The sequence below is a fragment of the Dysidea avara genome, chromosome 2, assembly GCF_963678975.1.
Source record: "Dysidea avara chromosome 2, odDysAvar1.4, whole genome shotgun sequence".
In the NCBI taxonomy this organism is placed as follows: domain Eukaryota; kingdom Metazoa; phylum Porifera; class Demospongiae; order Dictyoceratida; family Dysideidae; genus Dysidea; species Dysidea avara.
In genome coordinates, this window is record NC_089273.1 from 54389726 (window position 1) to 54461814 (window position 72089).

Sequence of the window (72089 nt, forward strand, 5' to 3'; positions counted from 1 at the left end):
GAAGAGGCAGGCAAACGCCTCCTTTATGCTCTCTTGGAGCTTAAGACTCCAATTATTAATCCCAGGTTTGAGGCCACCACCCCCTCAAAAAACAATTATTGTGAGCAGAATGGGAACAACGAAGAACATAGTACGTGAAATAACTGAAATTTTAGAGAAATTCCTGAAGGTCTTATGGTGTGAATATTTTACTCAGGCCTGGAAGGGAGTTAAAGTGATTGTGGCTGAAACAAATATTTTACAATGTTGGAAAATTAATTCCAATTGAGTTTAGGCCATTTGGAAATTACTGATTCTATACCACATGAAAAATAATTGTAGTCACTTCATGATGTATGGTAGTGTCATGTGATACTAGCTACTATAAAGTGGCTATCATACGAAGGGTACAGGCAACAGTATTGTAGTCATTTCATGTTGTATGGTAGTATCATGTGATACTAGCTACTATAAAGTGGCTATCATACGAAGGGTACAGGCAACAGTATTGTAGTCATTTCATGTTGTATGGTAGTATCATGTGATACTAGCTACTATAAAGTGGCTATCATACGAAGGGTACAGGCAACAGTATTGTAGTCATTTCATGTTGTATGGTAGTATCATGTGATACTAGCTACTATAAAGTGACTATCATATGAAGGGTACAGGTAACAGTATTGTAGTCACTTCATGATGTATGGTAGTGTCATGTGATACTAGCTACTATAAAGTGACTATCATATGAAGGGTACAGGTAACAGTATTGTAGTCATTTCATGATGTATGGTAGTGTCATGTGATACTAGCTACTATAAAGTGACTATCATATGAAGGGTACAGGTAACAGTATTGTAGTCACTTCATGATGTATGGTAGTGTCATGTGATACTAGCTACTATAAAGTGACTATCATATGAAGGGTACAGGTAACAGTATTGTAGTCACTTCATGATGTATGGTAGTGTCATGTGATACTAGCTACTATAAGTGACTATCATATGAAGGGTACAGGTAACAGTATTGTAGTCACTTCATGATGTATGGTAGTGTCATGTGATACTAGCTACTATAAAGTGACTATCATATGAAGGGTACAGGTAACAGTATTGTAGTCACTTCATGATGTATGGTAGTGTCATGTGATACTAGCTACTATAAGTGACTATCATATGAAGGGTACAGGTAACAGTATTGTAGTCACTTCATGATGTATGGTAGTATCATGTGATACTAGCTACTATAAAGTGACTATCATATGAAGGGTACAGGTAACAGTATTGTAGTCACTTCATGATGTATGGTAGTGTCATGTGATACTAGCTACTATAAGTGACTATCATATGAAGGGTACAGGTAACAGTATTGTAGTCACTTCATGATGTATGGTAGTGTCATGTGATACTAGCTACTATAAAGTGACTATCATATGAAGGGTACAGGTAACAGTATTGTAGTCACTTCATGATGTATGGTAGTGTCATGTGATACTAGCTACTATAAGTGACTATCATATGAAGGGTACAGGTAACAGTATTGTAGTCACTTCATGATGTATGGTAGTATCATGTGATACTAGCTACTATAAAGTGACTATCATATGAAGGGTACAGGTAACAGTATTGTAGTCACTTCATGATGTATGGTAGTGTCATGTGATACTAGCTACTATAAAGTGACTATCATATGAAGGGTACAGGTAACAGTATTGTAGTCACTTCATGATGTATGGTAGTGTCATGTGATACTAGCTACTATAAAGTGACTATCATATGAAGGGTACAGGTAACAGTATTGTAGTCACTTCATGATGTATGGTAGTATCATGTGATACTAGCTACTATAAAGTGGCTATCATACGAAGGGTACAGGCAACAGTATTGTAGTCATTTCATGTTGTATGGTAGTATCATGTGATACTAGCTACTATAAAGTGACTATCATATGAAGGGTACAGGTAACAGTATTGTAGTCACTTCATGATGTATGGTAGTGTCATGTGATACTAGCTACTATAAAGTGACTATCATATGAAGGGTACAGGTAACAGTATTGTAGTCACTTCATGATGTATGGTAGTATCATGTGATACTAGCTACTATAAAGTGACTATCATATGAAGGGTACAGGTAACAGTATTGTAGTCACTTCATGATGTATGGTAGTGTCATGTGATACTAGCTACTATAAAGTGACTATCATATGAAGGGTACAGGTAACAGTATTGTAGTCACTTCATGATGTATGGTAGTGTCATGTGATACTAGCTACTATAAAGTGACTATCATATGAAGGGTACAGGTAACAGTATTGTAGTCACTTCATGATGTATGGTAGTGTCATGTGATACTAGCTACTATAAAGTGACTATCATATGAAGGGTACAGGTAACAGTATTTTAGTCACTTCATGATGTATGGTAGTGTCATGTGATACTAGCTACTATAAGTGACTATCATATGAAGGGTACAGGTAACAGTATTGTAGTCACTTCATGATGTATGGTAGTGTCATGTGATACTAGCTACTATAAAGTGACTATCATATGAAGGGTACAGGTAACAGTATTGTAGTCACTTCATGATGTATGGTAGTGTCATGTGATACTAGCTACTATAAAGTGACTATCATATGAAGGGTACAGGTAACAGTATTGTAGTCATTTCATGATGTATGGTAGTGTTATGTGATACTAGCTACTATAAAGTGACTATCATATGAAGGGTACAGGTAACAGTATTGTAGTCACTTCATGATGTATGGTAGTGTCATGTGATACTAGCTACTATAAAGTGACTATCATATGAAGGGTACAGGTAACAGTATTGTAGTCACTTCATGATGTATGGTAGTGTCATGTGATACTAGCTACTATAAGTGACTATCATATGAAGGGTACAGGTAACAGTATTGTAGTCACTTCATGATGTATGGTAGTGTCATGTGATACTAGCTACTATAAAGTGACTATCATATGAAGGGTACAGGTAACAGTATTGTAGTCACTTCATGATGTATGGTAGTGTCATGTGATACTAGCTACTATAAAGTGACTATCATATGAAGGGTACAGGTAACAGTATTGTAGTCACTTCATGATGTATGGTAGTGTCATGTGATACTAGCTACTATAAGTGACTATCATATGAAGGGTACAGGTAACAGTATTGTAGTCACTTCATGATGTATGGTAGTATCATGTGATACTAGCTACTATAAAGTGACTATCATATGAAGGGTACAGGTAACAGTATTGTAGTCACTTCATGATGTATGGTAGTGTCATGTGATACTAGCTACTATAAAGTGACTATCATATGAAGGGTACAGGTAACAGTATTGTAGTCACTTCATGATGTATGGTAGTGTCATGTGATACTAGCTACTATAAGTGACTATCATATGAAGGGTACAGGTAACAGTATTGTAGTCACTTCATGATGTATGGTAGTATCATGTGATACTAGCTACTATAAAGTGACTATCATATGAAGGGTACAGGTAACAGTATTGTAGTCACTTCATGATGTATTGTAGTGTCATGTGATACTAGCTACTATAAAGTGACTATCATATGAAGGGTACAGGTAACAGTATTGTAGTCATTTCATGATGTATGGTAGTGTTATGTGATACTAGCTACTATAAAGTGACTATCATATGAAGGGTACAGGTAACAGTATTGTAGTCACTTCATGATGTATGGTAGTGTCATGTGATACTAGCTACTATAAGTGACTATCATATGAAGGGTACAGGTAACAGTATTGTAGTCACTTCATGATGTATGGTAGTGTCATGTGATACTAGCTACTATAAAGTGACTATCATATGAAGGGTACAGGTAACAGTATTGTAGTCACTTCATGATGTATGGTAGTGTCATGTGATACTAGCTACTATAAGTGACTATCATATGAAGGGTACAGGTAACAGTATTGTAGTCACTTCATGATGTATGGTAGTATCATGTGATACTAGCTACTATAAAGTGACTATCATATGAAGGGTACAGGTAACAGTATTGTAGTCACTTCATGATGTATGGTAGTGTCATGTGATACTAGCTACTATAAAGTGACTATCATATGAAGGGTACAGGTAACAGTATTGTAGTCACTTCATGATGTATGGTAGTGTCATGTGATACTAGCTACTATAAAGTGACTATCATATGAAGGGTACAGGTAACAGTATTGTAGTCACTTCATGATGTATGGTAGTATCATGTGATACTAGCTACTATAAAGTGGCTATCATACGAAGGGTACAGGCAACAGTATTGTAGTCATTTCATGTTGTATGGTAGTATCATGTGATACTAGCTACTATAAAGTGACTATCATATGAAGGGTACAGGTAACAGTATTGTAGTCACTTCATGATGTATGGTAGTGTCATGTGATACTAGCTACTATAAAGTGACTATCATATGAAGGGTACAGGTAACAGTATTGTAGTCACTTCATGATGTATGGTAGTGTCATGTGATACTAGCTACTATAAAGTGACTATCATATGAAGGGTACAGGTAACAGTATTGTAGTCACTTCATGATGTATGGTAGTGTCATGTGATACTAGCTACTATAAGTGACTATCATATGAAGGGTACAGGTAACAGTATTGTAGTCACTTCATGATGTATGGTAGTATCATGTGATACTAGCTACTATAAAGTGACTATCATATGAAGGGTACAGGTAACAGTATTGTAGTCACTTCATGATGTATGGTAGTGTCATGTGATACTAGCTACTATAAAGTGACTATCATATGAAGGGTACAGGTAACAGTATTGTAGTCACTTCATGATGTATGGTAGTGTCATGTGATACTAGCTACTATAAAGTGACTATCATATGAAGGGTACAGGTAACAGTATTGTAGTCACTTCATGATGTATGGTAGTGTCATGTGATACTAGCTACTATAAAGTGACTATCATATGAAGGGTACAGGTAACAGTATTGTAGTCACTTCATGATGTATGGTAGTGTCATGTGATACTAGCTACTATAAGTGACTATCATATGAAGGGTACAGGTAACAGTATTGTAGTCACTTCATGATGTATGGTAGTGTCATGTGATACTAGCTACTATAAAGTGACTATCATATGAAGGGTACAGGTAACAGTATTGTAGTCACTTCATGATGTATGGTAGTGTCATGTGATACTAGCTACTATAAAGTGACTATCATATGAAGGGTACAGGTAACAGTATTGTAGTCATTTCATGATGTATGGTAGTGTTATGTGATACTAGCTACTATAAAGTGACTATCATATGAAGGGTACAGGTAACAGTATTGTAGTCACTTCATGATGTATGGTAGTGTCATGTGATACTAGCTACTATAAGTGACTATCATATGAAGGGTACAGGTAACAGTATTGTAGTCACTTCATGATGTATGGTAGTGTCATGTGATACTAGCTACTATAAAGTGACTATCATATGAAGGGTACAGGTAACAGTATTGTAGTCACTTCATGATGTATGGTAGTGTCATGTGATACTAGCTACTATAAGTGACTATCATATGAAGGGTACAGGTAACAGTATTGTAGTCACTTCATGATGTATGGTAGTGTCATGTGATACTAGCTACTATAAAGTGACTATCATATGAAGGGTACAGGTAACAGTATTGTAGTCACTTCATGATGTATGGTAGTATCATGTGATACTAGCTACTATAAAGTGACTATCATATGAAGGGTACAGGTAACAGTATTGTAGTCACTTCATGATGTATGGTAGTGTCATGTGATACTAGCTACTATAAAGTGACTATCATATGAAGGGTACAGGTAACAGTATTGTAGTCATTTCATGATGTATGGTAGTGTTATGTGATACTAGCTACTATAAAGTGACTATCATATGAAGGGTACAGGTAACAGTATTGTAGTCACTTCATGATGTATGGTAGTGTCATGTGATACTAGCTACTATAAAGTGACTATCATATGAAGGGTACAGGTAACAGTATTGTAGTCACTTCATGATGTATGGTAGTGTCATGTGATACTAGCCACTTTGCTGTGGCTATATGAAGGGTATAGGTAACAGTATTATAGTCACTTCATGATGCATGATAGTGTCATGTGATACTAGCTACTATAAAGTGACTATCATATGAAGGGTACAGGTAACAGTATTGTAGTCACTTCATGATGTATGGTAGTGTCATGTGATACTATAGTTACTATAAAGTGACTATCATATGAAGGGTACAGGTAACAGTATTGTAGTCACTTCATGATGTATGGTAGTGTCATGTGATACTAGCTACTATAAAGTGACTATCATATGAAGGGTACAGGTAACAGTATTGTAGTCACTTCATGATGTATGGTAGTGTCATGTGATACTAGTTACTATAAAGTGGCTATCATATGAAGGGTACAGGTAACAGTATTGTAGTCACTTCATGATGTATGGTAGTGTCATGTGATACTAGCTACTATAAAGTGACTATCATATGAAGGGTACAGGTAACAGTATTGTAGTCACTTCATGATGTATGGTAGTGTCATGTGATACTAGTTACTATAAAGTGACTATCATATGAAGGGTACAGGTAACAGTATTGTAGTCACTTCATGATGTATGGTAGTGTCATGTGATGCTAGCTACTATAAAGTGACTATATCATATGAAGGGTACAGGTAACAGTATTGTAGTCACTTCATGATGTATGGTAGTGTCATGTGATACTATAGCTACTATAAAGTGGCTATCATGAGAAGGGTACAGGTAACAGTATTGTTAAGATTAAAGTTGAGGTCTCAACTCACAGATTCTGTAAAATGTTTGTATAAAATTTGAATTGATGATAAAAAAGATAAATGTAGTCACAGCCAGCAGAGTGACAACTGCATGAATGAAAGATTATCAATTTTCCCCAGTAGACATGTGACAAACTATACAATCACTTGAATGTTGTAGGGAAATGATCTGGCCTAACTTATTCACACTGTGGTTATTACTGAGTATCCTCTTTGAATTGTGCAGTTCAAAAGATATTGTAGTTTAGTTGCTCATGTTGGTGAAGAGCTCTATATATAATGTGAATATACATCCCTTCAAATGTGATAACACTAGTAGAAGGATAACTTATAATTGATCAGGTATAGAATATCTGATAGCAGGAGTCTAGGGGTGTTGCCGCCCCACACGGTGTAGCTTGTTAACATTAATTTCACAATATATTGTTACAAAACATGTCTAAACATTTAGCCTATACATGTATAGCTAAAATTGAAAGTATCCACAAATTATATTATATAGAAGCTTTTGTCAAATGTGACTGGGCCTGCGAAAACAGGGCATGTGGGCACAAACTACACCCCATCACTCTACAGGTGATATCTTAGTACTGGAAAAGTATATTTCCATTCTGTAACTTGCATCATGATGCCAATTAAATGCTTACTACGAGCTGAAAATTGCAATGCCATAGCATAATGGTACAAAACGTTATGAGTGATGAAAGTGTGAAAAAGTAGGCAAAAATCATGTACCCACATGCCCTATTATCGCAGGCCCGGTCACAAATGGTCTTGCAAAGCACAAATAAATGATTACTTGTTTATACATATACCGCGAGTTTACTTTTGGTACTGAAAAGATAAAATTTTAATGTAGCACAAAATTTACACTGTGAATGGATTATACTAAAGTATAAGATGAGTATAATACAGGATTTATATTAAGGCTTATTTGTATTCAATAAGCCACTGGAAATATCATATTATATCCCACCTTTTTCACAGTGTTAGAGTGAGGGGGCTAAATAATGGAAACTTGTTGATGCAATTTACATATAGTAGAGCAGCATAGTGCGATAGTTGTACAATTTTGATACAGTTATGAAACTTTCCATATAAGTTGTACTCCTTGTGACATATTTTTTTGTATATAGAGCCATCGCATATTTGACCTTTGGTGACCTTTACAGCCATTTTTGTCTTGAAAATTCATTGTTTTTGTCTTTATCTCCCTGAGGCATCATTTTGCACAGTTTCAAATTAAAGGTATTGCTAAAACGAACTACTCGGCTTTTATTTGAAGTAACTATGTGATTGCATTCCAAAGTTATGATCATTTATATTAGCCATGACATTCTATGAATTACTTGTCCATTAGTAATTTATACCCCGAGGGCAAAGAATTTCATGACTTACAAAAATGATCATAACTTTGTAGTGGAATGAGATACAAACTTCAAACAAAAATCAATATAGTTCTTAGATCAACATCTTTAATTTATTACCATATTTTAACAGTGTAAAATAATGCCTCAAGGAGATAAAGACAAAAATGATTAATTTTCAGTTAAAACATGGCTCTAAAGGTCACCAAAGGTCAAATCTGTGATGGCTCTATATAAAAAAACATGTCGCAAGGAGCATAATTTGTGTGGAAAGTTTCATAATTGTATCACAAAGTGGACAAAATGCTCATTTTTTGGTGCTATGCCGCTCTACTAATAGCTTGTATACACACTCAACATGTGAAACATGATATGTTTCTAGGGGGTCTGGGAGCAAGCCCTCCACAGGAGACCTTTGAAAATCAGTTTAGCCTTCTAAGATTGAATTTGGTAACAATTTGGCTAAATTGGAAGTACAACTGAATGTTATATTTGATTATTTGACTGCTCTATTAGAGTATCTCAATCTTAGTATATTAGCTAGGGGTCTAGCACCATATTTCCACACTTATAGGATTTCAAATGGAAGTAAGGCCTTGACAAAAATATTTAGCTATGTTTTTCCAAAACTAGTAGAAAATATGAATCACATGATCTCTTTGAAAGAGTACCAAGATGAGTGTATATAGCTACTTATGAATTATAGTACCAGCAGTCATTTAGTAGCTATAGCAACAAAGTAAAGGGAATATTATATTGTTTCCCACTCCATTTCAGATTTTTCAACCTGCCAGGTCTAGAGTAAATGTTATAATTTGACATGGTATGAAAGGATGTTTGGCACAATAGTGAGATATCAGAGAAGAGGAACCTGCTTATATAGATTAATCATATAGTAGTTGACTGTTCTATTAGAGTATATTTCGATTTTAGTTGCTTCAACTTTATGCATTGGTAAACCACTGCAGTTAAGTTGTATTAGCAGCCCAACAAGAATTATATTACTTACAAACATGACATATTCTATGACTGGACTATATATAGTTACAATTTCTTTAGTTTATATAGTGTGAATTCTTGTGTGATAGTTTGACCATTTCTCATTGACACTTAGAAGAGATCATCCCTTCCCCTTACTGTCCTTCCCTTTACTGTTTATATCTTCTGATGGTCTATATGATGTAGTTACACCTGTACAGCTTCTACTACCTTTATACTGTCAGTTAGCACATAATTTATAGCAATACCAGAAATTTAGTACATTTTTTGGTCGTGTGCATTAGTGTAGACAACCTGTGTAAAATATTCATATAATACAATCACTTTTGAATGCGATGTTTTTAAAGCTATGCATATGTTGGAATAAATGTCTAATGATTGAAACCAACACATTCCAAAGGGTTTGAAGCCATTTAGTCCCTAACCACAATATTATCTTGCACTAACCTCAAAATTTGCTTCCACTTAGTACACTTTCAAAGCCATACTGTGTATGTAGTGTGTGTCTGTGTCTGTGTGTGCATGGTTTAATCATGGCACATTTATACCTCATAAATTAGAGTGTTAACCACATCAAAGGGATACTCGAAATAACTGTTTGTTTGCTTAAACTTTCTCAGCTAAGGAACATGGTGTGAGATATAAACTGTTGTTTCTTTTTTTTTTCAATTTCTGTTGTAATTTACAAGTACATGTTCCTTTATAGCCTGCAGCTCGTCTATACAAAACCATTCATCCGGAAGCCACAAGTCACTGACTAAACTGATGATTGTTTATAATGTGCATGCATGTGTGCGTGTTATTGCATTTTTTGAATTAATTGAGTTGATTGACTATAATGTAGTCTGTATCACAACGCGTATGCCATAAGTGTCTTGTCCTGTAGGAAGCTGGTCTATCACATCATATTTCAGTCGTTGTGCTTTGTTATTATCGCTAGCATAACTAGTCGAGCAATTTTTGGTCCAAATTTACACCAGATTTAACCTTAGATGGGTAAATTCTCAAAAAATCTTGTGGGGGCATGCCCCAGACCCCCCTAGACGAGAGCATGCTAAAGCATGCTCTAGGTTTTGCACTGTGTACGTGCATATATGCTCAAAACTCCTTAGTTTAAAAAAGAACACCCATCATAAGGCCACTCCAATTGGTAATTATGTTTCTAGTCCACCGCCCGCGTCCTTTTTGGAGAATGTGAAATTTCAGAAATACATGAGTAAAATGCCCGCATCAGCTTTTTGAAAAACTTGAATTTCAGAAATAAATATTGGGCTGCAACAAGTATGCTAATTCTAACTATCCGAGTGTCTTTTATCAGTGAAAACCTGCAAGAAATGGGCAGAGTGTATAGTACGGATCGATATACTCTAATAGAACAGTCAGTAAATCACAAAAAACCCCTCTAATTGAGCAGTCACTTCATTGTTGCTTTGTTGCTGAATTCCGCCCGCCCGCACCTAAAATTGATTTTCAATGGACCAGAAACATAATTACCAATTGGAGTGGCCTAATCTGCTGATTTTATTACAAGCATTTTCTAGTTCGATGTACGTGATTTTAATATACCCTGAAAAGTAGACTATCTCATTTGGCGCCGGTTTCACTGAGCTAGCTTCTACTTTCGTAGTTTACGTGCTGGAGAAAACAGAACACCTATAATTAGTTGGATTGAGCTTCATTCTAAGTAAGGTCAGTGCTGGATTTGCCTATTAATGACGAATGACGTAGGCAATACGTCAAACACTGAAGTAGTTTCTAATTTGTTGTAGCATCGCTGGACATTTATGGACGGCCTGGAACCACAAGTAGATGGCTGTATTTAGCGAAGGTTTTAGCCTACGCATTAATAATAAGGTGAAAATGATTGGTTACATACAGATTCAACCTACTTCGTAGGGTGAGTGAGTTTATTGTATGTTAAACCCATACATTTGGGCCTACTGAACCATACACTGTTAAAACAGTTGGTTGCATATCACACCAAACTGCAGATGATATGCTTCCTCACACCGAGCATTCCATTTGTTGTGTGCATTACTGACCATTCTACCCATAGTGCGTAATGCACACTGTATTCCCGGTATGATCTACATCCATAATGCATTATTATAACCATTCTAGCCATTGTATGTAATGCAGACTGTTTTTTTGGTATGATTAACATCCATTTACAATTACAAATACATATTTCAAAATATTGCTAAATATATTTATTGTTCTAGGTTTCGACACTGCATATCTGAACATCTAAGATGAATGACATCCATGGGAACTGCATACGGCTATCACTATCTTCTATTTCTGCAGTTGTTTCTATGGCATTATGGTATGCATTGTGAACAGATGAAGCCAAGAAACAATGTACTTACCATGCATGGTTGAAATCTCTTTCAGAAGCAATGTATAGCTAATTCTGTCAATTATTATAGATTATGAATTTTAATGTAAGAATTATACGGTATAATACCTGTTGTTATTGAATCAGTTGTGTCTTAATAGCATAAGACTGGTCTTATACATTTACAAATCGGTGTTCTGGGAAGAAAAAATGATTGATAAATCATAGCGTTCCATAATCTTACCATGTTTGGTGGTCTGGCCATCCTGACTATATAGCAGTATTTCAATCCATGTCACTAGAACTAATTGCTGTTTGCTAGAAAGGATATGATATGTGACATGATAACACCTTTGTATTGTCCGTACCTGGTGTCACTTCATCCTGACCTGTCACTTCATCCTGACCTGTCACTTCATCCTGACCTGTCACTTCATCCTGACCTGTCACTTCTGTCAACACTTTTCTGTCAGCATACCTATATAAAAACTAAAAGCCACTGCAAGTAACATAGTTACCAACCTGTTATCAGTGCTAGTATGTAAACCCCGGCCGACGGAACTGAGAGAATGGCAGGTAATTGAACCGGCCCCCTGAGCCGCCGGCACAGGAGCCTGCGGAGCGCCTTCGTACAGTTCATGGTCGACTGCAGTATGTAGCCGCCTGCTAAAAAGTTTAGTCAAGCAAGAAATTATTATCAGTATATTAAATGAAACAAACCGAATAGTCTGGTATGGTTCAACCCAGTTGCAGCAGCTCAGTCCAACACCGGCCTACACCATGCACCACCAGCTCCGACAACTTTAAGTACAGCCCTACTCAACAACCTCCGTTTGTGAATATTCGACTCAACGTCGTATGTCCAAACGGTTGCTAACAAATTGCAGCTGTCGATAGCATCCTCACGTGAGTGTTATAGGGATGGTGACAATTAAATGGAACACGGGATGGAACATCGAATCATGTGAGTACAGCAAGGTTAGTTGTGATTCCAAGTATGTGAAATCTTATCTACTGTACGATTCCTTGTCAATGTAGAGTCACTTCACCATCACTTGAGGCGCCTACGCAACAATAAACTGAGTCGGCTAGCTACCTGAGCACTCGACCTGAGCTACCAGACAATCACTCGCTGCCAAGTTTGTGGCGGACTACCGCTACTATGCTGCTTTTATTCCAGGTAGATATACAGTACTCATGTTGAAAGTTTGCATCATCAGATTGAGGTCACTCTGCAATTGGTAGTCACTTTCACACTGCCAGTTGATGATGGGTGATGCACTTTTAACTGGAGTAATGAACTGTGATCATCAATATTTTTCCTTCTTGATCACCATTTTATATAGAGGTTTCAGAAGAATCTGGAAACACATATTTACAGAAAGCCATTACATTTAAACTCACGTTCGTCAATAGCCATGATGTTTTACAGAACTTAGGTCACTATGAATGTATAAAACATGGGGTGCTCTATTAGCATCTCGAAAACCACCACTGCAAATTGGCCACTGAACAAGTATGTCTTTAAACACTATGACATACCCATAATATTATTGTCTGAGGAGTATTGTAGCTTAATTCGGGCTGGTGGGACGAAATTCACATTTGACCGAAACCTTTTTGGCGACTAAAGCATACTTAGTCACTGACTTTTCTCAAAATATAGTGCTGGATAATCTTTGTTTATATGTTTATAATACTGACAAGCATCTATCAAGAGTTCATAATATTATGAACTCTTGCTTCCATCCTTCACTGTTTCTTTACACAGTCTCCGAAGTCAAGTTACAAAAATTCATACGTCCGGAAGTCTGAATCACATCTATTATTTTCACATGACTTCCAATGTTTCTTATAGATTGTCAGGGCTATTACATATGACATAAGGTTAGACATAATGGTGTCCTGTGATAATACATGTTTACGGATTATTCTGAAACCTTTATGGATTAAAGTGAAAAACTAGTGAATTATCCTAATTGTAAGGTCCAAGGTTGTGTGTTTCTGCAACACCAAGCCAGCAACAAAACAGTTTCATATACAGCCAAGCCAACCCACGTTTTGTAGTGACAATACAGGGTCAGGGCCTGGAGATTTTGAGTGGTCAGGGGGTCATGAACACTTTTATTGATCTGATGTGATATTTCATGTGTGAAGCATGTATATGTGTGATTGAATTCATCGCTTTTACATTACATTTTGTCACTTTTGCACAAGAATTCATCATAATTGCATCGTCTGCAGTAAACTAGCCGCTTATCACAAGGTGGATCATTTTACCATAGAGAGTACCACTTGAGACACTAGATACCAAAGGCCTTCAAGTTAATTAGTTTGTTGGCGAGTGACCACACCCATCACCAATGGTTAAGCAAAAATTGCAAAGCTGTTAAAGAAGCTGTAAGAAGAATAAGAGTTGTTTACAACAGTTGTGCTTTAACAAGATTGTCAAGCACTTGCTATAATCTTGTTTTCGTGTTTACTGCAGCTGCCAATCTTGTTAAGGATGATAAAATCAATAGCAAAAGAGAATTCTGCAAAAGTGACAAACTCTATTGCAAATGGGACAAAATCAATTGTAAAAACCTGTAAATTCAATGTCACGTCCTCCAGTAGATTGTATTATTCATGATACAATAAATTGTGAAAGTTTAGTTATTTGAGATTTGGAAGAAATTTGCTTTACTGACCAAACTAAGATAAGGCCACTTCAACTAAATCTTTTGTTTCTCGGGCCCGACTGACCCTATATTTTTCAGCATAAAATAATTATGTTAATCATGTGATCACTTTGCAAAGAGTGATAACGCCACGAAAGAGTTGCAAATTTATCTTTAAGCTCTTAAAAAGTAAGTAACACTAAGTTTCTCAACATATAGCTGCCTACTCACAAGTAATACAGCAACCGTAATGTAGCTTAGCCACCGCTTGACTCGCAATATCACTCTTCAGCTAGCAAAATAGCCTATTTTTATTTTACCGACCTTTATTTGGCTGAATTTCGCCCGAGAAACAAAGATTTAGTTGAAGTGGCCTAATGGTACTACTTATAGCTGGATCCCAACCTGGCTTACTCGCTACCACGTGATTCCAAACCCACTCTCTCCATTTTGAGATACCTTTTACTAGAACAAATCACTAATAAATTCAGCTACTACCCCAGATCTACCTGTGATCGGAATAACCTACTCATTGACACTATAGAATCTCAATCTCTGGAAACATTTTTAGGTAACTATAATATAATTCTTATTTTGTGATTTGTAACCTCCCCGAATGTATCAGTTATAACTGTACTCTTCAGTATTCATAATCATAAGTGGCTACAGCTATGGCCCTGCTTTTCTCACAGAAACACTTTTAATTCAATTAAGAAGAAACCTTTTGCATATTAATAACCATATAATATGTGCGCTGTTCTATTACTTTTATACTAAGTGGCTTTTACTTTTATACTACATACCATAATATTCCTTTGCCAGCACTTTTGAGAGCTCTATGTGGGGAAATCAAGTATTCCCATGGCATTTTCAAACTTTGTACAAACAGACTGTTAACTATATAGTTTGTTGCATTTAGAATGTGAAGAATATTTGTCATCATATAGTGCACAGTGGGTCTGCCAACATTTGCATGGGCAGTGGTCACAGAATGTACAACAATGATCAGATGGTTTATTACCACACAAACTGTATGGGATGCAAGACTACATTTGGCTATAGGCCAACATTACCTTTTATCTGTCACTGTGCAATGAAACCATTGGACAGTATACATCAAAAATTGTTCTCAACATGTTTTAGTCAACTAACGTAATCCCATGTTACATACAAATATCCTGTAGTGATTCACATAGAATGAAATGACCAACATTAATTATTCTTGGTCCAGGAATATAGCTATAGTACACTAACACAACAGAATTACTCTCCTTGCACTTGCTTGTGCATATCCAGCAAATTCGCAGCAATGAATATATACTACTCTGGTGAACGATCAACTTATTACCAAACATGGGAGGAATTATGTATAGTGCAGATTTTATTTGTGTTTCGTCTTTCAGTTGTATTGGTAGGAAATAACATGCACGTTAGAGGTTTTGCAGGGAATGTTCACATAATATGTGCGCAGACATTGTGGGTGAATGTACATACCAAAACCCACAATACATTACAAAATTCATAGCTACATGTCAACCCTCAATATTATACATATTTGCTAGAGATAGCCACTTGTTACAATGGCTTTTTAGCATATCCCAGTAAAACTTCTCGCTTTGTGCTTTTAAAAATCAATGTAGAATCCTCAATCCACTAGTCAGTGCATACATGGCTAAGGAATGTGTACTGCAAAACCTCTATGTATATACACTGCAATACATTTATTTCATTTTCACAATTTTAACATATATAGTTAACTTTCGTGGACAATGTATTTGTATTTGTGTGGTTATCTGCACAGTATGTGTACACAACCAAAAAGTTCATGAGTACTACACACAACACAGCACATTGATAAATGACTGAACACCTTGAGAAAACAGTTTTTAGTTTTGTATGGTTGATGAAAGGGATTCAGAGAATATCCCTCACTTAGACCTGTGTACAGAGTTGCTGTATGTTGAGTACACATTAGTTGGGCCAGTTGCCAGCATCATACATAAAGCCCGTATGGTCCAAGTACATCCATAAAAACACTGACCACAGGTCGGGGAAACTTTGCCTCAACAAGATACCAAAACTGAAAGCTACGTATTCTATTGTTATCTCCATACTGAAATAATATTGCAAACAGTACAGTTCATACAAAGTTATACAAGAACAAGATACATCTTTTGTATCACTGTTTCAACTGGTTGACGATGATCCAGTGTCAGCTCCTATCAAATGAGATAGCTTTCACTCTGCATGCACAACACCACATAATACACACAAAAAATGTTTAATGAGTGTTTCCACAGTTTCTAAAAATAATTTTACCATCAAAATATCCAAATAGCTACTCTAATAGAGCAGTCATACTTTTCAACAAAACATTTGTCATGCTATGTAAGTGCTAGTATGGGTGTTCACACACAACACACACACACAACACACACACACAACACACACATAACACACACACACAACACACACACACAGACACAACACACACAGACACAACACACACAACACACAACACACTACACACACACCTGCATGTGTGGTGCGTGCATGCGTGCGTGCATGACACACTGCCACAAAAACAAACAGACATTAAAAAAGTCCAGGTAAACTGGTCTAGCCAGACTAAATTAACTGGTTGAGCTCAAAATAACAGCCTGTCATGTCATTTTTCCAACCCAAAAGTTGCAATGACTGACCAAATTAAAAATGGTCTGACATTATCACCTATCAAAATAGGCATTTAAAAATACACTATATATGTAAACTGTTACTACGTATCATGTACCAGTGGCCAACCATGTTGCATGTTGGTCTGTCATTTTGACAGATCAAGTCATTGTCAGACTGATTACATTCAACAAAATTTATTCTGGCTGAACCATTATTATTTATTAGCATTCTAAACTGATGGTCTAAGCATATGCAAATTTTATAATTGGTCAACAACTAGCTCTTGCATATGTAATGCAGCATTGCTTCAGTCCATGGTTGAGCAAATAGTCAATGCACAGTGCTACAAGCACGCATACAGTCATTGTATGCAAGGAAATTCTGATCTAAGAAAAATTTGACAAATTGGTTTAATTCGTCAAAATTAAATGTCAAATATCCATAAGTGTTTCAAAAAGTACATGCTTTTATCTACAATTTCTTGATTTTTGTAATTCAAATCTAACGAAGTATGAATTTGTCAAACAACATTTCCTTGCATACGGTACCCCATAGCTACAGTTATTGTAACTAGATATCAACTGGCCATGGTATATCATTAACATTCATGGTCACTGCTTGAAGAAGGCTGTTTTACCATGTTTTACTGTTAGTAAATCACCCTTCTGTTGATTTACTAGTTGGTTTACTGCAAGTAAATCATCAGTAACCAAAACGTTCCTATCTGTTAGTTTACTGCTTGATTTTTATGGTGATATACTAACAATAAAACATGGGTATTTTAGTAGTTACCAACAGGTTAATAACTAGTTGATTTAAGCAAGGATGGCAAGACCTAAGGGAGTCAAAATGAGGGAACTCATACAATAAATGAAAGTGAGGGGTCACTGACCAAGTATGCATACACAATTTCTAAGCTGCTTCACCTGTCCAAAATTAGCCAACACAAAATTGGTTGACTAAGATAGGTCCACAGTTTTGGTCAGTGATCAATAATATTTTGAATGCCAGAGTTCTGACCAAATTTGGTTTGACTGAAAATGACCCAGCTGGAACAATTTTTGTCCCAGATCTAAATTTTTATTGCAGCAATCAATTCAAATTCAAACAACTTACCAGTCTCTTCCTTCTAACTGTCTCTACTGTTTCCATGTATATTTGCAGACTTCGCCCTCTAGGAACCAATGTTAGCAAACACCTATTTAAAAAAAATCTTTATAACCACTCTAAACAGTTTAACACACAACATATAAACCAGGACTTCATTGCCGCCATCCCTTGACAAACTCTCACCCCATTAAATTTTTAACAATGCATCAGAAGCAATCCGAGAGTCTAAAATACAAAAATTTCATGGCGGACATGTGGTACCTGAGAATGCACAAGAAGCCACCTATGAGAGTTTAAAATGCAAAAATGTCCTGGAGTGGCCTTGCATTCTCATGTACCTGAGAATGAACCACAAGTAATTTGAGTCTAAAAATGGCATGTTATTCTCAGGTAATTGAGAATGCACCATAAGCAATTTGAAACAAAAACACAAAATTTTCTTCACTCTGAGATACTGTACGCAAGGAAATTTTGACGTCAAAAAAATTTGACGAATCGGTTTAATTCGTCAAATTTAAATTCGTCAAATGTTTATAAGCGCCCTTAAAAGTACAGGTTTTGCCTACAATTTCTTCATTTTCGTCAACATTTTATTCGTCAAATCTGCTGAAGTCTAAATTCGTCAAATTTTTTGACGTCAAAATTTCCTTGCGTACGGTACTCAAGAATGCACCAGAGGCAATTTAAGAAAGCCTAAAATTTCTGGAGTGGCATGGTCATCTTCAGGCACACGACAATGCACCTGAGAGTGTAAGATACATCCTAGGTGGAGTGTGCATAGGGATGAACACGTGGATCTTTAATTATTGCCCACTCATGGTTATCCCCCCCACCTTGAGTCATTTCCTAGATGAAGGCCTGTATTAAAGACAAGGCTTAGAATCTTTGTTTATGTATAGGTTATTAATCCCACTTGTGACCCTCGGTTTTACCATAGACTTTCTCTACGCGGATATCGAATACTAAAAACTCACCCTGTTACTATACCAGTTCGCGCACAATTTAGTCAACTCGTTTCTTCATGATCCTTCAGTCTCTAAGCCTTACTCCTTCGAGTATTTCTCCCCCAGACCCTGACGCTCTTGCAAGTGCCTATTCCGGCATAAATGTTCCAGATAAAAGGCGCTTATTCCTGTGGGTATGACGTCAGCACAGCAGTTATATTACTATAGGAAAAGTATAACATGTCATGAGGTAAGAAATAACTTTATTTGTACCCACTCCAACATTTGCATACAGCTCCATGCAATCTGTTCTTATTTTCCACCCTAAGAACATTGTCACCTGATGAAGCAATAGAAGCAGAAATGCATTGTGACTGCTATAAAGTTCTTAGTTACCTGACTATTGACAATAAATACCATTGTCAGTGTCTACAGGCATTCTAACTGTCTTTACAGATCTAGAGTTCCTCTTTTGTCTTCAATTTACTCTCTGTACCAATATAATATAATATAAACAAATTTATTTGCATATAAACTAACTTTTGATAGTTTATTTCCATAAGTAGAAACTACGAGGACTTGTAAGCCTCCAGTCTCCTGGATGAGTTCACCGATGTGATCACAGAGACACCATCTAAACTGAAATCTCGACAGTCATTCTCCAAGGATACTGAATATACCTTGGGTCTGTAACCATTTAATCAGGTAGAGTTGATGCCACTGAACCATATTATTCAGATAAAATCAACATATGCATAGCTACTCTAAAATAACAATCATACATTTCAACAGAGCAGTCGTCATGCATACGTGTATCAAACAGTAGCTAACCATACATGAAAATATACACCTAAATAAGCAAAGCAACTACTCCCTGTATTTCAGAACTTGAAACCAGGTGAGCAACATTTCTAGAACTAACCCTGGACACACACAAAAGCAAACAAAAAGCAAAGCCTTCAGATGTCATGCTAGTATGGTCATGCCTACCCAGTGAACAAGCACAGGAGTCAGTGCAGGCAAATCCTAGGACTAGTAACCCCGCAGGAGGCTGTACCATATCCCACAAGTGAAGGTGTAGGCACCCGAAGTCTCACCTACACACACACACACACACACACACTGTACAATATTATCTAGCATATTCCGATTTAATATCATTTAAAATGGTTACCCATATCACTGTGTGAACAGTCTCCTCCACCTGATACTACCGTGCACACATACCCTAGTCACAGCTATCATTGAAATCTATATTAATGTAGTAAAGGTAGGCCATTGACAAAGTTTATCAGTGAGTTATATCATTAGGTGACAGTACAACCATGCACTTGCTTAGTTGTGAGAACATTAATTGAGCATGTACAGTGTATCTTAGGATTAATCTAAAATTTCAATACCACTATATATGAACCCATAAACAATAACTATATCTGTATACATCTGCTGACTTGCTTTTGAGGTTACTGGTCCATAGTTCTATTACATGAAAAACAATCTGGTTAATCAAGTGTTTTGAATGTAGGTAATTAGCTGGACCAAATTTGGATATCAAACTGGTCTAGCCGGACTGATTTTGTTTGACTAAATGGCTGGACCATTATTAGCATCTAAATGGGTCTACCTATAGGCATATGTAAATAATTATTATAGCCAACTCCAGCTAGCTCCTGTTTGTATAATGAAAGCCGTAGAGCAGAATAGCAAGTTATATTAATGTAGCAAATAGCCAACATGCAGTTTTAAAAGATTGCATACAGTTACCCTCTACTGTAACTAGACAGAAACCGGTATATCATTAACACTCACCTGCAGTACTTCAGTGGCTACCAAGGGCTGAATGGCTAGTTACACCATTGCTAAGATGAACTTATATTACAAAAGTGCATGACTGCTCCAAACACAAGGCCACTCTAAATAAAGACTCTGTTTCCCGTCCTCCACTGGGCATACATTTATGCAAGCGAGCAGTCCATTTCCATTATATAAAATTGGTAGCTTTTCCTGAACATAGCCAGCATAAAATTAAGTTGCAGGTAGAACAAAATGTTAATTTGTAGAGACTCAATGCACACGACACATAAAATTGAAACTGTTCAGTATGCAAGAAAAAACGGAAGAATTATAATATTATTAGTGACACGGATGCAGGCAGTGGACTGGAACAGAGAATTTATTTGGAGCGACCAAAGCAATGCAGTTTCATTGTAGAGGCATGCATGAAGTTAGTCAACACGGATCAAATTTAAATTCGATTGACTAAGATTCAGCCAAACTTTCATTGGATGCACAGGCGATTCTCAGGGGGGGCCATGGCCCCCCCTGTTAAAAAATCTTGGGGAAAAGTTGCTGTATAGATTGGCATTGTTATTTTTAGCATTTTTCATGTTTTTAGAACAAATTTTAGGCTGTTTTCAAGCCTTTAAATTGCAAAATCCTGCAGCTTCTGGGGGTTGCACCCCCAGACCCCCCTGAAAATTCTACTTTGTACTATAGCCAAACAACAATAGTTATGTTGTTCCCTACTTGGCCCCCCCCTGTAGGTCAGGTCTAGAATCGCCACTGATTGGATGCCAAAGCTGGTTGACTGAAAATGGCCCAGCTGGGTCTGGGTATGAGACAGATGGTATTCATTATCAACTCTAACAGTTACACAACATATAAAGGAGCTTGGAACAAGGCTTAGAACCGAACCAGAGTTTATTTAACCCACACTTGTCACGGGAGTTATAATTGTAATCTATGGTTTCCTGAAACCGTTGCTTATCAAATACTAAGAACTCACTCTGTGCTTCAGTTTACTCGACTCGTCATGATCCTTCAACCTCTTTCCCTCGAGAATTTCTAACAAGCTCCCAAACCCATCTCGCATCCAATGCTTTTGTATGCGCCTATTCATAAACGCTCCATATAAGAGGCGCTTATCTTCCCATATAAGAGGCGCATATCTCTGAGCTATGGCGTCATGGTATGCTCACAGGGTATGATATTTCATACCAATAGGTTAGTGTGAAATGCTAACATTTTTAGTATGCAATGCATGCAGATCTGTTTCATACCTTCTAGTGTAGCAACTCAGTATGCAATGCATACAATTTTGGTATGAAATGCACTCAGGCTTTTTAACAGTGTAGTCTGTATTGCCACATGTAGACGGACTTCAATCCTACCAAATAGGTCATTTAGCCTCTATTTATACATATTTCATTACCTTCACTACAGAGCGGACATTGTACACCGCTATTTGAGATGTATTGCCAATACAACACTGTATGTCAATTTAATTTTTAATCAGTAGGCCCATGACCTCCAATTTCTGGTATTGGCTGCTATAGTTAAAAGTACATTTGAAGGGGTTACTCTTGATTTCCATTTCGCCACATATTGCAGTTTATACGTCTATAACACGTCTGTATAGACCATAGCTCAATGTGTTTTTCGCTGATGAACACATACTACCTGCATGGCTTCTCTTTCGAGACCATGAAGACAATCTTTCTTACAGTATCACGTGATCTCTTAGCAGGCCTAGGTCTAGAGTTACCAAGCAATCTTCCGTTCCCCTCCAATTGCATGCTAACGTTAGACTAATAATTATACCAACAGATTGGTGAACGTTCTATTAGATTGTTTTAAAAATGTGTGACTAAATACTTCATTATTGGACGAGCGCACGTGTGTGCACATAGCCATATATGTTCGTGACGTAATTTACTTAAACTAGTCTAACCGGTCATACTAGTTTTATTTGAGCGGGCTTAGCAACACAAACCAGCTGGATTTCATTTTCGTTACTACGTTGGTAAAAGTTGAGTGTTTAGTTTAGTCTAGTGACATAGCAAGTGTTTAAGAGGATAAAAAGTTGAAAATTTGTTCTAGAAACTTTCTAAAGCGTATAGTTAGGTAGTATTGTACAAGTTAGTGGAGTTTTACTACATAATACTTGTTGGAGTTATTGTTCATTATTACTATTAGGTCTATTAGTTAGACTAGTGTTAGTAGTGATAGTATAATTGTTGTTTGTTTGAATACATTAAGGTGAGTAGCTAATTGTTTAGTATTACACTTTGGGGGTGGTTAGTTGGTAATGAAACAATTACTTGTTTAAGTTTGGAATTGGTAACACAGTTAACAATATCTTATTGTAGTGTCACAAGAGGGCGAAGAAACTGAAAGTTGTAGCTAGCTTAAATTTTTAAAAATTAATTCTTAATGTGTTTAAGAGTTTTTCAGTTTTTAAAAGAAGGTGTTTGATAGTTGCCATAGGACAATAGAACTAATACTCGTATAATGAACAATGATTTAGGATGAGTAGTGCAATGATTCAATTTTAGTCCAAATTTTTGCGAATTCTCAAAAATATTGTCACTGACTAAAATTCCTAGTTTTGGCTAAACATTCTGCGTTTTAAACTTTGGTAACATTACTGTAGTATCCAAAGAAATACGGAGAAATCATTTGTGTATCATATTTCAGACACATAATTATGATGGAGGCTATTTTAGCTGTTTTGCAAAAACTTACAACTCCACAATAACCAGCTGAGCGGTATTTGGTAGTGTTGTCTTCAGAGGATTACACCTGTTGAGTGTTACCATGACAACTACTTAGTTTAAATAATACTCAACTAGTTAGTAGTACTTTAGACTAATCAAACCAGCTATTGACTCGTATTATATTAGTCATCTTGATCTCATTGATCATCGTATTGATCTTGTTGATTATCAACTTGCAATTGATCACAGTTCATCATCTTGATCACTAAAATACAACTAGCCCAGCACAAAGTTAATAGTTTCATTACCAACCAGCTAATTATTAATAATGATGGAAGTACCCTGAGGGTGTAGTGAACATGTCTCGTTAACCACAAAACATCTAATCAACTAATTTAATCAAATAATAACAATAATGGTGGGTAAATACAATTTAGTAATAACACAAGAAATGTTCTACAATCACTAAAACCCAATTTCCAGCTTTACGTCACATCCTCGTCTTCTTCTCTTCTCATTAACAACTTGTTGTAGTGATGTAATCTCCTTCTTGATGTCCTTAGGGTAGCGGGAGGGTAGGTATAGCAGTTCTAATGTGTTATTGTTCTTGAGGGCATCCAGGATCAGTTGTGAGGCTTGTCCAGTAATTTGGTTATCACTCATCCACAGCTTCCTCAGGGTATGGTTCACACGCAGCACATCACAGATCACACCACACACATCATCAGAAATGTTGTTACCCATAATCCCCAGCACCTTCACTGTCTTGTTCTCCCTCAGTGAAGAGAACAACTTCATGGCCCATCTTGTGGTGGAGTAGTTGTTATCCCACATGTCCAGTCTCTCTATCACACATGAAGGATGTGTTAGTATTGTGGTGAAGAAGTGTGGTGTTTCCCCAACAGCTTTGTTATTGCTAATACTCAACACTTTCACCTTACAGGTGATGATGATATCACTGAGGGAGCTGTCTGAGGATGAAGAAAGGTCATTGTCGTTCAACCAGAGGTGATCTATTGTGATGTTGGAATGGTGTAGACTACGGTGTAGTAATTGGAGTCCGTAATCTTGAATATGGCAGTAGTCCAAATTAAGCTCCTTCCAGTTTCTACAGGACGAGCAGGTTAGTAATGTTGTTAGATCTTCTAAGTTATTAGGTGATAGAATAGTCCTCCATAAGCTGATTATTTTGTCAGTAAATTTTCCCTCGATAGTTTTACAAGTTGAAATATCGCCAGCCTCGTAGAAGATTCTGTAGAAGCGAAGACGCTGTAGCTTATCTTTGAGAAATTTGTCGTTGATGGTGATCGCCTTGTTTCCACTACGAAGAAACAGCTTGAATGATGGATGTTGTCCTTTTGTAAGTGTAACGTAGTGGTTGAACATGTTGTAATGGATATCGCTCCAGAAATACTCTTCGAGGATGGACCGCTCTTCGTCGAGTGGGAGGTTGGCGACATAGTGAGCCGCGAGGTATTCTTGTACTGAAAAATGGATAAAATTGAACGTTTTTGTTGCATTGAAGATGTCTATGTGTTCTACGACTTGTAAGAGACCGAAGCCATTGATGGCTCCTGGTATGGCCTCCAGCTGTGGACAGACAGACTTGATTTGCTCCAAGGTGATTATTAGTTGATTGTTATTTAATGCTTGTAGAGAAAGCTTTGATAATTGTTGTATTATCTTGCCACAGGGATCTGGAAGATTGTTGAGATCTGTGATAGGCTGCGTGACAGTGTTACCATATTTGGCAAGGTGTCGGCAGATGGTAAGGCTAATGAATAGCTTGTACAGTTCAGTAGAATTGTTTGGTAGGGGATATCCCTTCTTAAAGAGGAACAGTAGAACAATAAGATGGAAAGGCGTGAAGCAAAGGCTATTGATGGTGGTGTGTTGATAGAGATAGTCAGTGAGTTGTGGTATTTTGTGAGGTTGTGTCTTCAGTGATTGTTCAATGAAGTGTTGTCGTTCTGTTTCAGTAAAACCCAGAATGTCAACTCTGAGAGTGGCCTTGTTATGGAGGTGTTGTGAAGCATGAGGACGAGATGATACTATCAACCCACACTCAGGTAATACTTTACGATTTATGATGTCAGCTATTAAACTGTTCTCTCTTAGACCTTCAGGGAATTCATCATAGCCATCAAGAAGGACTGCAGTAGATCTCCCTTTGTCTTGGAAAACAACTTTGGCGCAAACAGTAGATAAGTAACTGGCATCAACATGATGTTCACAGAAAGACTGAAGGAGATCTTGGAGTGAAGACATCTTCTGAACACCGGGATCCCTGAGACAGATCAACAACACCAGTTGAATCTTCTTCATTACTTCTCCCTCAGCCCAACAGTAAGAAATGTGTTTCATCAGTATTGATTTCCCAATACCTGGAGCACCTTCTATTAGGATTGTTTGTGGATCATCACACTGATCAAAAGGCTTCAGTATGTCAGCAACATTTCTTGTCACCTTGCTAGTTTGAAGAGCCTCTCTCAATGGTTGATGACTGTCTAGTTGATGATATTTGGTTACTGGTTGACTACTAGCAGCAGAGATGACATCACTGATGTGACCAGTGTGAACTGCTTTAGTGATGATGTTGACATCTTTCATGGTACGTTGTTCTTCATAATGTACTAATACTACTGGAGTGAAATCTTTAGGTTGTTCAGGAGGCCAAGTGTCCTTCCCAACATCAAACCTTGTCTGCTTGTAGACTCCCTTCACATGATGAGACAACTGGGAGAGCACTGTACCTATACAATACACACTACAATTGTGTTAACTCTAGTACAGTCTACCTTTGACATGAGTATCAGACACTGCACCAGTTAGTGATGGTCTAAGGAGGTTGATGGCATCATCCAGTTTACCCCAAGTTGGTTGGTCAACACTCTGGAGCCACTTCATCAACATTGCTGTACAACCTTCAACTGATCGGTTAGTGTTGTCTTTTGAAATAACAGCAATTTCATAATCTTTTAACCCAAGAATTGCTCCAAGACCTTCCCAACGAGTTGCATATTGTGGGATGACATTGATGAAGAGATCACCCAGCTCTGGTCTATCATCCCCTGGGGGAACAAGTGACAAGAAAGACACTGATACATTTACCAGATGAATTAAAATGTTTGTAATAAAAATACATTTGATTTAGTTATATTGTACTTCTCTGGCTCGCACACTTACTGGATTTCCCATCTGGGACAACACTAAAACTGATTGCCATTACTGATTCAACTATCCGGTGTACTTAACGATCAATACGCTATTGTGAAGAGATCGCGTAACACTGCCACACCCTTCTCTGTGATGCCACACCCTATACCACAAACACGGGCATACGTAGGCTAGTCGTTAATTAGAATTAAATTTTAAATGTCACCACTCTCTTGTAGATATTTAGATGAGTGATTAGGCTGTGCAGTCACCCTTAAGGTGAGTTAGGACTGTGAACTGTTTGTATCACTAGTAGTTCTTATTGTGGCTAAAACTTCGGGAAACACCCTTCACAGGCTTATCCCTTTTGATGCCACCCATCATATCTTTGTCAAATCAGATAAATACTACAATCGGCCGGGTATAATCTATGGAGAGGCGCGAGAGTATTGTCTCTGCTAAAACGTGTCCAAGTGCTGTTAACATGTAATACTGTTAATACGGTTCAATATAGCTAAATGTAAGCTTATGCGGATTGGTAACTCTGCTCCGTTCACCTACTCTATGCTGGACAGTTCCACCAACTTACCCTTTGAAATCACAGAAGTGCAAGAAGAAAAAGATCTTGGTATTTGGTGCACTAAAGACTTGAAACCATCTCTACAGTGTCGTAAGGCTGCAGCAAAAGCTATGTAAGTTCTTGGTTTGCTAAGAAGGTCCTTCAAACTTTTTCTGTTGACTTGTTGACTTTTTTGTACAAAATGTATGTCAGACCTTACTTGGAGTATTGCATCCAGGTCTGGAGCCCTTACTTGGCGAAAGATATTGATCTCCTAGAGAAAGTACAGAGACGTGCCACCAAGTTATTACCTAGTTTATTTGATTTACCATACGAAACTCGTTTATAGAGACTTGGTTTATATTCACTGTATTGTAGACGTCAAAGGGGAGATCTAATTGAGACCTACAAGATATTGAATGGTTACTATGACATCAACCCTACCTCATTTTTCACTTTGAGTAATACAGATACCACCAGAGGTCACCACCGTAAACTCTTTAAATTTCGATCTCGGCTGCTAGTGAGGCATAATTTTTTCACCAACAGAGTAGTTAATTTGTGGAATTCTCTTCCAGCAGATGTTATTTCTGCACCAACCGTGGCATTGTTTAAGAAGAATCTTGATGATTTATGGAGAACAACAAGATATGGGCACTCTCAAAGGCCTGCGGCCTAGCTTGACAGTCTTGTACTGCCAAGCAATTTTTGTCCATTAATAATAATAATGATAATAATTAATTTTCTGTCCATTTGAACATTGCGTAATGGTCCAAACTATCACTTGAATACCGTAGTAACCTAAACTGACTTGAACAGTCTACCCGCCATCAGTACTTACCTCTGTTCAGGTAAGTAAGGGTGTTTTAGGCTCGCTACTGATGGAAACCAACCAGGCCATGGTTTGGGTACCCAAGTACCTTACTTGGCAGAGATGCCAAGCTCTCAACAATCTTGGCAGTGAGACCTCAAACACAACCAGCAATATGGACTGGACTCAAGTGCAACTCCAGGAGTTTTGGTAGTAAAGACCAAAAAAAGGTCGCTGCATGCTCAAAGTACATAAATAAGCACACGGCTGTCCAATTTTAAGCACGGGGATAATTATGAAGCAGATCAGACATGAGAAATGCGTGAGAACTAAACTGAAAGAGTGAGAAACAGAGGGTTAGGTGTGAGAGCGTGAGATTACTAGCCAAAGAGTGAGACTCGCACCAAATGTGTGAGAGTTGGCATGTCTGACTTGTGTGCAATAAGATACTAAAGTTTTGTCTCAATACCTTTAAGGATTGCTGAGATCTATCACGATTTGCTTGCACGTGTAGAATATTTTTGTGTGAAAAACTTTCTATAGAGGTTTTCAATACAATCTGAAAGCACGGAGAGCCATTGTGTTTGAACTTATGTCGTGTAATAGCTGGTATATTGTATCAGCATCTCACTAGTATCTAAGTAACAACCAGTGTGTACACAATTACATGATGTAGATATGTATGACAATACTCCACTCAGGAGGTATTTACATCAATATATTATTATCTCAAAACCACCAGTGCAAATCGGCTACTGAACGAATATGTTATTAATCACTTTATACCCATATTGTTTGTGGAGTATTGTGGCTATAACTGCTTAACTGTCAATAGTGGGGTGAATTTTGCATTAGGCCAAAATTTCTTGGCCTAGACTAAAGCATACTTAGTCACTGACTTGAATTCAAAATATATCACTGGATAATCTTTGTGTACCATACTGACAAACATCCATCCTTCACTGTTCCTTTAAATGTCTCTAACAACCATTGTTGAAGTCAAGTTACAAAAATTCATAAGTCCAGAAGTCTGAAGTGCATCTAATATTTTCACACAATTTCTTGTAGATTGTCACGGCTATTACATGACTAAAGGTTGGCGTAATGGCGTCCTGTAATATATGTGTTTTTGGATTCTTCTCTATACACATGTTAACAGGAGGTTGAAGGCATTGTTTGTAATTCTAAGAGAACATATAGACAGCAAGAATCATCAATCACACTACACGTTGAACGGATATATGATTCAGAGGTAGTACAACTGACATCCAAGCTCATTACCTGTGTCATGTTAACTTTCATGTGTGATCAACACAACAAGCAGCTCAGAGAAGTCTTCAGCAAGAATCTGCTGGGCCACATTGCTTAATTATGTTGTTTGTGTATTTAGGTAAGAGATGATACCAAACAATACATCAAATGTCACATTATTGAAAGTGTTACAAGATCTGAACAAAGCTTGGAGCAATTCTACTGTTAAACAAACTTTCTGTCATTAGCCAAAATAACCTGTTAAACAGTGTCATCAGTCTCTGCTGGGCTACAACACTCAACAATGTCAGGTACACCTTCCTTTACAAGTGTCTGGAAATCCCAGCCACCATAGGCAGAGGGGGGGGGGGGTTGGTCCCCCTTGGAATGGCAGCCGAAAACCATGGAAAGATTGATATACTCTAATAGAACACTTTAATGCCCTAATAAAGCAGTCAAAGTGCTTCATAAAAATGTGTTTTTCTAAAAATAGTCTAAAATCTAGAGAAAGCTTGTCAACAATGGGAATTGAACCACAGACCTCAAACTATAGAGCTGGTCTATCTTACCACTGTATTAGGTGTCTAAAGGCTGTTTTGTATTGTTTATAAATGCTGTATGTATATTAGTCCTGTAGCCAACAGCTGAAAGCTTTGCCAAGAGACGTTTTAGTGACTGCAAATAGTCTGTTTTAAATACTTTTGATCAACGAATTTAGTATTGTAGTTTAAATACTTCAAATTATACCTGTAAATTAATTTTGGTGAACTTTGAGACATCATGAAAGCTAAAATGGCTACAGCTGCTATGTACCCAGACCCTCTGCCGTCAGAAATTCTATACTCTGGTCAGCCCCTCCCCCCTCACATCAACTACTTCCTCCACCACTGCCTGCCACATAAATTTTGGCATGGTACAATATATTAGATGTTTAGACTCTATTTAGGCTGTTTTGGGTGTGTGATAAATCTAATGTACTCCACCTTGTTGTCTATTGTACTCCACGCCTTCAGGCACAATATAACTTATACTCAAAATCCAATCAGTATGAATATTTCACATGCAGTGATGTAACAAGGGTACTTATTTTGTCAAGTGAATATGCATAGATGTCATGGCGTTAGTATTATCACAAGAAAACCAGCAGCTTTTGCCCAGCTTACAGCAGAAACAGCTGTGGATGAGATAAGTAATCTGAGTGTAATGTAAAATAGAGTCTAAAGCAGTTATACAGGCACAATGTGAATTTATAAACCCGAAGGCCTGAACCTGTAGTGTACGAGTGAAGTGAAAGCACTACAGTTTGGGCCTTCGGCTTTATAAATTTCATATACTCCACATTGTGCCAGTATAACTATATTGTGTCTTCTTTCACTGTTTAATGAAACACTTAAAACATGAGTAAAATTATTTTTGTAGCACATTCCTTTATCAATGACATTTACTGTATCTCAAAAACAGAATTATACCAACAAGTTGCTCAGCAGGTTACATGTAACAAGTACACTGAAAAATTTGGAATTTTCAACTAGAGTAGGGACCATAGCACATTGATAAAAAGTACTGAAACAAGTTGGAGTAGTGGACGATATCAAATCACAGTAAAACAATAAGAAGTGTTATATCCCTACTGTGCATTTCCATTATGGTATCTTGAGCACAGTAGGGATATAACACTTCTTATTGTTTTACTGTGATTTAATATCGTGCACTACTCCAGCTTGTTTTAGTACTTTTTATCGATGTGCTATGGTCCCTACTCTAGTTGAAAATTCCAAATTTTTCTCTGTGTGTGTTTGTTAACTTTTTTTGTAAATATTGTTATGACTGGTGAATGTGCATCTGAAATGGTGCCACGCGCCCCAGCTATCATCTGAAAAGTGAAGTATCTCTTACATTTCGTTGTCAGCTATTCTCATCTCGTTACACAGCATTTAGAATCTAGAACTGTTCAAAAAGCACCCCTGCAATTCATGCATACCAAAAGAAATGGCACCGCAAGCCCCAGTTATATCAATTATTGTCTGAAAAGTGATGTATCCATTATGCTTTGTTGTCAGCTGTGTTCAACCCATTACACAGAAGTATCATGAACCACGATAGTGGGTTCATAATATGGATAGACCATGTTTTTTGCAAAAATCCTAATAGAACGCACACCTAAAAACCACCTTGGAAAGCATCCTCCAACTCAAAACAACCCTCTGGTGGTGATTTGCAATGAGTATTGGTCCACTAGTAAGTATCAAGTGAAAAGGAAACAGTATGTGTATTTGGGACAAAACTGAAATAAGCCCATTTGTTCATATTATTATTATTATTCATATTATTCTTATTATTCTTTCACAGGCATAGCGAAGTTTACAAGGAGAATCCTGGGATAAAAAGTAGCAAGGCTTGCTGAATGGATCATTGTGCGTATCCATGACCTATTTTTGATTTCGTTTTCGGATGGAAACAGCCCAAACCGGGCCGTTTCTTCTTGCCAAAATGCCATTACGCCCGAGAAGCCATACAAAATCGCGCTCAGAGTTAAGTTTTTTGGTGTGCGCTACTTGTGGCTAATAGAATCTGTCTTTATTAAACTCAGTATAGGCCAGGAAGCTTAATCTGGGCTGATGACTTTGTTGCAAGGTGGTTTTTTCGCTCCGTGATTATTGTACGTGGGCGGATTATCCAGATTAAATACTCTAATAGAGCAGTCATGTAAATACTCTAATAATGCATTCAATTGTATAACAACAATACTTGTACTGAATTTGACAGCTATTAAAGGCACCAGTAATGTAAATTGTAGCTCATATTGGGATACACTCAGTCTGTATGCACATTGCAATTTGATCAGTTTCATGTGTGTACTGAAACGTTGACAGCATTACTATGCAGAATGCAAAATTACACAATTCACAACAGTCTTCTTCATAATCCATTACTGGATTAATAAAAAGTACACAAACTAGATGAATAAAAAATTGGAAATTTTAAAATAGGAATAGGGATCGCTGAAAAAAGCCACAAAACAAGAAGGGATCGCTGGGGTGGTAATGTAAACCACAAATCCCTATTTTGACTCATTTCAAAATGACAGAGCATGTAAGTAAAGATTTATGACAGAGAGTCAAAATAGGGATTTGTAGTTTACATTACCATCCCAGCGATCCCTTCTTGTTTTGGTGGCTTTTTTCAGCGATCCCTATTCCTATTTTAAAATTTCCAATTTTTTATTCATCAAGTGAATCAAGAACTGTTCAAAAAGCACCTCTGTAATCAAAACAGCCACTATGAAAAATAAGGATGATTTCCGTTATGAAGGGAAGCCATCACGTGCTATCGTCAAATCTACACTTCACTGTCAGCAAAGATGAATGGGACACTGGTAAGTCCATGAAGAGTGCATTGTACGTACTGCAGTATGCCAAAAGGCACCTCTCATGCCGAAGCGACGTTGAACAGTGGAAAAATCAAGCCCGTAGCCTTAGCCATTATCAAGATACGCTTGTCTGAAGGCATCAGTCAGTCAGGCAGTCAGTCAGTAGAAAATTCCGTTAAGTAAATTATTTTTAAAATTCCGTAGCAGCTTGTTGAAAGTGTTTGGGGTCATTCTGAAAGCTTGTTTGGGCTTAGTTTTACCTAACCACATATAACTACACTATGTCTTCTTTACTGGTTACTGAAGAGATTAAAACACGCATAAAATTATTTTTGTAACACATTCCTTTTTCAATGACATTTACTGTATCTCAAAAACAGAATTATGCAAACAAGTTGCTCAGTAGGTTACATGTAATGATTGTATGTTATAGTGAAATTGTTGTTTAGATGTGTTAGTCCATAGTACTGGTATCATGTGACTCAACCTGTTAAAACCAGTAATAATATAATTTATCACTCATAACTCCCTAATAAAGTTCTTCATATATTTTAGTACCTTATTACATAATTGATGTTTTAGTACAACTTTGCTGAATAAGCTGAACCCATATATGGTATTATAGGTCAACCATATCTAGACCAGTTACTATCTGTTGAGTTGCTATTGGTGATATTCTCATTTCTACGAGAGAGGGATCTGTGTCATGTGATGCTTGAGTGTCAGCAATTTAACAATGTAGCCAATGACAGTTATGACACAACCCTATGGTCAGTTTAGCCAATCAGATCACTGCTGGATGTTATTTCAACTTATAGGAGGGATTTGTTCTGACGAGTATTTGAAATGTCTACATCATACTCATACAGTTACTATGACAACATGTACAAGATGGTATGTCCTCAGGATGGGTTGTCATGGAAACAGCATTTTGAAGTGATGGTAGGTACACTGATGACATCACCACAATGATCACATGATCCCCACAGCATGGGTCACTACATGTTCATCCTAAAATGGCTACGTTGTCAAAGACAAATCCCCGAGGCTAGAAGCCACACAAGTCCAGCGTATTGTGAACAAGTTATGATTTATAAGAATGTCATTTTGGTTGGGTCTGATATGGATGGTACGTATGTGTTTGTTTGTGTGTGTGTATGTAGCGTATAGTGTGTGTGTGTGTGTGTATGTGTTGTGTTTGTAGTGTGTGTGTAGTGTGCGTGTTACCACTAACTCCAGCTAGCTCCTAATTGTGTGTTACCATTAATGTGTAGTTACCACCTCCACCATTAATCCTATGCTAGTTGCCATTAGTTACTGGGACCACAATGTGTTGGAGTTCACCAAGGAGGTGTGTCATGCTGTTGTTGTCAACATTAACATCAAGGTGAGCTCTGATTGGTTCAATGTGTGATCATATCAACTAATCCATCCAATGGTTTGATAGTTTACCAGAATCACCGCTGCATAAGACTAACACCAGCGAAATGTTGTCCCACAATTGAATGATGTTGTATTAGTAACAGTTCTGATTGTAAGTCTGTGTGTACGTATCTGTCTGTATGTGTGTGTGTCTGTTTGTATGTATGTGTGTATTTTTGTTGTGTGCACGTATAAGTTTGTATGTGTGTATGTCTGTGTGTGACCGTATTTATGTGTGTATGTCTTGTCTGCAGTTTGTGTTGTATGCATCTGGCAATACATACTTGTATGTGTGTGTGTACTCCATCTCTGGTTTGTATGTGTGTGTGTGTGTGTGTGTGTGTAGTGTGTAGTGTGTAGTGTGTAGTGTGTAGTGTGTAGTGTGTGTAGTGTGTGTGCGTGTGTGTGTAAAGTCCAAACTGCTGATCTATTTCATCGCCATCCGTCTCATCTAGAACAGAGCTAAGGAAAATAGGGTGGGTGAGTGGGAGCCAACCTGTACTAAACACGTGGCATAGAATGAATCAAAGCACCCTTATATACCCCCTGCGTCACATGAGGCGTGACGCCATACATTATGTATTCTTGTGGGAGCTTATTTTCTGTCTAATTCACTACATTCAACCACCAGAAAATACATCTCCCACATCATACCCTGACTACACCATACACCCCACCACACATGCATATACTCTCTCACCCAATGGGGTTGTGCCACCACAGTGGTTGGCTATTGATACACTAGGGCCACAAAGAATGTGTTACGCATTGATTGAAGATACAATCCAATTTTTCTTGAAACCTCCAATCAGTTCTCCAGACTATCCTTCACATATCCATCTTTAGCATTCTCACTTTTCCACCTCCTGTGCCTCTTGAAAATACGGTCTGGCACATTGGCATTAGCTGCAGCAGTGACACCCCCTGACCTCATACTGTGAAGGCCGAACTCTTGGGCTGGGTAACCTAGACTTTCCAACTTCTTTAAGATATAGATGGCATAGGCAGGTGTAACTTATCTTTCCAGATTCTCGCAGACTCTCTCCATTCTTCGTTTTTTGGATTGCTCAGAATAGAAATCTGCTGTGACTTGTTGTCATTCCCACTCTCCGTAAGTAACACTCAAACATAGCAACAGGGCAGGTCCGGGACCAAGTTCTGGCGATAACTACCTCATCACCCTGCCTCAACTGGTTGTTCTTGCTGCGCTTGATTCGAATTGACATCATCTCCCCGTTCACAATAAAATCAGTTGGTGCGAGATCTACTAGCTCACTAAACCTTAGAAATGCAGTATACCCTAGAACACATGCTGTTGCAAGCTTCAAATCAGACAAAGAACCTGATAGCTCAGCATCTCTAACAACTGCCTCGATCATTCCAATGGTCATAGGCTATTTTTTCACCACTGGCTTAGCTAAGGAACGCTGTAGGCCTGCCAACGTATTTTTCACCAGGGGGTGAATTGCTGGTGAGGCTAATCCTGATATAGAGTGGACCCAGGTCAATGCATTGCAAGCTTCTTCTGCTGCTGACTTTGACCCTGATTGCTCACCAATGAACTGAAGATACAAGGCAAATTCATGTGGCCTGGCTGGAATGGGTGGTAGCTTGTGTACCACTGCCCAGGTTTTCCACCTCCTGAAAGCACCACAGTACTTTTTAACAGTGCTGTCTGCACGGCTGTGCATTATTGTGTGTGGCAGCCTGCTGGCGAGATCCTTTAGCTCTGGGTCCTCTAGGTATTTCATGAGTAGCCAGCTCCCATGTGCTAGCATACCTACAGAACAAAGCATGCTTATGTAGTGAAGTTACTCAGCTCAAGCAGTTACTGGCTGCAGGCTGAATTCTTGTGGGGCCATGACACCATGTGACCAGTACAACCCTGGGACTAAAACTGACACAGCATGCTTTACCAAGATGAGACTGACCAACCTTACATTTCTAAGCTGTGACCGACACAACATAACCTCTGAGCTGTGACCAACACAGTAATTTACCTCTAAACTGTGACTGACACAGCATAAGCCTGTAAGCTGTGATCAACACAGTATATACCTCCAAACTGTGACCAATGAATCAGCCTCTGAGCTGTATATATACTTCTGAGTTGTGACCAACACATCAAAAGCCTTTGAGCTGTGACCAACACAGCGTAAGCCTCTAAGCTGTAACCAACACAGCATAAGCCTCTAAGCTGTGACCAGCATATAAGCCTCTGAGCTTTGACCAACATAGTATAAGCCTCTAAGCTATGACCAACATAGCATATAAGTCTCTGAACTGTGACCAACACAGCATAATCCTCTAAGTTGTGACCAATACAGCATAAACCTCTGAGGTGTGACCAACATACCATATTTTTGTGTAGTGATCGACAGGATATGCATTTACCTGTTCGCTGTCTGTCTACACATCTCTACACTTGCGACTCCTGTATTGGCCAGCTATAGCATCCCTTAATAAGTTTATTTATTTATGGATTTTTTTTATTTTATATATATTTTTTATTTATTTATTATTTTATTTATTTATTTTTTTAAACTATTACAACTTAACACAATGAAATCTGACAGCCAACATTGGTGTATTTGGGAGGCCAAAGAATAAGTTCGAACCCGAAAGGCCTGCTAAAATCAATGCATCGCTTAGTGGCAGTTCAAGCCATTCTATGATGAAATCTGCTGGTTCAGTGCCATTTGGGAACAGTAAGGGCCAGATTGGGTCAGAAACCCATCGGGAAACTATTAGAATACCTTTAGCAGCTGCTGCTTGTGTATGCCTAATCACCCTTGGGGCTAAGTAGACAGGTGGGAGCAACCATTTGATGCCGCAGTGCCCCAGTTACATGTAAATGCGTCCACCCCGCTTCTATCCCAGGAGCCCAGAATCTGGTATTAAATCTATCAAGCTGGGCATTATTTGGGCTGGCAAATCTATCAACACTGTGTAGACCCCAAAGCTCATCTAGCCAAGCAAAAACAGATGGATTAAGCATATAGTCATCATGGTCCACAATACGACTATAATAGTCGGCCAACTCATTCTGTTCCCTTGGTATCCTCTCAGGCTCTAGTCTGATTGAGTTATCAACGCACACAGCAAATATCTCTAAAGCTTCCACTTGCAGGACCGCCTTGGGGCTACCGTGCTGTACAATTCTAACCACATTCTGATTATCTGTGAACCAGTGGACTCGCTCATTTGCCAGCTTTCCCTGAAGTGACTTTAACACCAATCTGACTGCTCGCAATTCCCACCATGTAGAACTTTGGGCTGCCTCCTCAACTGACCATTGGCCGTTAACCACTAGGTTACCATGCTCTACTGTATACCCACCAAAGCCTGTAGAGCTAGCATCTGAATAAACAATACGGATAGCTGATGGCTTGGGCCATATATTCTGCCCATTAAACTCTGAAATTCTAGCAAGCCAGAAGCCCACCTCATCCCGTGCCTGTTTAGTCAGGCTAAGTTTTTGCCACCATGAAATTCTACTATTGAGTACAGCAAACAAGCTGTGAGTCATTAGTCTGGATACTGAACCAAGGGCTAGTGACATTGAAATTATTGAACCTGTAATACTGGCTATTTGCTTTGTACCAGCTGATTCGGCATTTTTCAGCTCTAGCAAGTTACTTTTTAGTCTATTTTGTCATTTGGAACTGAGAACTCACCTTTAGACAGGTTGATAAGGAACCCAAGCCATTCCATGCTATGGGAAGGGTCCCACTGGCTCTTTTCTATGTTAATGACAAAACCAGCACTCTCCAAGTGTCTTTTCACTGAGGCACTTTCCCTTATGGCTCTCTCTTTCCCATGTACAGCCACAATACCATCATCCAGGTAAATAATAGTTTTCAGACCTCTACCTCTCCACAACCTAATAAGTGGCTGTAGAAGTTTAGTAAATAAGTAGCAGGCACTAGACAGCCCGAAGGGCAACACTGTAAAGACATAGAAAACTCCTTCCACTGAAAACCTCCTTCCTCCTTCCCCTAGGAATTTATAACACTCAGGGTGAATGTCCACATGGTGATAACCCGATTTGAGGTCAAATTTAAACAAGTATTCATTCCTTTCAAACATAAGGGCTGCTACATGCAAGTCTTCGGATTTAAAGGTCAAGACATGCAGAAATTGGTTAACACACTTTAAGTTCAATACCAGACATAATTTCCCCACCACACTGGATACAACAGATATAGGGCTACAAACATGCGGCTGTGCATCCACCCTGATGATGCAATGATTTGTGATTAAGCAACTTATCACTTCATCCACAAAGCACTGGTGGGTCTCTGATGATTGGTGGTTATGTTGGATGTGGGGTGGGGGAATGAATTTTAAGGGCAAGCAATAGTCATGTTCAATGCATTCAAGTATGTGGGGTGGTGCATGCAGTACTTCCCTCCAAAAGGGTAATCTTTGCTTAAGGCGTCCCTGCACATCTGTTATTTGCACCGGCCCTTGGCTCTCTAGCTCCCAAAACTGAGTTATCTCTGAATTCATTTTATTGTCAGACATACCCTTGTCATCACTTGCATGCTCATGAGATTGCCCATCAACACCTTCTGACATAACCTGGTCAATACCGACCAGCTCATTAACACATACGCTGTGTGTGGTTGACTTGGCAATATCACCCTTGACACTTTCACAACATAATGACAACTCCTCTAGCCCTGGGCTAGGCTCATGCACTACAGCACTACTTACCACAGGCTGAGAAAAAGGATACGGTCTGGTCGGTCCTGAGCAGAACTTGGCTATATGCCCATAGCCGCCACATTGGAAATAAGGTCCAAGCACTCTTGTTCTGTAGGGCCTCTGAGGCACCATGGGAGGTGGGGGCCCCAGCTGCTCCCTTCTGTCATAGTATCTGGGAGCCTGATGCTCACCCGGGTATGGCTGTGCCCACCTCCTTTTCCACCTCCGCCTCCACCTCAATTCTTCAAACTCATTTTTTGTGCTTTATCGGCTTCTCTTTTTGCATCCTTCTCCGCCTTATTCTCAGCTCATTCTATCTCTTTATCGTCTTCGGGGCTGGATGCTAAGGGATCTTCCTGATCATCCGTGCTCGGAGGGATCGGCAGTCTTTATGTGCTTTTGCCTCGTAGTTAACACCTTCATACCTTACTTGAGCTTTGTCTCGGCTGATTCTAGGGCTGTCTTCTGGTCTGGATTCACTGGCTTCAATTTCAATAAATCAGCTAGGGCAGAGCTAATCGCTTCTTCCACTCTGCAATTAAAGCAGTACTGATGCTCGTGGCCTTTCTTCTTCAATTGGTAACTAGTGTTACCAATCTTTCTGGTGACATCTTCGCTGGTCTTCTCCTGGGCCACGTTGACTTCCCATTTAACTTTGGCTATGGAAGCATCGAGCTTTTCCTCCACTTCTCGTCGGAGTTGGTGGACTTCGTCTTGAGATTGGCAGAGTTCAGCTAAAAGAGTATCGAGCTTCCCCTCCATAGTATTCGTGATTTTCTTCTTTCAAAGACACACGCAGCCAACCTGTACTAAACACGTGGCATAGAATAAATCAAAGCACACTATACCAACCTTATATACTCTCCTGTGTCATGTGAGGCGTGACGCCATACATTATGTATTATTGTGGGAGCTTATTTTCTGTCTAATTCACTACATTCAACCGCCAGAAAATACATTTCCTACAATAACAATATTGTACAACTCTTTAGTTGTTGTCACTAGTTGTACGTAGTTCAAACAGCAATAGCTGATGTGTCTACTGTTGCTAGGGTTGTGGTCAGTTTCTTGACAACAAGATCTACTCCAACACATTTGCTGGAGTATGGATCACCAGTGATAGTTCCCCAACACTGAGGTCCAATGAGATTCATGGTGGACTACAAGGGGGCGTGTACTTCTTTGGTGGAGGACTGGGAGTATTGGAGGGAAATTATGTCCATAGTAAGTCCATTTGTGTGTATGTCCCAGTTGTACATGTGTTTATGTGCAAGTCCATGTATGTTTGTCTGTGTGTATGTCCTCTATACACAACTCTCTATTTGTTCATGTGTGTTTGTGTGTATGTCCTGTCATGCACACTGATGTGTGATGTGTGTCTTTGTGTCCCACTGCTGTGTAGGTGTTGATTTGTGGGTGTCATATGGCTTCCTTGAGTTGACCATCATGTTTATAGCAAAAACAGTCCATAACTTCTGTAGTGGTTGGACTAGTACTGTTCTTTGTAGCATTGTGTGTGTATGTGTGTGTGTGTTATTGTAAACTATTACCTGTTGCTACATAGGTAACACACTGGCTGGCATACAGATCAGGAGTAGTAGTAATCCGGTTGTCAGGGACAACAACATCCATCCTGGATTACATGGAGGAATTTATATAGTGAGTTACCATAGCAACCAAATTGCAGGTCATTACTACAAGTATGAAACCTGTGTCACGCACGTACTCATCCACCACACCATACACAATACAACTTCAGTTATCCATCATATCCCAAGGGTTATAATGATGTACAGTGTTACAAGATCTATCCCTTCCCATTACAGCATGATGGAGGACTAGGTTTGATTGAGGCTAATGAGATCCACAACAACACATTGGCTGGAGTATGGGTGACCACAGGTGAGGATTAGTATTGTGTAGCATCAGTTTGAAGATTAACACATGTACAAGTAATACACATCATGTGAGCAGCACTGCCTGATCACATCAAGTGAGCAGCATTACCTTTTTCACTCCTGCATAATGCATAGTGATACTGTAGTCTACTATTGTAAAGAATTATCCTGTATGTTGTGGTGTTAAGATGTGACTTTATGAAAGAACCCCAATTAATGCTTATTTTGAATTACATATGTTTTCTAAGGGTTTACTAAAGTTTCAGCCCTACAAGTAGTCTGGCGCCACCCGCCCCTTCGCATAAAGTAAGGGTCTGGTGAAATACAGATACTAAATCATTTCTAGTGCCCAGATTCGGCGCTAGCCAATTGGTGCATGCCAATGACGTTCACACAGAAATCGCCTTGGCAACACAATGCTTTTGTTCGAATTGAAGTGCAATCATCTGACGTAACAAGCATTACGTGCGCTGTCTAATTGAATTCCTTTTGAAATGATTAGGTATTTGTATTTCACCAGACCCTTACTTTTTGCATAGATTATAGACACACCCCGGGATAGGCGTTTCTGATTTCGCGCGGCTGCTCCTCACCAACACGTTTTAATTGGCTTAAAACCGAAACCCACTATCAAAAGTATTTCGTTGAAAAATCGTCCTACTGCGTGGTTTTGTTGTGTTTTTTCAAGAGTTTGCTTTACTGAGGTTGAATAATGGCACAAGGATTGTCCTCTATCAAGGGTTAGTCTAAAACAAATTCGTATATTGCAATATTGTAATTCCTTGAGTTTGTGGTACCGATTTCTTTCGCCTATTTAACTTTTTAGGCTAAATCTAGGCTTCTCCATGTTGAATATACACTATTACGTACCCCACACATAATTTTTTATTGTTAAAGTATCTCTAAGTGATTTTATTGTGTGATGTGTATCACGTGAGGCTCTAAAATATGTTACTACGGCCTTGTTTTCTTGTTTAGATTGTGTAGCACATGTTTATGATGCTCTCTTGGACATGGTTGCTGATAAAAGTTATCAGGTACCATCTGAAGCTACTGATGCCTGCTTGAAGACAGCCAGAGCAATGCTCACAGAACTGAAGTTGCCATCACTGGGCGACACCTGTGTTTTTGCAGGTTGGTTGATAGAGAAACTTGAGAGTATTGTGGACAAATCATTCACACAAGCTACATCATCAGTGAATAAGGAGAAGCTGTGGACAGAATTTTACCAGTTGCAAACCTCAGTGCTTTTCCGAGAAAAATGGAAATCATATTTGTGCTTGCTAAAGTTACCACAAAAAGCCATCTTTTTTCAAAGCTATACCATAATTCCCTGTCGATAAAGCATCTGAAGCAAGAGCTCAGCCCTCTTCTTATGAGGAAGAGAATGCCATACGCTATGTGGGAGGCTATGTTGTTGCTGCTTTGAAGAAAAGGCCAACTGACATGGAACTATTAGTAGGCTTGGATCACCTCATAGAAAAGGATCAGGAAAAAATCAGAAGTTCTGAGTCTGCTGTATGGGTGAAAGCCATCGACAGAGGTCGGCTTACATACATTTCTGAAGAAGCACAAGAAGTTTTTCTGTCGATTGAAGCTTGTACTAAGGCCAATTTCACATTTAACGTTGCACACAAACTGGATGATAAAACCAGACACCAGTTAAAGAACGATATATTTGCAGATGGTGATGTGCAATTTCATTGGTGCTTGACAGGCATCACGCTAAAAGTTGAGGAAGAAAAGGCAGAAGAATTGTTAGAACTCTGCATAGATCTGTGGATCACAGTCCGAGAAAAAGCTTTTGCTAATTCAATACTTGAGTTTTACAAACAGCAAACTAAAAAGGGCACAGAAAAAGCAAAAGCACTACGTAAAACAATAGAATAATTATTATTGTACAATAAATTATTATGTGTTATGTAACATTGTTTTACAAAGAAGCTCTTCGATTTTCTTTTACATTTTCTCAAAGGGAGACATTTTGTATCCTCAATGGACTGCTTGATACTGGAACTTTTTCTGCAGTTTCCATGGGTATCCTCAAACCACATGTTACCAACCAAACGGATGGTGTCACTGTTCTTAACAAACTGGTGCACAGTTGGGTAGTCATTGGTGGCTCCAGATTGGCGTTGCATGCTGAAGTATTTTTCCAGTGGGTCCTGACAGATCAGGTTACTTAAAAAACAAGTGACCCCAGGAATCTTAAAAAATACCCTCTACCAGCTCCAAAAATGAATTAACTGCAAAACGTGAATAAAATAAACATTTAGGTAACCCAACATGTTTACCAGATCGAGTAATTCCATCACGTGTTTCTTTTGATAGCAGCATCAAATTAATTTCTTTCTTAGAATATCCTTCCCTGGCCCTAACACTAGCCTCCCATGATTGAAAGTAAGGCAACACCTCATTATGAAGGAACTAAAGAGTGAAATGGTAAAATTTCATGGCATGATGCAAGGACATCATAATAAAAATTTAACTATGCATTGGTTGTTTACTTTGAGTCGAAAATCATCTGTTTTCCTATATGATTTCAAAAATGCCTTCCTGGTTAACTTTCCCTCAGATAAGAGTGATACATTCATACTATCAAACATCTTGTCGACTAGCTCAATAAACTCTGCTGTAGTTTCAGCTTCATTGGTGGCAAATGTTCTAAGTTCCTTTGCGACTGTACTACTCATGACCTATATTCAAATTAATAATACCATCAACAAAGTATAATTTACATACCTGGGCTGCAAGATCAACGCGCATCTTAGAAAATGAGGTCAAGTGTATGTGCTCATATTTTAACTTTGGCACTAGTGAAAGTTCGGGTGTGGTGGTAATTTTCCCAGTATTCCTTTGATATAGATTTTCAACATACTTCCACATGATTCTATTTCCATTGCACTAAAACAATGGACAAAATACAATATTTCAGTATATGATAACAATAAAGCAGCCTTAAATCACTTACCCACAAAGATCTGGTAGGACTTTGAAAGCAATTGCGGATTGTTTTTAGCAGATGTGGGGGGTTTATGAAAAACATGACTTCTTGTTCCTCCTCCGAAAAAGGGTTTAGTGCTTTGTAAACAACTTGGTCTCTCAAAATTCCTGGCAACTTGTGAAGTTCAAATAATCTTCTGTTGGGACTCCCCCCATTGGAAGTTACAGCCAATACCTGACACCCTACTTTTGTCAGACGCTCTATTACCTTCCACAAAAGAGGAAACATATCAGCCCCTGTTATGGATGATGCAGCAAATTGGACATATGGTAAAGCTATGTTAGTAAATAGCCCCTTGAACATAAATACAACCATGGTCTTGGAAAGTGGTCTCTGCAATGATGAAGCATCCTTCTTCAGCATGGCTTCAAAGTCATCCAGCTGGTTGTTGACCTCACCCAAGTCAGTAAAACCAAACAATGCTCCTGTTGAGCGCTCAAATACAAGGCCTTGCTTTATGTACATTTCATCAATCAGTACAACTCCATACTTTGTCAATTCATCTTTCTGATTCAGTAGGTCTAACAGTTGTCTATCAGCCTCAATTGAAAAGCGTAAATGTGTGTAATCTCTTAGTGTGCGTGATGATGGCAAATTAATAATCCCAGAGTTGCGGATGGTCTCGCATGCTTTACTTGAGAGGTGGTGTAAATATAAGCACCACTTAATTACTAGCGGATGCCACCGTCGTGCTCAGCTGATAGCTGCTGTTGCTGCTTTCAACTGTTGGGTCCAGAAGATTCCCAGGAATGATTCCTCACTGCTTTTTCAGCACATCCTCAGAATGAGTCTTCATCATGCTAACCAAGTCATTGCTCATTTCCTCCTCAATATCTACACCACTATGAATTCGCTTATCAATTTTTTTTTCAGCCTTTCAATAGTTTTCTTCTGAACAGTAGCAGTGTGCTTCACATTTGCTGTACGTACTGATATCTCTGGTGTACTGCAGCGCCTGTAATTTGTATGACTCTGTGCACTTGTTCGACCTGGGATAACTATTGCCAATCTCTTACTTTCTGTAGAAAGGGCACTGTTTAGAGTGTTGCGCTGGAATTGATAACAGTAATAGCACATGTCTACAATTCGATGAGAATCACTAATCCACAAGCACGACAAATGTCTGATAGCTGAAGTCTGATGGTCATAATAAGCAACCAGTTTTTTACCTACAAAAATAAGCAAAACTTGAAATTGTAGCTACATAACAACAAAACATAAAATATCAGAGAATGCTACTTGACACATTAAACTGTTGCATCAAAGTATAGTACATACCTGAATGATCATAAAATCTTCCTTTGTTCTTCCTAACAATCACATCAAATTTTGGATCATTGATCCCAGGGCAACACTTGGAAAATGTGATGGTCTCAGCTATTTTCTTAAGGTCATCCAAACTATTGACAAAAACAGGTAGTTCTTTGATAACTGGATGATTCTGCCAGCTAATCACACCTTGAGGAATTCGCAAAGCCCAATGGCGATCCAACAAAATTTCAATCATGTAATTGATCATGGGAAAGCCTGCTGCATTGGTCCCTGATTTGCAAAGTTGAAAGACATCATTTTGATTTGACGGCAAAATAAACCAACCAGCATTTAAGATATCTGAATGTTGCAATGACTGCCAAAGATTCAGAAATGTAGGTACAGATTCAGAGGGAGCACTGAGACATGCTTGTTCTGTGTCCATACCTATATTGCTTATACTTATATCTGATACTGCTGGTAAACCACACGAAAACGTCCAATTAAGAGGTTCAGGATCAGTGACCGCTTCATCATATAACAGGTCAGCATTTGCTACTTCATCTTCCCAAACAGAATACTCATATGGCTCATCATGGAGAGGACTATCAGTGAGCAACTCATTAGGTATTTCACCCATAATTAAACTATTGTCCAAGGAGCTCCTATCATTGTCAGTCTGTTCTATTGTATCACTGTCAATCTGTTCTCTTATGTCGTCAATCTGTCCTCTTATGTTGTCAATCTGTCCTCTTCTGTCATCGTCAATGTGTCCTCCTCAATCTCTTCTATGGAACTACCAGTCTGTTGTCCTTGGTCATCATTGCTGTAATCATCAATCTGTCCTCTGATCGTCAATTTGTTCTGCGTCAGTGCTGGTCTGTTGTCCTCCATCTTCATCAATCATTTCATGGTCATCTATAATCAGCCTTACAGAATTATCAATTTGTTTTCCTCTGTCAATCTGTTGGTTACTGTCACAATATAAATCATCATTCCTTAGTTCCTTAGCATTTCCTAGACTTCCATATACATGTTTAATGAAACGCACTCTTGAAAATGATGTTTTCTTATCCTGCTGCTGTGCTTTCAAAGAATCACGCTCATTGGATCTCCTTTTTCTTGCAGTCAAAATTTTTTTCTACCCATGGCTCTGTAGAACAAGTACAAAACAATGATACAACTGTAAAGCATTTATGCAACAAAACTATTGAATGTTAATTGATAATGGAAAATTATTTTTTTTTAAAAAGATTATATAAAATACAAAAATTTGACTATGTTGGGGTGACTGGCAATACATTTATTATGATATACTTGAACTTGATACACCGTTGGACTTTTGAGTGAACTTGATACACCGTTGGACTTTTGATCGACTTTTCCAACGACCAATCTTTTGGTCACCGAAACATGTTTCAGTAGTGAACTGGTTATATCGTTGGACTTTTCTTGAATATCAGCTCAATTGAACCTTTGACCATAAAGTTATGAGTACCACAAATGTATTGAGACTCTACAATCGCTCATCATACTGTGATACTACAAAAACTATGCTAAAACCTTTGCAAAACGACTGCGAATGTACCATTGATCTACAAAAGAGCGACTGAAACTTTCATTTCACGAAGAAAAATGAACTGTATGCCCTCCTGTCCTTTTATGCATCGAAAATTCCGTATATTAGTCGCATACTAATCCCAAACGTGTTAATGGACTGTAGGTGAGGAGTGCCCGTGAGTGTGTGTCAAAAGAATTACCTTATACTGTGGTGCTGGTGAGTTTTGTGCCAGTCTTATTGTTTTGTGTGGTGTTTTAAACACTGTTCTATCATAAGAATTCTTTATCTTCGCATCAGCAGCTTGCAAACTTGAAGATTTCAATTTGATGACATCATAGTTTTCAATCCCGGGGTGTGTCTATAATCTATGCTTTATGCGAAGGGGCGGGCAGCACCAGACTACCCTACAAGCTGAGAGTTGTAGATGTTACAACACTGCAAAATGGATAGATTACTTTGTGTAGTGATAATAAAGATATTAAATTTGTATCTCTCACTTGTAGTGGTAGCATCAAGTCCCCCAAGGCAATAAAGGAAAAGTTATCAGGGGACTCCCCTAAGACCCACCCATCAATTAGACTCTACAACCAGTGATATTGGCAGTCCTTGTTCTGATATCACAGGATACTTCAGTGACCACACCACAGCTAGTTCTCCTACCATGTTGAAGACTGTAGTGACAAGGATTTCCCACTATTAGGGTGTAACAATAACACAGTAACCCCTAATGGTGACAAGGATTCCCCACTACTGGGGTGTAACAATAACACAGTAACCCCTGATGGTGACAAGGATTCCCCACTACTGAGGTGTAACAAAAGCACAGTAACCTCTGATGGTGACAAGGATTCCCCACTACTGGGATGTAACAATAACACAGTAACCCGTGATGGTGACAAGGATTCCCCACTACTGGGGTGCAACAATAGCACAGTAACCCCTGATGGTGACAAGGATTCTCCACTACTGGGATGTAACAATAACGCAGTAATCCCTGATGGTGACAAGGATTCTCCACTACTGAGATGTAACAATAGCACAGTAACACCTGATGGTGACAAGGATTCTCCACTACTGAGATGTAACAATAACACAGTAACCCCTGATGGTGATAAACTAGACGCAAGTATGAATGATGATGCCTTCCCTCCAGCATTGATCCAGAAGACTTCAGTTCTAGTTAATCCTACTAATGTCATAGTTCCTTCCCTAATAATAACAAGTACTCTCCAGCTGTAACAGCTAATAACACGTTTCTGCCACCCTCAGGGATGTCCGACTACAGTGCTGCCCCACGTGGGGTATTCCCCCTTATGACTTGGAGACATATCCTCACAGTATGTCATATCTAATGGGAACCAGTGCTACCAACCCTGCTAGAGTAATGAACAACTTTAATTTCTCATATTATCCTCACACGATTGGCTAAACTGGAAAACCTTCTGCTGCATCACCTTGGCAACCAGGAGGTAACTATAGTCCACATCATGAGCCAACCACGCCCAACAGTATCTATGATAACAATTATTCTCCAGGGGGTTCTCCCTATGCTGCACCCTCATTACCCCCCAGTAATCATCTCACCACTATTATCACGTAGTAATACCAATGAGCTATTCTAACAACAACTAGTAACCATAGTAACACTGTTTATGATATAAAGCAATGCCTAATAATAGTACGAGATTATATAATGACGTTATGTAATGTTTGTTTATATAGTTGTGTTATAACTGTTATAATGTAGTTTTGTATAAGGTAATAGAGTTACTGTATAATAGGTTTAGTATATATTGTGTTATTTTTAATAAACTTTATAAATTATTTTTTTGTAACTTGTTAACCCACTGTATACATTATTGCTGTAATTGTGTTAAGAGATTGATATGAAAATATTGAATCCTATGAAATAATGGTTATACATGTGTGGCTATTCTCGAAGAGACCTTCTACAGTGACTTGGTGTCAGCCCTTGATCCATCCGTCAGTACAACTAGTCCCACAAAAATCCTGGTATTCACATTAGCTGTATATGAAGACTTCAGTGCTACAAGTTTTGCTAATAATTATATATTCAGTGTAATGACATTAATAAGGCTACATTCAAGACTAAAGCAATGTTCAGTGATTAGGTATTTATCTTAAATTCTTAATGTCATGAAGTTGTACAATACATTCAAATGTATGATAGCATGGAAACTATAGCTACTTGATATGGTCACTATAATGAGGTAACAAGAAACTGTCCCTGGCCGGATACAAACAAATAACATTTACCAGGAAAGTCCGTACAAAACTGGAACACACTACTCACACAGTTAGTCCCTTCAGTGACAGATTAGTTATTGATAATATCTGGTAGGAATCTATCAAGCCATCTAGCAGCAGTTCAGCAATTCTTTTGATGTTGGTTCAAAGTGACATCACAGACTGTATGACTAGGTGTCAGTTGATAAACACTTGGGAAGGAAACCATTAGCATGACATACCATCTAGGTTTATATCGTTGCTCCACTAGAAACTGCTGTGCTGGTGCTAGTTCTGGCACTGCTGCTACTGGTGGTCAAATATTGTATGATGATATAACTGAATTGTTGTGTGTATAGTGGTCCCGGATACTCAGTTGGACCAGCCTGACCAGGTGGAGACTTGATCACCATTTCACCAGACAAGTTTCAAACTATAACAAGCTGCACACTCCAGTGGGATATTATCAGGAATTCATTGTGTTATAGCTAGCTACACTACAAGTGATGGTTACATGTGTTGCATTGTTTAGTGACTAGCTAACTTATTGTATATGTGATCGGATTTGGAAGATCAGTCTAAATGTCACATGGGAAATACGTAGAGATCTATACTTTGCTGTGTCACCAATAAAGTATCAATGGCGGATCCAGGGCAAATGCCCTCTCCCAACCCCTGCCCCTTTCTGTCTAATATGAAGAGCTATACCTTTTAAGATTGCCAGTAAGGGCAAAATCAGTTTATTACTCAAGCAATAACATATTAAAGCAGACATGTCACCTCTTCTCACTGCAGATTCACCTGAAACCAAACCAAAACTATCAACTAGCACCCTCTTGCACCTAAGAGCTTCTAACAATAATTATGGTGTGGCATATTTTTACGCCAATAGCTTTTGTAACAGTTTTTAAGACTTTACAACTTTCTGCAATGGCCTAAGGGTAATCACTGAGAGGTGATTTTTGCTGCTCTGTGTATGTCCACCTGAAGCTAGTTATACACTAACTGGGTCCACGTTTTAATGGTGTAGATCTGAACTTGTTTGTGCCCCTCCCCTTGCCAGCTCCTGGATCTTCCCCTGAGTATTGTGAACATGTTAAAATATTTCACACAATTTGTTGTAATTCAAGGAACTGACTAATAATTCTAATTATTGTAAAACTGATTGTTTGGAATGTCTCATTTTGATCATCAATATTTTAAGTTGTAAATTATGACATTAAGGCTGATTTTCCAAACTCTGGTCACATATAATTATGTCATCTTTGTCTGGCTCAAGATGATATATTGGGTTTCATAGCAACTCCATAGTGACAATCCATACCACACTTACTGGCTACTATCAGATACACTTTTGACTATCAATTTATCAGTTGTGTTGAAATGTGGTTATGATCATGTTGTTGCTTATTGTGCAATCAAAATTGTATGTAAGCATGTAGTGGCAAGATAGAGCAGTATTTGACAAGGTGTGACAAGAGTAAACAATTGAGAGCCTTTGTTTTGCTTCTTTGTGGTTTTGGCAGTTGATTCTTTGTCCTGAATTTCTTTGGAGACAGTTCAGGCTTCTGTTTACACTCCATGTGGAGAGTTCTGATCATGTGACAGTCCGTGCATTATTCTGATTAAATTTTGTGAGTTTTGCGCTTGGCACTATTTAGCATAACCTGATTGGCACTAACTAGCAGGTCTATCAAAGCCAGAGAGGACACCCGATAGCCTATACATGAGTTCAATACTCCCTTGTCCATTATTTACTCTTGATAGTAGCTAGTATGGTTTATTGTGCATAAGGTGATTGATGTGTAGTTCAGACTGTGGAATAACATGATTGGCTTAGTATATTCTGAGGTACCAGACAGTTATATGATGTTGAACTGCCCTTGCTCTCAACATGAACAGCAGTATTGTTGATAGCTACAACCATTACTATTATGACAATAACATCAAACAGGTTTATGATAGAAATGTCAGTCATGATACTTATCATCCCGTCCCACTAGGGAAAGTGATTAGAAATAAAAACATTAATTAGAAAACATCTTATGTTATGTATCAGGTGGTCATGTGATCCTCCAGTAATATAAGGTCCAATTCTGGTCACACCCTGTCACTGAACATATTACACCCTGTCACTGAACATGTCACACCTTGTCACTGAACATGTCACGCCTTGGCACTGAACATGTCATACCTTGTCACTGAACATGTGATTGATTGATTTAACCTCATGGTAATCGACACAGCCATTCTTCCTTACCAGAGTGAACACACATACATACACATCACAAAAGCCAACAAAGACACAAGTCTACAATTACAACTATAAAGAAAAACAAAACTAAACAAGACATGCACATAACAAGCTGAGTACAAAGTACAACTACTACTCATAACAACAAATAATCATAAATAGTAGCTGGGAAGTTTACAGATTAAAAAAGGTAATTTTGCAATTCATTCCACCAATGTGACACAAAGTGTCAAAACAGTGTTTTAGAGGAGGCTAAAATACAGAAGTCTGGTGGAATCAATCTAGGCAGGAGTCTATTATGTTTTTTCTACTTCCAATTATTCTCTCTAGCTGGCAATTCTTTTTATATTTACCCAAAATTATTTCTGGAGTTAGTGCAAAAACAAGCATATTAGTTAGAGTTTTACAAATGTGACTGCTATATGGACTAGGAGTTGATTGCTCTATTAGAATAAATGACTGCTCTATTAGAGTATATTGATAATTTCAACCATTTTTATGCTCATTCTGTTTCAGTGTTGTATCCACAATATCTTTGCATTACACTAGTAATAATAAGTAGTCGAAAGAGTTTGGGAATATTCCGGAATAATTGGATGAGCTCTAAGAATAATTAGTGTAAAATTATAAGTTTTGTTGCTAAAATTATTCTGGCATGATAGATGTGTCCCTAAATTAATCTGGATGAACATCTTGTTTCATAGCAGTGATTTTGTCCAAATGAAATAAATTGATGGATTGAGACTATTGTTTCTATAAGTTATTCATGGCACACAAAGAACATATCATACCTTGTCACTGAACATCAGCTATATTCATTTTTGACCACCTGATTTTTGTAGTTCTGTTTTGTTTTATCATTGTATTCTGTCTGTTTGTGTGTGTTGTGCTTTGTATTGTCTTTTCTTGTTGTTCAGGTTGTTCACCTAAGTCTCCTATATAGGTATCTCCTTCTGTATGATCTTGTCTCATGATTAAATTGCTAAAAAAACAAATAAAACCATGTCACACCTTGTCACTGAACATGTCATACCTTGTCACTGAACATGTCATACCTTGTCACTGAACATGTCATACTTTGTCACTGAACATGTCATACCTTGTCACTGAACATGTCATACCTTGTCACTGAACATGCTATAGGGGCAGTACCCCTCAAATTCTCCCATGCTCAGTAGCTAAAGTACAGTAACTATTGTATCTCTTTACTTCCTCTTGACATAGTATGAATTGTGCTAAAGGTTATGCAACAATAGAATACTACATAAAGCAGTACTGGGATTATTGTACGAGATCAAGATACTCTAATAGAGCAGTCACCTAACTAATTTAATAGAACATTCACAAGAATCACATAAGTTGCAATTGGTTCTGCTATGAAATTTATTTAATATGTCTCCATTAATAGATGTATTTATAGTACCTGAGCCTATCTTAAATGCTTTTACTGATGTTAGTGATGTATCTATATACTTGTACTTTATTTTAATGATAGTCATTGCCATAATTATAGGAGTATCCTATTCAAGTACACATGTTCATGCAGACCCCTAAGCATTGGCGGGCTTTGCATGCTTGTGTGTGTTACATGTTAGTGTGCTTTGCCGGTACAATAAGGACTTTTAAATACTTCAGAAATGACAGCCACTCCATTATGACTTCCATCCCCTCAATTTGAAGTACTATTCTCCACCACTGATTTCTGGTTGGTACTACTACTACTACTAGATACTGATGATATGTGAGTGTATTTGATGTGATTGTGTGGCTGTAGTTGTATGTATATAATAATTATTGTTGTGTGTTATGATATACAAATCATATTATGTCTCTGGAAGAACGGTTCATATACCCTTCAAGAAGAGGATGATCACCATGCAGAAAATACACGATATGATGTAACAGTCAGTATAACAGAATGATTGTGTATTATTACAACTACTAGCTCTAGAGGATGAAAGTGATGTTAGAGGTGTTACTACACGCACATAGCTCACTGGTCATCTATCTAATACAAACAAACCATTGCCAGTGTTGGGAGTAACGCGTTACGTAATATTATTACTTTTGTGGCAACTAAGTAATATAACAAAATACGCTATAAAAACAGATAATATAACTCAAGTTACTTTACTTACTAATGTAACGCATTACCAAAGTAATATAGTTACTGTAACGAATCTAATATTACCTAATATTATTACTACAAGTAACGAAATTACTAATCTCGTTAGTAATCCACTGAGTAACGCCTAGCCACAATGAAGTAATGAAGCCTACTGAATGAAGCTTATTCACCAGCTTCTTACTTATAACCAACATTTCCACATTGTCCAACAACGCAATCATGTCACATGATAAGGTGGTAGTTTCACATGTGACAGCTTAAGGCTGTGGACACAAAGTAATATAATATGTAATATTATTACAGTTACTTTATTTTTTTGGGTAATATGTAACTGTAACTAAATAGTTCTGTTGCAAGTAATATGTAATATGTAACTAGTTACTTTTACAAAGTAACTTGCCCAACACTGACCATTGCACAGTGGAACCTCTCTTATCTTGTCCTCTCTTATCTGGTCCTCAATTATCTGGACCTCTATTACCTGGTTCACTATTATCTGGTCCTCTTGAGGAGAAGCTAACGTCTTGGGAGTCTCATACACTATCTGAGAAATCCAATTATAAATACATATAATTATGTGAAATATTTATTGAAATTATGGTCCTCTATTATCTGGTCCTGTATTATCTGGTCCTCTATTATCTGGTCCTCTATTATCTGGACCATTTAAAGGCTGGATCTAGTACAAAGCCTGCAGCTGCGACATGATGGTCCATCAAATACCACATGAAACAAATTGTTTTCTCAGCCTGACAGTAAACAAAATGACTGAAAATGCTATTTTCAAGGAATTTTATTGAAGTTTGACAACTTTTGTTATACACCTTTGATAAAGAAATGATACACATCACGATGATCCTTGTACATGATACTTTACAGAACTGTGTGCATTGCAAATGCAAAAATTGAATGATGAAATTTTAATTAGTTACAGGCGGACATAAAACTATTGAAATCTGTCTGTATATGCATAAATTATCCTTGCAGTGTTGATCAAAATCTATTTAGTATTGTAGATACAGTAACTTGTTGTTTAACTTGTTGTTTAGTATATACTCTGATATTCCAATGATTTTATGTCCACCTGTAACCAATTAAAATTTCATCATTCAATAATTTTTGTTATACACCTTCAATAAAGAAATGATACACATCAGGATAATCCTTGTGATGATACTACAGAACTGTGTGCATTGGAAATGTAAAACTTTAATAAAATTCCTTGAAAATAGCATTTTCAGTCATTTTGTTTACTGTCAGGCTGAAAAACAATTTGTTTCATGTGGCATTCTAATAGGCTATCATGTTGCAGCTGCAGGCTTTGTACTGGTCTAGAGTGGCAGATCCAGGGGAAGGGGGGGGGGGGGAGGCAATAGGGCCAGTTCCCCCCTTCAGAATTTTTTAGTGTTGCTCATTGAACATAGCTAGGCACCTTAGACATAATTCAAACATTTCTTATGCAGTTTATGACTATGTGTAATATAATAAATGTGTCTGTAGCAAATTGCTACCCATATTGACATAGCACAAGTGAACTAGGTGGTTCTCTCTGTTTAGAAATCGAGATACACTAATAGAACAGTCATTTACTCTAATAAAACAGTCAAGAGTAACATTAAATTATAAGGCAGTGGTTACTGAACCGAAAGTCGGTACAGCGGTTCTAAGAGACCTTGCGCGACAACAAAAACAAGCGAAATCACGTGCATAGGATTTCGACCAATCAAATCAATTTATTTTTGAACTTCAAACTATAATTACCACACGTGACTTCCGCTTTAAATTTGTCGATGCGCAAGAGCTATTAGAACCTGTGTACCGGGGCTATTGAACCGACAGTCACGTGACCCTTACGAAATGGACCTCATGGGCTAAGGTAAGTAAGGGGGTTTCCGGACAGCTGGGTATTCCGGACACTTCGTTTTTAATCCGCTACTGAAGGATGGAATGGAAACCAATCAGGCTATGGTTTGAGTACCTAAGTACCCCACTTGTGTGCTATAAAACACCAAAGTTTTATCTCGATAGCTTCAAGGATTTGTGAGATTCGTCACGATTTGCTTGCGCATGTAGAATATTATTGTGTAAAAAACTTTCTATACGCGTGTTAACAGTATATTGAGGTCATCGTTCGTAATTCTGAGCGACCATATGCACCAAAAATTGTCAATCACACTATACAGTGAACGGATATATGGTTTAGAGATAGTACAACTGGATTCCAAGCCCATTACCTGCGTCGTATCAACTTGAATGCGCAATCAACACAGCCAGCAACCCGGAGACGCCTGCAGCAAGGATCCGCTGGGCCAGTATGCTGTTTCTGTGTTCAGGTAAGGGCTGGTACAGATTTCCAGGCAGTAGATCAAGTGTCGCATCTTTGAAAGCGTTGCAAGACAACTGCAAGGTCCGAAGTAGCATAACACAATTCTGCTGCAAAAAAATCGCTGCCATAAACAAAGTAACCAGCCAAACAGAACGCTATCAGTCTCTGCTGGGCCACGGCACTCAATGGTGTGCAGCAATTCCCATAGCAATGCCAGGTACGCCTACTTATACTGGTGTTCGGAAACCCCAGCCACATAATTTTTTAGCATTTTCTCAAAATGCAAGTTTAGACCGTTCTTTCTCCTAGCACCCTACACCTTACCACTCACAAATTATACCACCGATAGCCTATTTCATTGGCTACAATTCGGTACCAAGCATGTTAGAATCCGTTCTTCTGTCGAGGAGAAATAAATACTTTTCTAATGCATGTACAAACTTTGTCCGGAAACGCCCGCCCTTACCTTATAAGAAGGGCCAACTAATTCCAAACAGCAAATTAAACATTAGAATGGTCGATGACATGAATCTAGTCTGCTTTAATAATCACGTGAGCCACGTACTTTATAGCTCCGTGGATTTAATTGTGGGATACATGACTTGTGAGGTTCCTCCACTCGTACAGTACTACTCTTCAGGAAATCCATCTACAATTTTATGTTGAAGAATGGCGGAACCGCGGATGGTAACGGATTACAAAGTTGGCAACTAGTATGAAAGTTGGGACTTCACTAGTCAAGAAGGCTAGCCACTGATCAGTAAAGTTTTGCAGAAAATTCGGTGTATAGCTACATGAGAGACTGCAGGACCTTTTGCTAAGTAGACAACACCAAGACTTGTGGAAAAGACTAAAGAAGAGCTGAAATATATGCCTTGTAAAGTATTCCTTTTCATGGAAGACTGAGCTGTTTAAGAGCCAAGCAGCGGCGGAGGAAGTAGTTGATATGAGGGGGGGCTGGGCTGACCCAGACTTATTTCTACAGTTTGGTAAGGTGAGACCAAAAAAAAAAAAAAAAAAAGGTCGCAACCACCTGACAAGAGCTTTCCACCTCACCAGCTACCATTTCTAGCTGATAAACTACATAAAAATCCTTTCATAGCTCGCTACACACTGACTACTTTATTAGAGTGACTGCTCTATTAGAGTATCTCGATCTTTATCACGGTTTTCAGCCCCACTCAAAGAAAGATCATTTCGGTGAGATATCATTCTGAGGGGGGGCTAAGCCCCCCCTCAGCAGACCGAGGGGGGCTTTAGCCCCCTAGCCCCCCCCTTTCCGCCGCCTATGGAGCCAAGCAACAACTGGTAGCTACCAGCCCTGCCCAACAAAATGTAGCTACTAGCCCTGCCCAACAAAATGTAGCTACTAGCCCTGCCCAACAATATGTAGCTACTAGCCCTGCCCAACAAAATGTAGCTACTAGCCCTGCCCAACAAAATGTAGCTACTAGCCCTGCCCAACAAAATGTAGCTACTAGCCCTGCCCAACAAAATGTAGCTACTAGCCCTGCCCAACAAAATGTAGCTACTAGCCCTGCCCAACAAAATGTAGCTACTAGCCCTGCCCAACAAAATGTAGCTACTAGCCCTGCCCAACAAAATGTAGCTACTAGCCCTGCCCAACAAAATGTAGCTACTAGCCCTGCCCAACAAAATGTAGCTAAGTGTTTCGTGTACTGTGAAATGTATAATGAGTATGGTACTTGGATTGGTGTGTACATGGTGTGTTTGTATGTTCATTTGAGGTGATTGACATTGAATTTCTGTATCTAGAGATATGCTGAGATACGTACCTGCAGAGTTGGGGGTAACGTGTTACATAATAAGGCCACTACAATGAGATAACTTGTTTCTCATCAACCGCCCGCACCAAAATTTTCTTTTGCCCATGCGCACTCATTATTGCATGAGATGGCTTTTTTTAATGTTGTGGTAGTGGGTTTATCACGTAGAAAAGTACTATTTCCATGGAAAACTGCAATCTCATTGAAATACAGACACAATTTTATGAGTGTTTTTTACTTCTGTGTTGATTATCTGTGTTGATCAGAGTGCTTTCAGGAGCATCAACAACCACCGAAGCATCAACAGTGAGTGCTACAGTGTATATTAGACTATACACTAGCATTGGTGCTGCTGCTGCTGCTGCTGCTGCTGCTGCTGCTGCTGCTGCTGCTGCTGCTGCTGCTGCTGCTGCTGCTGCTGCTGCTGCTGCTGCTGCTGCTGCTGCTGCTGCTGCTGCTGCTGCTGCTGCTGCTGCTGCTGCTGCTGCTGCTGCTGCTGCTGCTGCTGCTGCTGCTGCTGCTGCTGCTGCTGCTGCTGCTGCTGCTGCTGCTGCTGCTGCTGCTGCTGCTGCTGCTGCTGCTGCTGCTGCTGCTGCTGCTGCTGCTGCTGCTGCTGCTGCTGCTGCTGCTGCTGCTGCTGCTGCTGCTGCTGCTGCTGCTGCTGCTGCTGCTGCTGCTGCTGCTGCTGCTGCTGCTGCTGCTGCTGCTGCTGCTGCTGCTGCTGCTGCTGCTGCTGCTGCTGCTGCTGCTGCTGCTGCTGCTGCTGCTGCTGCTGCTGCTGCTGCGGCTGCTGCTGCTGCTGCTGTACTGGGGTATGGTATATGACCCCAAGACTAGTGAAACTCTTGTAAAGCTTTGTTACTGAAGTTGAAGTTCATGTGCACTCGGAGTTTTACCCTCAGTGTGCACTAGTGCTTGGTGTGCACCCTGCCAATAACCCAAAATAAAAGATTATTATACTGGTTTTGTACAAATATGCAATGGCTTGCGCAATAATGAGATAATGAGATAACCCACCCGCCCGCATGTGTTACTCTATGAGAAGTTGATGAGAAACAAGTTATCTCATTGTAGTGGCCTAATATTACTTTTACAGTAATGAGTAATATAACACGTTACATGACAAAGTAGCGAGTAAGATGTAACGGATATTACATCCGGAAATTGTAACGAATGTAACTCGTTACATCCTTTTAAGGCACATTGTATCCAGGCACGTGATTGATTGCATTTTGGGTCCAGACAAGACTGGAGATAGTGTTATAGGCGTAGACAAAGAATGATAGTGTATGGGGAGTGCCCTTGAGGCCAAGATACAACAACAAAGTATATATTTGTGGCTGAACTACACCCGAAACACGTGTCTCTCTCGTGTCACTTGTAGTTGTAGGCTGGTAGCTTGTATTTAGAAGTTCGGACTTACTTTATAGTTTGTAACGAACAAATGTAATATGTAATATTATTACTAGTTACAGCCCTCAGAGTGGCGAGTAATATGTAACTTTATAGTTTGTAACGAACAAATGTAATATGTAATATTATTACTAGTTACAGCCCTCAGAGTGGCGAGTAATATGTAACTCGTTATTTTTTTCAGTAAGTAATATGTAACTGTAGTGCGCTACATCGCATAAAAGTAACGAGTAATATGTAACTAGTTACATTTTTAGTGTAATGACCCCAACTCTACGTACCTGTAGTCCACATTTAATGATAGTTTATTACTATTGTCATGAGTTCATTATCTGACATGTGGGTATAGGATTACCCAACACTGCATGGTAAGGAAGAGTAAGGATGATAGATTTTGCTGCACTAGACTGGCAACAACTGAATTTTCATGTGAACATTAGAACATAGCATACCGCCAAGGTTAATGAAGAAAATTCAGTGTGACAGCTGAAGTTTGGCCAGATGATTGAAGGAAATTCACCAAACTTTATTCGCCAATTAGCCATCTTATATTGGCTCAATGATAAATTCACCAAAACTTTCATTTGCCAACCTACTTTGGAACAGTGAAGAATCCTTCTCTTCAGTTGTCATGGTCACACTCATACTACAAATGCTAAGAGTTATACTGAAGGCGTCTTTTAATTAGAACATGATGTTGAAAAGCTTCTACAACACAAGTATGTTCCCCAGTCCACTTCTTTAACAGATCACCTCACCCAATATTTATTGGTGGTAGCAGTAGACTGGTGTGGCTGTGCAGCGGCAGATCCAGGATTTTTAAAAGGGGGTTTCTGAAAGTTGGTTTAGCTAAATAATTAAGACACCTGATGACATTTCTGCAGGAAATTTTGAGATTTTAGAAGCTCTGAGATTGGATTTTATGCTACTTTTAGTTAGCAATTGCAATAAATCCAATGCTTTAAACTGTAAATACTATAGCTAACTATAGGGCAAAGATGCTTGACTGCTCTATTAGAGTATATCGATCATTTTTAATGCAGTGGGAGATGAAAAGTGAAGTGTTGCTGAGGGTTTAATAGCTATAAATGGTGTTAGTTAAGTGCAGCTACATGAGACACAGTGGTATATAGTTGTTTGCTATGACAAACTGTCACTACAACAATGTTTATGTATTTAGACTGCCACTGAGCTAAATTTAAAAGGGGGTTTCTGTCAAAACCCCAGAAACCCATCTAGATCTGCTGCTGCTGTGCCCAAATGTTTGTGTGAATATAAGAGTCTAGGCTTCATGATGGGCCAGTAGGTACTGTATTCTTGAAAGCCACATATAGTCTTGCGCCACCCACAGTTTTGAATAGTAAGTTGACTTGTTTTATATTACTGAGGTTGTGGGTGCATGGTGTCCTGACACTAATATACTCTAGGTGGGGAATGATACTTGCATTTGCAGCTACTCTGTGTATATGAAAGGCAGCCAAAACATTTGAAAACTCTACTACAAAATGGCTATACTACTTGGCATGCATTATTTTCAACCACTTGGTTTAGCAATCTTTGCTAATTTATTTAAAGTTCTCACAGTGAGTATTGAGAACCAAAGATTTCAGGTATCACTCCACCCCTACTGTACAGTTACAGCAGAGGTTGCAAGTACGTACATGCAGTGATAATTTAACAAACACAGTGGCTTCTTGAAGTGTGCAGGTTAACCGATGGTATACGTGACATTCTGGGGTATAAGAGTGGTGATTTTAGCCAGTTTGGATTCTGTGTGTTGATGTAAATAATGTGTTATGCACATGTATATTTTGATGATGCATATTTTATCAAGCTTGAGGTGCAACATGAAATTTTGTACATATTTTAATTTTCTAGAAGCACAACAGTTGTGCTACACGCTTTTAATAAAACACTCCGTGTTAATACTTTCAATAAACAGCCAGTCAATCGTAAAACTCTAGAGAAGTACACAAATCTGTCCATAGCTCTCCAATGTCATGACAGAAGCCAGTGTCATCTATAGCCCATTACATAACAATTCGATATAAAACTGTTTCAAGTATTCTGACATGGTAAGAAGTTGTCAGAGCAAACTTTGTATGTGTACTCCATGTATTACCAATGGCGGATCCAGGATGGGACATTTGAAGCTAATGCCTACCCCCCCTCCCCCGGCTCTGTGGAGGAGCCATACTTCATTTTGATTGAAGTAATAAACCTTGCCAGGCCATAATCAATTATATAACTTATAAAAGTATGCATATAATACTCCCATACTCACCTAAAACAAAAGTCAAAGCAGCTGTCAACCCACCACCTTCATGCGTACTAAGCACCTCTAAAATAATTATCATGTTGCTGGTACTTAAGACATTCTAGCCATTAAAACAACTTTTAAGACTAAAAATAAGCAGTGAGACAGCACTAAGAGGTGATTACGAACCAAGTCATAACCTCAGCATTCAGCGTACTTGAATTACCGTAGATTCCCTAAAATTTTGGCATCTCTAAATATTCGGCACTTCCCGTGCTTTGAACGCAATGTGCTCTAAATTTCGGCAAGAGCAGGATGGTTTCTAATTATAAGCGCGCTAATTTTTCGGCACTTGGAGTACTAGTTGACGAAGGTCTCTTGAGTACTGAGGATTCCCAGTGACCTCACACAATATGCTACCTCGATGTTGGATGAAGTACCAAGTGTGAAATTGTTCAGGGAACGTACCCAACGATATCATCGTGTGACATCACGGCCAGCTACCGCAAAACGATCTTCGTTTCTGTTCACAGAATAAAATCTCTCCTGGCCCCACATCTCCTTTTAACATGATACCCCCACAGATAACGCTTTGTTAAGCCATGAAACACTATGCAGCATCAGGTAGCGAGATTTATCACGAGATAGTTTAATAATATTATTGATTGTGGTTTCTATTTTTTATTACTTGTTGAAATCCTTAATATTACGTCTGGGTGATTGTATTCAAAAGTGATGTAGTATTGACATTGACCATCCCTCCTGGATAATGTAGGCAGTCATAGTATATAGCGCTGTGGCCAAGTGAGTGTTGTGGTATCGTCAGCTCCGCCTCAAGGTGTTCCTGTTAGTCCCTGTGTAGAAAGAAATTCATAAAATAAGCAGTAAACGGATCGCAAATAACATAGCCATGAAGCGTGCAGACTGTATTAGGGATAGATCCCTAAAAATTTGACAATAGTACCAGGTTGGTACATTTTTTCCTAATTGTTCGGCCAGACACAAACGGAATTAATTTATTTCTGCCGAATTTTTATGGAATCTACGGTATAGATGTATATACATAATATTCATCCACTTTCCTGAAGGATCTGTTTCACCATCACTGAATATTCGCATGCATGATAACAGTGCAACAAAAGACTTTGTGAATTAAAGTTAGTGCTTTGTACCTTCCTCAATGTTACAAGTAGATGCTTTTGATATGCACAAGCACACATTATCACACAACAACTTGACTTCCAATTTTTAATCCCATTAAGTTTTCAAATCAAAAAGTGGATATATTCGTAATGCTACAACAGTGGTGGTGTTCGTACAAACTGTATACTATGCAATATCAAAGTAATGACGTACCCATGATTTTCAATACTGCTTTAGAAACCTGATAACCAAGGGCTACAGGCCCTAGTCACTACAGGACATACTAGAGTCCCATCCGTTTTCTTTATTCATCCATGCATTACCTATATCATAATATTATTAGTTGCTATCAGAACCCATGCAATAAAGTTGACAGCAAGCACAACAGTACAGAGTAATGCAACTAATAACCATGTAATTTCACTTATTTGACTAGTACACCAAACCACAGTTATCGTAACTTCATAGAACTGATGAAAAGCTTTGTTCCATCTATAATATTATGTTACAAACAGGGGATATGTGGCAATATACAGTAATTTAATGCATACACTGATTATGTATACACATGTAATAGTTGATCTAGCTGAGTTGGTAAAGAGCCACCTGACCTATTTAAACCCAATACTTTAGATCCCAGCATGGGTGAACTCACGACTTTGTTCCACCATGAATCTGAAGATAATTTCCTGAGGAGTGTGATGTGAGAAGAGGAGCTTCAAGGTTCAATTATCCTATATCCTGCATTAAAATTCAAAATGCATGTAGATGTGATTATTACATAGCAGACCTACGTATATAGCTGACTAGATTTGTTAATTTTTATGTTGTTTACTTTTCTTTTTGGTTTTAGCCTATTTAATAAGTACTGGTTCAATTCCATTACTTAATTGCACTGACTTGGTATAGTGTTTACTGCTTTAATGTGTGATACTTATAATGACCATCTGTTATGAGCAAAAACCCAACTAGTTTCCTTTCTTGTTGCTTAGGGGAAAACCAGTGGACTATTAAAGTTTCAGCCTTACCTGTTGGAACACTTGGAGTAGAGAGCAGGAACAGGAAAACTGGAGTGAGTATACCAAGTACATACAGTACATAATATTTATGAGTGCAACAATATTCTTGGCTTAATATGTTCACCATGAACTGGCAAATCCATTAAGGTACTGTATGGTTTTTACCCTACAACAAACAGGGAAAGTTTCACATTTTGAGGCTTCAAATCAAACTGTGAAAATTTTCCACTAAATTGCTATGTGTTGCTCACAATGTTAAGCTTCATTGTTAACGTTTTACTGCAAATACACAAAATTTTTTGCTCTGCAAAACTTTCCTGTTTTCAACCATGCTTACAAGCAAGAAGGCTGTTCAAGCTTAATATATGCTTGATAGCACAGAAATGAAACAAAGACACTCTTGCTTTCCCCAATACAACAACTACCAGTTATAGCTATATCAATTGTGCTGTTTACTGTTAAAACACAAGATTATTTTGGTAGCATGCATTGTACCCAAAGTATTGATTGTAAAAACAGAAATACTGCAGTTGTGTTAACTGGTCAGCAGACGTGGGGCCAAGTAAATATAAAAGTACTTAAGTAAAGTATAACTACTTTTGAGTTTTAGAAGTACAAGTACTCCAAATGAAATCATGAGAATACTTATTAAAATAAGTAAAGTACAAGTACAGTACATTTTCCTATAGCAAAATTTATACAGCCGTGCATAATAACTCAAACAATGTGACCAATTATCGTCCAATTTCACTTTTGTCTAACATATCTAAAGTATTTGAACGACTAATTTACAATAAGATAATTAACTTTGTTAGTAAAGCTGTCAGTCCAGTCCCATTTGGTTTTACTAAGCACTGCTCAACACTGCAACAGATGTTAATATTCTTGAACTATATCATTAACAGTCCATCTCAGATGGATGTTATTTACTTTGATATAAGCAAAGCATTTGACACTGTGTCCCATATGATATTCTACTTAGAAAACTGTGGCTGTCTGGAATAACTGGCACCTTTGGACCTGGTTTAAAAACTATCTAACCCATCATCATCAACAAGTATCAATAAATAATATTTACTCAAACTCCCTACCAGTTGTTTCTGGTGTACCACAAGGTAGCATTCTTGGTCCCTGTTGTTCATAATGTACATAAACAATATTACATCATTTATTCACCATAGTGACCTTCTAAAATTTGCAGATGATGCTAAGTGTTTCGTGCACATGATTACTGAACTTGATCAGATTGCTTTACAAGAAGATGTTAATGCTTTGATTACCTGGTCCAGTACCACTGACATGAACTTTAACCTAAAGAAAACAGTACATCTATCTTTCAAATGTAAGGCTGCTACCTCATATTACATGTTTGACACAGTCATCTCTCATCAGGATAGCCATAAAGACCTCGGAATTATAATATCTGAAGATTTGAGTTGGAATATACATTATAGCTTTATTATTGCCCGTGCTTATATAATTCTAGGATTAATTCGCCGTACAATCAGTTTTTCCCATTGCCCATCTATTATGGTTAAACTTTACATATCTTTGGCTTGATCACAGCTATTATATTGCACACAGACCTTACCTGCTAAAAGACAGCTTAAACATTGAAAGAGTACAATGCCGTGTTACCAATAAGTGATTATACTAGCAATTATAAGACAAGACTTCTCATGTTGAAGATTCTCCCTCTGATGTATCTATTCGAATTGCAGGATATTTTGTTCGCCATCAAGGTTCCAACGAACCAGTTCACTATAACAAATTTCATCACTTTTAACTCTGCCAGTACAAGATCAGGATCCAGTAACAAACTAATTCACCAGCCTCATCTAATTAATATGTCCAGACACTCGTACTTTCACCATCTACCTAATCTCTGGAATGCACTCCCTATAATTGACCTTAATCAATCTTTTCAAGTTATTAAATCAAAGAAACATTTCTGGAATCATTTTGTTGAAAATTTTGACGACACTAATCCATGCACATTACATTATTATGTTTATGTTCATCATGCCATCTAAGGAAACCTCCTGTAACAAATTTTAACCACCTGTAAACTATGTGTAATTTATTTTACTTTGATTGTATATAATTTGTAGTGTAAGTAAGTAATTACACTGTAAATTGTAGTATAAGTAAGTACGTTGGCTGTTGCTACTGGATACCAACAGACCTTTGATGTAATTAATTTTTTTTCCTTGTACTATATTATCTTGCCCTTGTATCCTTTGATTACATCATAAAGCCATTATTATTATTATTATTATTATGAAACAACAGTAAATATGACAATTAAACAAAAAGGAATACATCTGTCTAAGCTTGAGGTACAAACGTGCAAGGTACAGTTTTTATATTCACAGAACCATTACACGGCACAAATAATCATTTATTTTTAAATCAATGTATGTCTATTATACTCAAGTTTAAATTCTTTTCCGCAATGCTAAATAACTGCTTAATTGGGTTACGTAAATGACACAGGTACTAAAAGAACATCTTTTGCCACAATGGTAAAAGTAAGGATATGCTTTGTGATTATGTTTCCAAAAAGTTTACAGGGTTGCTTTTTTCGGTACACATGGAGTTTCCAAGTAGTCATCAAGTTCAGCATATATATAGTAAGTAAACTAACTTTGATTGGTTACCGTAGTTGAGTTGTCTTCTTCACAAGGAGGGGTATCTGACATAGAAGGACGCATGCACTATAAATGATATTTTCTTATCACCAATTCAACAAAACCCTCATTACAGTAGTTGCATTAACGTTACAGTCTCAAACTTCAGGAATTACAAAATATTTTAGAGCAACAGGTACTTCAGGTTTACGTCAACCATTCTCTTCAACTATCAATTTAAACAACAGCCTTGTTTTTTATTATACCAGAATTCCAACCAGAATAACAGCTGCTTGTGGCTACATGATACATAGTAAGGTTGTAAAAAGTACTAAAGAATTTGAAAACTACAACTTCATCAAATTTATTTTCATTGACACTCACTGTGTACCTAAAATGTTTGCAGTACTTAACAGTACTTTAAGTACTCAAGTACGTACAAGTACTTGGCAAAATACTTGAGTATAAGTACAAGTACATTGGGATAATTATGTAAGTATTTAAGTACAAGTACTTTCAAACTTGTACTTAAGTGTACTTAAGTATAACTACTCATGTACTTGGCCCCATGTCTGCTGGTCAGGTCAATAAAACACATTTCAGGTAGTGGGTACTGTAGCGGGTACTGCACTACATGAGACACAAATACAATGCCAAGAAGCACACGAACACACCACATGCATTTCAATCGGCTTAATAATGTGAGATAATTCTCATTACCAACTATACAATACTTGAAAACGAAAGACTGCTCTATTAGAGAGTTTTTAAATGGCTTTCTCATAAATCACATATAGCTGTACTGAAAGTTGTGTGCAGGCAGCTTTATTGGTCAACCAGTAGCTTATCCAACTAATGAAATCCATACAAGTGCAAATTATATTCATGTGGTTATAAGTGTTCTTTAGTCTGGACTTTATCTTAAACAAGATTAATAGTTGCAATGAATTCATTAGCCCATACAGTGCTGCTAATAATACTCTAAACGTCAAAGCCTATACAATTATTCCTTGAAGGATACAATTTCTACCTATTATAATACTGGCAATACACTAAGTGAGTACAGTGGAACCTGTTAATCAGGACACTTGAAAATAAGGACGCCTGCATAATCTGGACACCTGGCAATGGTCCCAAAGTATTCCTTAGTACATAAACTAACCTGGAAAACCAGGACACCTTTGGTCAGTCCCAAGGTGTTCTTATAAATACACAGGTTTCATTCTACATGTCTCGATACACTTACATTTTGTTGCGATAGTTGGGTGCTGGCTCTTGAACAACTGTCTTCCATGAGCACAAGCTTTATAAACATACAGTGTTTTGGCTGTTGTTTAGCCTTTTCCACAAACTTTTTTTTTTTTTTTGCATGGTGTTGTCTACTTAACAAAAGGCCTTGCAATCTCTCATGTAGCTATACACTGCATTTTCTGCAAAACTTTATTGATCGGTGGCCAGCCCTCTTGACTAGTTAAGTCCCAACTTTCATACTAGTTGCCAACTTCAGTTGTAATTCATTACCATCTGTTTATTCAACATAAAATTGTAGATGGATTTCCTGAAGAGTACTACTGTACAGGTGGAGGAACCTATCAAGTCATGTACAGTATCCCACAATTAAATCCACGGAGCTATAAAGTACGTGCATGGCTCACGTGATTATTAAAGTAGACTAAATTCATGTCATCGACCATTCTAATGTTTGATTTGTTGTTTGGAATTAGTTGGCCCTTCTTATAGCCCATAAGGTCCGTTTCGTAAGTGTCACATGACTGTCGGTTCAATAGCCCCGGCGTTATTGCACCAACTTTTGGTTCAGTAACCACTGTCTAATTACAAACACTGTTTGTCATTTTAAACAACTAAACCACCTGTTCTAAATTGAGTTAATGGCTCTATCCACACCCTAGTGGTTATAGAAATTCTCTGGAGATGCAGCTGCACATCAAATGCCAGCATTACCTTATGATTAAATTTTTTGTGATGCTTGTGCAGGACCTTATGCTAATTCTAAAATTTTCAACTTTATTTCAGCCAAAATTAGTACCAAAATCATTCTCAAAAAGTCAGTTTTTCAAAATTTCTTTATAGACTTTAAGCTACTACAGCTCAGTAGCATTCATGCTTCCACTAGCATTGAGTTTTCATAAGCATTTACAACATAACAATTTTATGAATTTGGTGAATGCTCTAGAGTCAGTGAATACAGTCATTATGGATTTTGGTACTATACAGAGCATTTCAAGAATACTTTTAAGCAGGAATGCTTAGCACAGTGCTATATATACCATAATAGGGACTAATAAACTTCTTTTAATAATCAATCACATTATTGATAGGGTTTCCAACTCAAAATAGGAAGGTGTTTCCTTTTGTTGTTTCTGGTGATTTTCACACATTTAAGATAAAGCAAACAAGTGCTAATTTATTATTGGATTGCTTGTAGTATTGGGTATCAGCATACGTTTAACACACAATAATATACAAAAAGTGGTCACATGACCAAAAATATCATAATAGTTAAATTGGACATCTTATTAGAAATCATTATATTTTAGGGTGACCAAAGTCACAATTAGCCAGTGTTTGAACTATCAACAAATTTCAGTCAAAATTGTCACCAAATTCAATCTCAGAATATTAATTTTTCAACATTTCCTTAGGGAGCAGCCCAGGTCTTTTACACTAATTCTGGTTTTTAACTCATTAGCTTCCAGTGTTTGAACTATCAACAAATTGCAGTCAAATTGTCACCAAATTCAATCTCAGAACATCAAATTTTCAAAATTTCCTGGGGGGAGCATGCATCTAGACCCCCTAGAAAGCTCATGCTTCGCATTTCACAGAAGCACACTGTGGAGTGACTTCTACCCTGGTGCCCCCCTTAGCAAAATCTTGGATCCACCCCTGGGTATATTACTAGATCCAGCCTTTAACCTAATAGGATATTGATTTTTTCCATGTAAACAAATAGTTTTATTGTCAAGGTCCAAAAAATAGGGTTCCAAAGGACCCTTTGCATGCCTCCCCTTCTAAAATCACTTAGTACACATGCTACAAACCCCATAAGAAATTTGGTGCTTTTATCAAAAAGTGAACGATTACCTCAATTACAGGGTGATAGGTACTGCACTACTAGCACTATTAAGATTCCTCTACAGTTATATCTTAGTTTGAACAATTATCACCTGTGGCACCATCCCATGGGCCAGATTTAGCAATATAGCCTGCTAGGAGTTTTGCAAATCAAATGAACATGATCCTTGTATATCATTCTATATATGTAACAATAAACTAATACTGTCACTGACCCCACAGCTCTTCATCAATCCAGGCCACTTGAAAGCATAATAATTAGATACTAGTTGTACCCACACAAAATGTCCTTGATACTGAGACAATTGTTATGTGCTATTGTGTGAATACACTTAGGATAATCACATCATTACATACCAACAAAGACATGATTTGACATAGCTACAATTTTTGATGTGTACACATAATTTCTTCACACCCAATGGTGTGTTGCACTCTAACATGTCACGTGTTGGTGATCTGGCACATAAACAAAGAGTGACTGATGACATAATGTCAGTTGGCCTTGTGCACTGGAATTTCTGCTCTGCCTGAGCATCTGTGCACAACTCATGAAGATGACACAAGATGCATGTGTTCCAGTTACAGGCGGCCAGATATCGACATGTTTGAACATGTACACAATCCTTATGGAGGTGGTATATAAAGATGTGTCCCATTAAAAAAAATGATTGTCTCCTTTTATTTGGTCTCCTCCAATTGTCACATTAATGCCACATACACAAAAGAGATTTTAGTTTTTGAATGGCAGACAAATGTCACATTAGGGATGTATTCTACTTCACTTGGATGATGGTGTTGCATGAACTAACATAATAAAGTGTCTGAGTGTGATATGAGACTTGCTCGGGCAAACTGATTTGTGGATTACTCATAGGCATGATGGTTGGTGTATCACCACAATGAGCTACATTCTAATTCAACTTGTGTTTTTCACATACAGCGGTTTATATAGACCATTTAATTAGACTTTGCTATCAGTGTGTGTTCTATAGAGTAACTGAATTGTAGTTCCATTTGTTCATCCTGGTCATATTATAGTACTGTTGTGTTGTTGCAATTGTTTATTGAGGGGGTGGTGGTCTCAAACCTGTGATTGATGATTGGAGTCTTAAGCTCCAAGAGAGCATGAAGACGGTGTTTGGCTGCCTCTTCTGGGGATGTGGCTTTATTGGATTCTAAGGAAGACTTCATGGGTTGTAACTCAGGAATGATGTCAAAGTTAAGGTCCATCAGTAAATCTTCCTTCAATGTTATGTCATTGATGTCGAATCATTGCTGGCTCATTCTGCTTTGGGAATGAAAGTATAAAGACACTTTGTTTTGGAGGGATACCGGTAGTTGTGTGTGTGTGTGTGTGTGTGTGTGTGTGTGTGTGTGTGTGTGTGTGTGTGTGTGTGTGTGTGTGTGTGTGTGTGCGTGTGTGTGTGTGTGTATGAGTAAGTGTAGCTATTAAAATTACTGGCAGTGTTATGAGTGTGTACACTGACAGTGAATTGGTACTTTTGTTTTTTGAGGGGGTGGTGGCCTCAAACCTGGGATTGATGATTGGAGTCTTAAGCTCCAAGAGAGCATGAAGGCGGTGTTTGGCTGCCTCTTCTGGGGGTATGGCTTTATTGGAATCTAACTCATCCCCATGGGTTGTAACTCAGGAATGATGTCAAAGTTAAGGTCCATCAGTAAATCTTCCTTCAATGTTATGTCATTGATGTCGAATAATTGCTGGCTCATTCTGCTTTGGGAATGAAAGTATAAAGACACTTTGTTTTGGAGGGATACCGGTAGTTGTGTGTATGTGTGGGTGGTGTGTGTGTGTGTGTGTGTGTGTGTGTGTGTGTGTGTGTGTGTGTGTGTGTGTGTGCGTACGTGTGTGTGTATGTATGAGTAAGTGTAGCTGTTAAAATTACTGGCAGTGTTATGAGTGTACACTGACAGTGAATTGGTACTTTTGTTTTTTGAGGGGGTGGTGGCCTCAAACCTGGGATTGATGATTGGAGTCTTAGTTTGAGGCCACCACCCCCTCATAAAACTATAGCGCTGTTGTGTTGTTGCATAACAAAGTGTGAATATAATTATGACTGGCCTGTGAAAACAGGGCATGTGGGCACAAACTACACCCTGTTATGCTACAGGTAATATCTCAGTATTGGAACAGAATATTTGCATTCTGTAACTTGCATCATAAAGCCAATCAAATGCTTACTAAGATTTTAAATTTGTAGTGCCATATCATTATGGTACAAAAAGTTATAAGTGATGAAAGTTGGAAAAGTAGGCAAAAATCATGTGCCCACATGCAGGCCAGTCACAATTATGTAATGTATTTCAATAAATTGGCTGTAACAAGAAGGTAAATATCATTATGTGTATTTGCTTTATTAATATAATTTGTATTGCATGGTAACACGATAGGTAAATATCAGTATGTGTATTTGCTTTGTTAATATAATTTGTATTGGTAACACGATAGGTAAATATCAGTATGTGTATTTGCTTTGTTAATATAATTTGTATTGGTAACACGATAGGTAAATATCAGTATGTGTATTTGCTTTGTTAATATAATTTGTATTGGTAACACGATAGGTAAATATCAGTATGTGTATTTGCTTTATTAATATAATTTGTATTGGTAACACGATAGGTAAATATCATTATGTGTATTTGCTTTATTAATATAATTTGTATTGGTAACACGATGTTGGATTTGTTCAACACTGTTGATGTCAACAATGGGATATGGCCACCAGATGGGGGAACAGTATGTTAATAGGTCTGACAAGGAACATGTATAGTTTACTTTTGATTTCTGTTGGGTGGGATGACTTGAAAATACAACGAATGAGTCCAATAGTTTTATACTCTTTAGCTGAAATATGAGCATAATGGTTTCTCCATGATAGATTATTAGTGATGATAATTCCCAGGTCACGATGACTGTCTAGCTTGAGGATCTAATCTTATAGGTGGTATTACTGGTGGATCTGAAAGACGTATATATAGGATTGAAAGATAATATGTGGTAATGCTCCACCCAACAAGCAGGTTAATGTGTTTCTGTAAAAACCTGTTGGTCCAACTGGCTTGATACTTTCCTTGTGTCATCAGTGAATGCAAATAATTTACTTAGAATGTTTAGATGAAAAATGTCATTAATGTAATAATAAATAAAGGAGGACCAAGAATGCTACCCTGGGGAACACCTGATATTACTGAAATCTTGAGAACTGATTGTTAATGGGTACAAACTGGAATCAGTTTGACAAATAGGATTTGAGCCAGGACCAACATTTAACTACCAGTGATGTCACAAGACCGTAGTTCAGTGTAGTGGTACAGAATCAAAAGCTTTGTGGATATCAAAATAGATAGTGTCAATCTGAGTGGTCAGTGATAGTAAAAAGTTCATCTGTTTAACAAAGTGATAGG

At 38.1% G+C, this 72089-nt stretch overlaps 2 protein-coding genes and 3 long non-coding RNA genes across 10 annotated transcripts; 1 reads left to right on the top strand and 4 right to left on the bottom strand.

Annotated features, from left to right (window-relative positions):
* Positions 1 to 11265: 11265 nt before the first annotated feature.
* Positions 11266 to 11876, bottom strand: LOC136247711 (uncharacterized). The gene is made up of 5 exons (XR_010697712.1): positions 11850 to 11876; positions 11726 to 11799; positions 11611 to 11678; positions 11513 to 11556; positions 11266 to 11456 (listed from the first exon to the last, which is right to left on the bottom strand). It is a non-coding gene; the product is annotated as an uncharacterized lncRNA (long non-coding RNA).
* Positions 11877 to 11920: 44 nt separating this feature from the next.
* On the bottom strand, positions 11921 to 12566 carry LOC136247719 (uncharacterized). The gene is made up of 3 exons (XR_010697726.1): positions 12202 to 12566; positions 12004 to 12147; positions 11921 to 11959 (listed from the first exon to the last, which is right to left on the bottom strand). It is a non-coding gene; the product is annotated as an uncharacterized lncRNA (long non-coding RNA).
* A 3669-nt stretch (positions 12567 to 16235) lies between these two features.
* LOC136247712 (uncharacterized) lies at positions 16236 to 21808 on the bottom strand. 6 transcript variants are annotated; one of them, XR_010697715.1, is made up of 7 exons: positions 21657 to 21808; positions 19552 to 19635; positions 19412 to 19505; positions 19268 to 19361; positions 18902 to 19211; positions 17934 to 18015; positions 16236 to 16360 (listed from the first exon to the last, which is right to left on the bottom strand). It is a non-coding gene; the product is annotated as an uncharacterized lncRNA (long non-coding RNA). The 6 variants fall into 6 exon arrangements; XR_010697718.1 differs by having other exon boundaries at positions 18902 to 19093; positions 19149 to 19211; positions 19289 to 19361; positions 19412 to 19635; positions 21657 to 21807; XR_010697714.1 differs by having other exon boundaries at positions 18902 to 19093; positions 19149 to 19211; positions 19412 to 19635; positions 21657 to 21807.
* Positions 21809 to 23754: 1946 nt separating this feature from the next.
* Positions 23755 to 26719, bottom strand: LOC136247700 (protein NLRC3-like). Its single transcript, XM_066039529.1, has 3 exons — positions 26554 to 26719; positions 26166 to 26438; positions 23755 to 26120 (listed from the first exon to the last, which is right to left on the bottom strand). Exons 1-3 carry the CDS (start codon positions 26591 to 26593, stop codon positions 23833 to 23835), a joined length of 2601 nt encoding a protein of 866 aa, XP_065895601.1. The 5' UTR covers positions 26594 to 26719; the 3' UTR covers positions 23755 to 23832.
* An 11521-nt stretch (positions 26720 to 38240) lies between these two features.
* Positions 38241 to 42506, top strand: LOC136246336 (uncharacterized). The gene is made up of 5 exons (XM_066037728.1): positions 38241 to 38267; positions 39699 to 39870; positions 40211 to 40305; positions 40473 to 40548; positions 41523 to 42506. Exons 1-5 carry the CDS (start codon positions 38241 to 38243, stop codon positions 41885 to 41887), a joined length of 735 nt encoding a protein of 244 aa, XP_065893800.1. The 3' UTR covers positions 41888 to 42506.
* Positions 42507 to 72089: the final 29583 nt, after the last annotated feature.

Bases quoted from the DNA above. Each gene is read 5' to 3' on its own strand.
- LOC136247700 (XM_066039529.1), bottom strand. From the start codon at position 26,593: ATGGCAATCAGTTTTAGTGTTGTCCCAGATGGGAAATCCA. The intron at 26,439-26,553 runs GTAAGTGTGCGA...TTGTTCCCCCAG, and splicing joins TGTCCCAGATGGGAAATCCA to GGGATGATAGACCAGAGCTG. The intron at 26,121-26,165 runs GTAGACTGTACT...TGTATTGTATAG, and splicing joins GTCTGATACTCATGTCAAAG to GTACAGTGCTCTCCCAGTTG.
- LOC136246336 (XM_066037728.1), top strand. From the start codon at position 38,241: ATGATTGGTGGTTATGTTGGATGTGGG. The intron at 39,871-40,210 runs GTAAGTCCATTT...GTTGCTACATAG, and splicing joins GGAGGGAAATTATGTCCATA to GTAACACACTGGCTGGCATA. The intron at 40,549-41,522 runs GTGAGGATTAGT...TTTCTTGTTTAG, and splicing joins TGGAGTATGGGTGACCACAG to ATTGTGTAGCACATGTTTAT.